This window comes from Equus caballus, chromosome 15, assembly GCF_041296265.1.
Source record: "Equus caballus isolate H_3958 breed thoroughbred chromosome 15, TB-T2T, whole genome shotgun sequence".
NCBI lineage: Eukaryota > Metazoa > Chordata > Mammalia > Perissodactyla > Equidae > Equus > Equus caballus.
In genome coordinates this window covers 11,993,587-12,065,675 of record NC_091698.1, presented here as the reverse complement: position 1 = coordinate 12,065,675, position 72,089 = coordinate 11,993,587, and the positions used below count along the sequence as shown (strand labels likewise).

The window sequence follows — 72,089 nt, the reverse complement described above, 5'->3', positions numbered from 1 at the left end:
GATAAAGAAAAATATATATACAGTGGGATACTGCTCAGCCATAAAACAAGACAAGGTCTTCCCATTTGCAACAACATGGCAGGACCAGGAGGGAATTATGCTAAGGGAAACAAGCCAGACTGAGAAAGACAAATGCCTGATGATTTCACTCATATGTGGAATATAGACAAACACATGGACAAAGAAAAGAGTTCAGTGGTTACCAGGGGAAAGGAGGTGGTGGGTGGGCACAGGGAGTAAAAGGAAGCACTTATGTGCTGATAGTCAAGAAATAATGTACACTGAAGTTTCACATTGATGTAAACTATTATGAACTCAATAAAAAAATTAAAACTACAAAATTTTAGTATAAAATACTGAAAAATATTCAGAAATTTGAGGCAGATATTTTGTTAGATAAAACACAGAAGGGATAGATCATCAAAAAATTGATAAAAGGAACTTCATCAACTTAGAAAACTTCTGGTAAAAATTTTCAAATGGTGAAAGACATCAAGAAGAAAATGAAAATGTTAAGCCACAGACTATGACTAAATATTTTCAGACATATATTTAACAAAGATTTTGTATATAGATCATTTAAAGAATTCTTTGTACTCAAAACAAGAAGACAAACCATCTAAAGAATTGGTAAAATATTTGAGCAGTTACTTAACAAAACAAAGCATATAAATCATCTAAAAACACATGAAACATCATTAGTCATCAGTGAAATTTTTATTAAAACAACTATCAGATACTACTGCACACCAATTAGATTGGCTGAAATTAATATAACTGAAATACCAAGTATTCGTGAAAACTTGAGGCCAGCAGAATGCTCAGACATTTCAGCTGGGAGTAATAGGTTTATGAAGTTATGTAAACACTTCTCATATGACTCAATAATACTTTTCCTAGGTATTCACGCACGAGAAAGGAGATCCAATATTTTAAATTAGGAGAAAATTGTTCTGTCTGGTATATGCCATGATACAGGCAGGGGAAAGGTAGGGAGAGTGATGTGTGTTGCTGTTTTTGTCCTTTTATGAACTTTTTTGACTTTGTTCTTTTAAAAAGTGACTTTCTAGAAGAGGTGGATTTTCCGTGAAGTGCTGTTTCTACAGAGTTATCCAGGGTAAACAGGAGATGGCAGAAAAGATTCGGAAAGATCTCGTCACTTTAAAGCAAAGAAATGTGTGTATGTATGTGTGTGTGTATAATAGTACAATATACATATACTTGTTAAGGTGTGTAAATCTTCTTCTGCACTGGCCTTTGATGACCTTCTCATAATATCTATGTTATCAAGCCTTTGAGAATTTTACTGATGAGGTATAATTGTCTTCTCATGTAATTGTCTTTTTGACATTCAAGATGTGAGTGTAGTTTGTTCACAAAGGAATGACTTTCAAATTTCTATTAATTCTGAGAATAGACAGGCCCTGCATATATGTCAATGTCTGCTCAGGACAAGAAAACAATTACTTTTGGTTTTTCCAGAGAGGGAAATTAGATTACTGATGTGGCATAAACGTACTGGAAGGATTGTTGATATAAAAGGGAGAAGAGCGGTCTTCCAGAGACGAATAAAGAAGACATTAAAATCAGCAGGCTACAGGGAAAAGTTTCCTTGACTCAGGCACTCTGTGGGCATTCCTGTCCCTGAGTGTGGCTGGGGTTTTGACTGAGACCTGGCAGGGCTGATCTCCCTCAGATTTGAAAAGCTGATAAAGGTTGAACTCTACCCTCTGAAGTTTGTGTTTACTTCTTTCTCCTGCTGCCCAATGCAGCTTAAGAGCAGACAGTGAGGGGGAGATTGTCAAGTTTTTGTGGAAGGCCTTAATTTTCTAGTCAGAATTTTTCTCCTAAACACTATGACATTTCTGTAGGGTATTTCAATCTGCCTTTCTGGTTCAGATCCCCAGCCTCCCACACAACCCAGAAAAATAACTAATGCCCTGTGGGGAAAATTGGTCTTGAGTTTTGGGTTTCTTCAGTTTTCAATTCATCATTAAATTCTTGGGTGTCCACAAAGGACTGCTGGATTCTTTCTGTTCTCTGCAAGTGCCAAACCTAAAAATCAGTCTGTTTCCAGAGTCAGAAAATTTGTTCAGTGAGGGAAACAGCTGATGACTGCCAGCTCACCAAAGGTCTTTTCTCTCCCTGATACTTTAATTATCTAGTCCTAATTACTTCTATTTATCTCTTTAAAAATAGAATTGGAATTCACCTTTTTAAAAATGCTATTTCAGGTGAATTGTTGTCTTCAGTGATCCACTCTTCTTATCTGAAGCGAAAGACCATGACTGACCCTTCAATGAATGATGGAAGATAGAAGACAATGAGGGACATTGGTAAATTGGAAAAGAAAATAACTGTAGAGCTCTGATCTTACTCCTAAGAAATCTTCTTTAAAGATATAGATGGAGGAAAGCCTTCTCATACCAAAAAAGCTAAGGAAATGTCTTCAGTGAACTTACAGTATGAGAAACCATAAAGAGTCCTTCAGGCAGAAGAAAACCAGATAGTTCTTGGAGAATGACTGTAGAGTTTGGAAAACTCAATCAAATAGCCCTTGAGCAGATGAATATGGCTTAAGGCATATAGCATGCAATCATTGATTTGGCGGATGTTTTATTTTCCCTTTTAATTTTAAAAGGAAGTCAGGGACAATTCACATTCTCAGGGGATGGATAAAATTATTTATTTAATGATTTGCTTAAGGCCATTTTAACCCTGTAGCCCTCTGTCATTACATAGTTTGGAGAAATATCTATCACCTGAACATCCCACAGAACAGTACACCAGCCCGTTACACTGATAGCACCGTACTAGCCACACAGTATAAACAAGAGGTGGCTCTTATGCTGAAAGCAGTAGTGAGACACAAAGGGAAGAAGAGATTCAGGGACCTGCCAGTTCAGTGATGTGTTCAGGGGTGAAAAAATCAGAAGCATTCCAGAGTATCTGTCCAAAATAAAAGACAAATTAATGCAGCTTGTGGCCCCTACCAGAAGAGAGAAAGCACATCTTTTAGAAGACCTCTTTCAAGATTTTAGAGACAACACATTCCACACCCAGAAACAGTGCTTAACTCTTATACAAGGTGTGATGCACAACCCTTAAGGTAATTTATTATCACTTCCTGATGTATATACCTTTGTGTGATCTTCTCTCATTGTGTGTAGGGGACACATGTGACTTGCTTCTAACCAGTAGGATGAGGCAAAGGTAATGGGATGCCATTTTCTTGATTAGGTTGTTATATAGCAGGGTGAACAATTATGCATGTGTAATTAAGGTCTAATATTTCTTAATATTGAGTTAATTGAATGAGAGTTTATGCTGAGTGACATTTTTTAATCATTGGAAGCTCTTAAATGAAAGACTGGGCCCTCCCTGAAGTTAGAAAGACTCTTTTCACTGTTGGCTTTGAAGAAGTAAGATGCCACGTTGTGAGAGAGCCTACAGAGAGGCCCCTATAACAAGGAACTGCCGGTGGCTTCTAGGATCTGAAAGTAGCTGCTGATCATTGGCCAGAAAGAAAATGGGTACCTTAGTCCTATGTCTGCAAGCAGATGAATTCTGCCAACAACTTGAAGAGCTTGGAAGGGGATGTTTCCCCGCCCGAGCCTCTTATGAAACCACAGCTCTGACTGGCACATAAATTGCAGTGTGATGACAACTTTGAGAGTCTATAAAACCCAGCTAAGTGGTGCCTGGACTGCTGCCCCGTAGAAACTGTGTAATAAAAATGTGTATTAGTTTAAACCACTGGGTCAGTCATAATTTGCTGTGCAGCATAGAAAACTCATACACCAGGTGACACAGAAAGTTACTAGTTTTGAGTGACTCTGTGGCAGAAATTGTCTCCAGAGCTGGTCCAGAGTGCAGAGGTGTCAGTGGTGGGGAGCAGATGCCATGTGGAAATCATGCCAATCCCAGTGGGAGAATACCGATGCAGATCCCTAGGATTCTGGCTCAAGGTCATGTCATCTACAACAAATAATTCTATGCCAGGTGATAAATAGCTTCTGTTGTGTTAGGGGCTCCTGGTAGCATGTGGCAAGGGTTAGCCAGGTTGTCAGGGGCCCAGCAAAACATAAGTGGTTCTAATTGGTTTGGGTGTGGTGGAACCAATGTATTGGTTTATATCCAATGATTTTAGAGAGTTAAATATGCTTCCAAAATACATTTGTCATTTTTAAGAAGGTATGAGAATATATTGTTCAATTGTATCAATACAAGTTTGGAAGAGTAGATTGTCCATATCTGGAAGAAAATGTGAATTAGTTTTACTGAAGTGAATCAATGTTTCCAATTACAATAATGATTTTTTTATTGTGGTCATAATATCTTATAACACAGTGAGATTTCCATTGGACATTATTGTTTGTCATACATCATATAAGTAGGCCCCTTCACTGCTTGTGCCCACCCTCCATCCCCCTTCCCCTGGTAAGCACTAATTTATTCTCCTTGTCCATAAGTTTGTTTATGTTCTACATATATGTGAAATAATATTGTGTTTGTATTTCTCTCTCTGGCTTATTTTGTTTAACGTGATGTCCTCAAGCTTCATCCATGTGTTTGCAAACGGGATGATTTTGTCTTTTTTATGGCTGAGTAGTATTCCATCATATATATATATATATATATATATATATATATATATCTCACATCTTTAGCCAATCATCAGCCAGTATGCACTTGGGTTGCTTCCATGTCTTGGCCATTGTGAATAATGCTGCAACGAACATAGGGGTGCATAAGTCTCTTTGAATTGCTGATTTCCAGTTCTTTGGGTTAATACCCAGTAGTGAGATAGCTGTGCCATATGGTAATTCTATTTTTAATGTTTTGAGAAATCTCTATACTGTTTTCCACAGTGGATGTACCAGTTTGCATTCCCACCAGCAGTGGATGAGAGTTCCCTTTTCTCCACAACCTCTCCAACATTTGCTATTTTTCGTCTTGGTGATTGTAGCCATTCTAATGGGTGTAAGATGGTATCTGAGTGTAGTTTTGATTTGCATCTCCCTGATGATTAGTGATGTTGAGCATCTTTTCATGTGCCTATTGGCCATCTCTATGTCTTCTTTGGACAAATGTCTGTTCATTTCTTCTGCCCACTTTTTGATTCCTTTTTTGTAGTTCTTTTATGCGAGCTCTTTATATATTATGGAGATTAACTCTTTATCAGATATATGATTTGCAAATATTTTATCCCAGTTAGTGGGCTGTTTTTTCATTTTGATCTTAGTTTTCTTTGCCTTCCAGAAGCTCTTTAGTCTGATAAAGTCCAACTTGTTTATTTTTGGTTTTTTTCCCCCTTTGTATGAGTAGACATGTTATTGGAAAAGATCCTTTTAAGTCTGATATCAAAGGGTGTACTGCTTATATTCTCTTCCAGAAGTTTTATGGTTTCAGGTCTTACCTTCAAGTCTTTGGTCCATTTTGAGTCTATTTTTGTGCATGGGGAAAAATAATGGTCTACTTTCTTTCTTTTGCATGTGGCTGTCCAATTTTCCCAGCACCATTTATTAGAAAGGCTTTCCTTACTCCAGTGTGTGTTCTTAGATCCTTTGTTGAAGATTAGCTGTCCATAGATGTGTGTTTTTATTTCTGGGCTTTCAAATTCTGTTCCATTGGTCTGTGTGCTTGTTTTCATATCAGTACCATGCTGTTTTGCTTACTACAACTTTGTAATATATTTTGAAGTCAGGGATTGCAATGCCTCCAGCTTTCTTGTTGTTTTTCAGTCTTGCTTTGGTTATTCGAGGTCTTTTGTTGCCCCAGATGAATTTTTCAGATTCTTTGTTCTATTTCTGTGACGAATGTCATTGGGTTTCCAATTGGGATTGCATTGAATCTGTAGATTGCTTTAGGTAGTATAGACATTTTAACTACATTGATTCTTCCAATCCATGTGCATGGAATATCTTTCCGTTTCTTTAAGTCATTATCAATGTCTTATAGTATTATTTTATAGGTCTTTCACTTCCTTGGTTAAATATATTCCTAGCTATTTTATTCTTTTTGTTGCGATTGCACATGGAATTGTATTCTTGAGTTATTGTTCAGGTAGTTCCTTGAGTATACAAATGCTACTGATTTTTGTAAGTTGACTTTGTACCTTGCATCTTTGCTGTAGTTATTCATTATTTGTAATAGTTTTCTGATGGATTTTTTTAAGGTTTTCTGTACACAAAATAATGTCATCTGCAAACAGTGAGAGTTTCACTTATTTAGTGCCTATTTGGACTCCTTTTCTTTTTCTTGCCTAATTGCTCTGGTCAAAATCTCCAGTACTATGTTGAATATGAGTCGTTAGAGTGGGCATCCTTGTCTTGTTCCTGTTCTCAGAGGGATGGCTTTCAGTTATTCCCCATTGAGTATGATGTTCGCTGTGGGTTTGTCATATATGGCCTTTATCATGTTGATGTACTTTACTTCTATGCCCATTTTATTCAGAGTTTTTATCATGAATGGATGTTGGATCTTGTCAAATGCCTTGTCTGCGTCTATGGAGATTATCATGTGGGTTTTCTTCCTCATTTTGTTAATGTGGTGAATCACATTGATGGATTTGCGAATGTTGATCCATCCTTGTGTCCCTGGTATGATTCCCACTTGATCATGGTGTATGATCTTTTTAACGTATTGCTGTATTCGATTTGCCAATATTTTGTTCAGCATTTTTGCATCTATTTTCAGCAGCAATATGAGCCTGTAATTTGCCTTCTTTGTATTGTCTGTATCTGGCTTTGGTATCAGCGTGATGTTGGCCTCATAGAATGTGTTAGGAATATTTCCATCTTCCTCTATTTTTTGGAATAGTTTGAGAAGAATGGGTAATAAATCCTCTTTGAATGTTTGGTGGAATTCTCCTGAGAAGCCATCTAGTACTAGACTTTTATTTTTGGTGAGGTTTTTGATAACTGTTTCAATCTCTTTATTTGAGATTGGTCTATTCAGATTCTCTATTTCTTATTCATTCAGTCTTGGTAGGTTGTAAGAGTCTAAGAATTTATCAATTTCTTCTAGATTGTCCAGTTCATTGGCATACTGTTTTTCATAGTATTCTCTTATAACCTTTTGTATTTCAGTGGTATCCACTGTAATTACTCCTCTTTATTTTCTAATTTATTTATTTGAGCCTTTTCTCTTTTTTCTTAGTAAGTCTGGCCAAGGGCTTGTAAACTTTGTTTATCTTCTCAAAGAATCAACTCCTTGTTTCATTGATCCTTTGTACAGTCTTTATGTTTCAATTTCATTTATTTCTGCTCTAATTTTTATTATTTCCCTCCTTCTACTGAGTCTGGGCTTTGTTTTTTCTTCTTTTTCTAATTCTGTTAGGTGTAACTTAAGATTGTTTATTAGAGCTTTTTCTTGTTTGTTGACATGGGTCTGTATTGCTATAAATTGCCCTCTTAGGACTGCTTTTGCTGCATCCCATATGAGTTAGTATGGTGTGTTTTCATTCTCATTTGTCTCCAAATATTCTTTGACTTCCCCTTTTGTTTCTTCGGCAACCCATTTGTTGTTCAGTAGCATGTTGTTTAGTCCACACATTTTTGTTCCTTTCCCTTTTTTCTTGTAGTTGATTTCTACTTTCACAGCATTATGGTCAGAGAAGATAGTAGATATGATTTCAATCTTCTTAAATGTGTTGAGGTTTGCCTTGTTTCCCAATATATCATCTATCCTTGAGAATGTTCCATGCACACTTGAGAAGAATGTATGCTCTGCTGTTTTTGGATGGAGTACTCTCTATATATCTATTAAGTTCATCTGGTCTAGTTTTTCGTTTAATTCCATTATCTCCTTTTTGACTTTTTGTTTGGATGATCTATCCATTGAAGTACGTGGGGTATTGAGGTCCCCTACTATTAGACTGTTGTTGGTAATATCTCCTTTTAAGTTTGTTAATAGTTGCTTTATGTAATTTGGTGCTCCTGTGTTGGGTGCATATATATTTATATGTGTTATGTCATCTTGCTGGAGAGTCCCTTTTATCATTAAATACTGCCCCTTGCTGTCTCTCTTTACATGTTTTATCTTGAAGTCTACTTTACCTGATATAAGTATGGCAACACCTGCTTTCTTTTGTTTGCCATTAGCTTGGACTGTTGTCTTCCATCCCTTCTCTCTGAGCCTATGTTGGTCTTTAGAGCTGAGATGTGTTTCCTGGAGGCAGCATATTGTTGAATATTATTCTTTAATCCATCCTGCCACTCTGTTTCTTTTGATTGGAGAATTCAGTCCATTTGCATTTAGAGTGATTATTGATAGATGAAGGCTTAACACTGCCATCTTATTGCACGTTTTCTGGTTCTTCTGCATATTCTTTTTTTTTTTTTGTCCCATGTATATTGGGCTACCAACTTGATTAGGTAGTTTTCTATGGGGTTTTCTTCATTTTATCCTTTTTTTATCATATATGTCTCTAATTATTTGTTTACTGGTTACCATTAGGTTTGTATAAAAGTCTAGAAGATGAGATAGTCCATTTTCTGATAGCCTCTTATTTCCTTATACTATACTGATTCCATTCCTTTCCTCTTCCCCTTCTAATTTGTTTTTTTTCATATATTATTCCTTCTTGTGTTGTGAGTTTGTGATTAAGGTGATGATATAATTTTTATTTTGGTGTTTTCCTTTTCTTTATCCTTGATATAAGAGTTAAGTGTTTAACAACCTGATCTGATAGAGAGCTGTCAATTTCTGATTGTTGCCTTCCTATTCATCTCCTTTCTCAGGGCTTTGTAGCTCTTTTCCTGATTTCCTGTTTTTCCTTTCAGGCATGAGGGCTTTCTTGAGGATTTCTTGTAGTGGGGATCTTGTGGCAATAAATTCCCTTAGCTTTTGTTTATCTGGGAAAGTTTTTATTTCTCCATCATATCTGAAGGAGATTTTTGCTGCATAGAGAATTATTGGCTGGAAGTTTCTGTCATTCAGGATTTTGAATATGTCATTCCACTCTCTCCTAGCCAGTAAGGTTTCTGCTGAGGAATCTGCTGAAAGCCTGATAGAGGTTCCTTTGTAAGTTATTTTCTTCTGCCTTGCTGCTCTTAATATTTTTTCTTTCTCATTGACTTTTGCCAGCTTTACTACTATATTCCTTGTAGTAGGTCTTGTTATATTAACATAGTTGGGAGTTCTGGTAGCCTTTTACATGAATTTCTATATCCTTTCCCATGTTTTCGAAATTCTCCACTATTATTTCTTTGAACAAGCTTTCTGCTTCATTCTCCTTTTCTTCCTCCTCTTGAATACTTATAATCCTTATGTTGCATTCCCCAATTGAGTCAGATATTATCTGAGAGCCTCTTCATTTCCTTTAAGTCTTAGTTCTCTCTTCTCCCCCCTCTGAAACATGTCTCTAGTATTGTCTTTTAAATTGCTAATTCAGTCTTCCATATTGTTAGTTTAGTTGTTTAGGGAGTCCAAATATTTTTAATCTCATCCACTGTCTTTTTTATCTTCACCCATTCTGATTGGTTCTTCTTTAAAGTTTCAATCTCTTTTGTGAAGAAGCTTCTTAATTTGTTAATTTGTCTTTCTTTGTTTTCTTGTAACTTCTTGAGTTTTTTCTTGATAGCTATTTTGAATTTTTTTGTCATTCAAGTGATGGATTTCTGTGTCTTCTGGGTTGGCTTCTGGCTACTTGTCACTCTGCTCTGGAGATTTAATATACTTTCTCATATTGCTTAATGGTGTGGATTTTTGCCTCTGCATAATGTTACTATCTGGTCACTGCTGTCATGCGCCTCCACTGGATGAGGATCAGGTGTTGTGTATTCTGGGTCCAGCATGATGTGATGATCCCCATATCTGGCCAATTTCTGCTTGCTTTTCTCACTGTGCAATGCTCTGGGCAATGGAAGATCTAGAGCACTGGGCAGGGGGAGCACTGCTGTCCTTCCCCTGTGCTTCTCTCAGTCACCGCTTCTCACTCTGTGCAGAGTGCTGGATGATAGCATGATTGGAGTTCCAGGCAGTGTAATGAGCACTTTTATATATCTGCATGCCACCCCTAACCATTGCCTCTCTCTCTCTGTGTTTCTCTGACTGCTCACAGGGCTCCACCTGCCACTGCTTCTCTCTGTGTGTGGTGCTCCTCGGGATTGTGGGGCTGGAGCACCAGGCAGGACCAGACCACCTCTCCCCAGCTGAGCCACTCCTCTAGTCAATCCCTCTCTCATTCTACCACTCTCCTGGTGAACATGGGGCTGGAGTGCAGTGCTGGAGTGTCAGACAGGAACAGATCACCCCTCCCCAGCTGAGCTGCTCCTCTAACCAGCCCCTCCATCACCGTGCTGTTCTCCCAACAAATGTGGGGCTGGAGTGTTGGGCTGGAGTGCCAGGTGGGACCAGAGCACCTCTCCCTAGCTGTGCCCATCCTCTAACCATGAGTCTTCTCTCTCTGTGGAGCTCCTGCCAAGCAGCATCACCTTCCTCCAAAGGATCCAGTCTCACCACCACCTTCAGGCATACGGCTGTGAGGGTCTCCCAGATGTCTCCTGTGTTGTGTGTGTCTCATATGTTGGTGTTTGAATGTCCCTCTAGTTGTATTTTAGAAAGAGAGCCTGAGGAAAGAGCTCACTCCACCATGATGCTGATGTCAGTCTCTCAATAATGATTATTTTATGTTCAATGAAAAAGCCAGAGTCAAAGTTATGTCATTTATATATCTCAAGACACATGCATTATGTATAGAAAAAGATAGAAAAATCATACAGAAAATGTTAACAACAGTTATCTCTGAATGGTTGCATTTAGCTGATTTATCTTTCCCTTTATTTTCTAAGTAATCACCATGTTTTCTAAATCAATTTGTATATTTTCTATAATTAAATTTTTAAAAGAAATTCATGAAGTAGGCTTGAGGAAGCGTTATATCCACAGATTTAGAAGAAAGTACAATTTTGTATAATGCCACGTAGGAGAGCATTCAATCTAATTCCTGAGTTTGTGATGTAAAAATAAATGGTTCATTAAAGATTCTCTAGGGACTGAAAAAAAGTGATGGAGGCAAACAAAATCCTACATTTTGTTCCTAGGAGTCAGCTTCCAAATCTCTCTCTCCCAAAGGCTCAAGTTGCTGAGTTTTGGTCTCTTCCCCTATCCCTGGGGTATCATCCTGATTTTTGCTTTGAGGATATCTACATTGTGCCTATCATAGTACAGTCACACCAGAAATTTTAAAGAGAATATTACAAAATCTGAGAATGTCCTCATATTTCAAAATTTTGTAGAAAGGAGATAAGAATAATAAGTATAAGGTAATAGTGAACACTGTGTATCATGACATTTTGATTTCCTGATGGAAATGTCTGTAGGTATACCACAAATGTGGAAAATGTTGCTGGAGTGAAAATCAAAAGTTTCTTAGTGATAGTGATTTGGTTTTAGAGGTTTATATATAGCAAGTGATGCATGAGTATTCCAGAAAAGGAGGATGCTCCAGTTAAAAGAAAAGGAAAATCACATAAGCCAAGGAATAAATGAGCAAATGTTCATTTAAGCTGAGAATACTGGCATGATTCACGAAGGTTGAACACTAGGGGATAGTTAGCGTAAGGCTTTAGGCAGAACTGAACAGAGAAATGATTTGCCATGCCAATATATGAGTCAAGAGATTTGGATTTTGTGGTCTGATGTTTATTATTAAATAAACTTCCTAGGGTTGCTGCAGTAAATTATCAGAAACTCAGTGGATTAAAACAGTGGAAATTTCTTCTTTCACAGTTCATGAAATCATAAGCCTGAAGTCCAGGTGCTGGCAAGGCCGTGCTCCCTCTGAAGATGCTAGGGGAGAAGGTTTCCTTGCATCCTCCAGATTCCGATGGCTCCTGGAGCTCCCTGGTTGGTAGCAGCAAATGCCAGTTTCTGCCTCCATCTTCACAAAGCCTTCTTCCATGTATGTCTCTGTGTGTCCTTTTCTGTCTCTTATTAGGACACACTCATTGGATTTAGGGATCACCCTAATCCAGTATGATCTTATCTTGATCCTTACCTTTATTACCTGTGAAAAGACCCTATTTCTAAAAAATGCTCTGAGCTTCTTGGCGGGCATGGATATTTTGGAAAATGCTATTCGACCCACAGCATTTATGTTACTTCACATATGGTTCACAGCTATTGTAATAAACATTGAAGTGAGTAGAAATCAAATAATCAAACAACTGGTTTATTACAATAGATTTAAAAATCTGGTGAATTCACTAAGGAATTTGAATAATCATTTCTAATAGAAGCATTGAACTATCCTCAATATAATAAATCAAATTCCTTTAGAAATAGAAATCTTCTACAACATCATATTGAGTGATTCATCAACTTCATGATACTCTCCTTCACATCTTTGTTTCCTGAGGCTATATATCAGATGATTAAGGATGGGAACCAATACTGTATAAAATAAAGAACTAGTTTGACTGTGAGCCATCAGATTTTGGAGTTGGGTACACAATAAATGAACGAGAAGGTCCCATGGAAAATGGTGATGTGGCAAGGAGGGAGGCATACGTATTTATGAGAGTCATACTAGTACTCTTTTATTATCCTGAATATTTCAAACATGTGCTTGTTATTTGCTAACTTATTTTTCAAATCATTGTTAAATTATTGAAGATACTTCTGTGGTTGTGAACAACTTGAGAATACAAGATACTTTTGCTTTCTCAAAACAAAATATACAAATATAACAAAGATTACATGACTCAAAAAAAGATAATAACATATGTAGCTTTAATCAAACAAATGTTTCCATCACGAGAAGTTTTGAGTGTGATTATGTAACCACTGATGTTATTTTTACAATATTCTCTAGATTTCTCTAGAGGATATGGAACCCTTGAGCAAAACACTTTTCAGCTACTCTCCAATTCAGATAGTCTATGATTATTTAATATTATAATATGCTAGAAAAGTTATGAGATTGAAAATAATAATAGAAATTTAAATGATTATGATCAAGGAATGTAGAGGAGTATGTTGAGAGCATCATTATCATTAAGTGAGAAAACAATCTAGTAAGAAAGAAAACACAACAGGGAGGGAGAAGCATACCATAAACACAACTTCATCACTTTACCAGGTTGCTACATTAGTTTTAGAGCAATAAGATGATTATTGCAGTATCATGATGGAATCAATGGAAAGCTTGAAGATATACAGGGCTCTATTCCCTTCACTGTCCACAAGTTTTTTTCAAAATTAAAAATTCTTTTGATGACTGATAAATGCTGCTGGTGTGTTACACAGACTTTCTAATGTGGTGATCTCAGATCAGTGTTTGAAGAAACTGGAAGTAGAAGTGTCACTGACTAACCGCCTCGAGTAACTCAGAGGAGGAAGCACTTAACTGTTTCTCACAACCGTTTCTTCAGTTATAAAAGATGCAATCACCAACTGCCCTGAACCAGTCCGAACCCCACTGCAAGAGTGATGCCCGTGCAGATTGCCCGTGACGTGCTGAGAGATTACCTTTGCTTCATTTTAATGTTAAGATCACCCCAGGGGGAGCTTAGGCCTTGTTAACATAACAGGCAATGTGTGTGAAAGCATGTTTTCAAACTGCGTCTTTGTCAATATCCAGCCCTACATGTAAGGATGAAAATTCCCTTGTGAATACTCATTCCCCATCCAAAATAAAAGGCGTCTGCTTTCCCTTGCTTGGGGAGACATGGCTTTGGAAATAATTCCCCTTATTGTGGGCTCCTTATTTGCTGCAAATAAATTGTACTTTGTGTGACAACTATTTCTGGTGAAGTCTTTGATTTCAACTCACCAAGAAGCAAACCCACTTTGGTTTGGTAAAAAAATTGGTGACCACAAAGGAACTTCTGTCTCTCTGAGATTCATGTCCTCCAGCCACCCAGTTTTCAATAGATGGGGCAGTGGGCTATGGCAACACACTCAGGCCAGCCCATCCACACTACCAGGGACTGAAGATTGGACCTCATAAGGAGGGTGTCCTTCTTAGTGCATGTGCTGCTGGCTTGACATCAGTGCCCCATCGGGAGACCAAGTGGCTGCATTGAGAGCTTTGCTTGGAGGATCTCTTGATGGAGTCAAGTGGTGCTGACCCCATTACATGTCTATAAGTGTTATTTTTCAAGTTATCTTACAATGTCTGCTTAAGCCTGGCTTAAGGATTTATGGAATTGCACAACCCAGCCATTGGAGAAGCCCAGTGCTTTGGCTCTGGTGAAACAGGAGCAATCTGAACCTTGATGAGTCTTCCCTGAAGGTTCAGGTCCTGGAGTGATGTGGTGTGGATTCAAGTCTCCTCTGGGGTCACTGAGTCTGTGTGTTCAAGTCCCCTGTTGAGTCACTGAGTCTGTCTTGTCCTGTGTGTGTTTGAAGCCTCCCTGGAGTCACTGAGTCTGCATTTTGTGGGTTCAAGGCCCTTTGGAGTTCTGCAGTTTGTGTCTTTCGGTCAGGGACACCTGACATTGATCTTGCTACCTACAGTCCCTCTGAAGTTCTAGCTTTCTGGACTGCTAGGTCTCCCTCTTCTCCTTGCCCTCTTTATTGGAGGGCCCTGGGTGAATCCAGCATCTACCAGTTTTGTTTTCCCTTTCATTCTCTGCTAAAGGACTTCTGCTGATATCTGGAGTCTTGTACTTTAGTCAAGTCTTTCCAGGACCTCTGCCCAATCCATTTCCTTATTTGTCTTGGGTCTGGTTTCAGGATACTGGGGTGCTTAACCTCCTCTGAGCAAAATCTTGTGGCCCCTGCACCACCAGTAATCATTATAAGTTTCCCCTGGACTGTTGGAAACAGATCACAAGAAAAAATCCTAGAATGTGGGAGTGCAAGTTCCATCCCAGAGGAGAGCCTTTTGGGCTGTATCCTCCAGAATTGGAAGGCATTTGGGTATCATCAATTAACCCAAGAGCAGATAATCTTTCTATGCAATATGTCCCCTTTTCCATCTCTGATCTGTATAATTGAAAGGCACACGCTAAAGGATTGAGCACCGACCCAGAAGAGTTCATAAACACGACAAAGTGAATCTTCTCCACTGGTGATCCAACCTGGGCAGGTATTCAAAGCCTGTTGACTACATTCCTGACACCTGAGGAAAAGTCACCTGTTCTGTTCAAAGCTAGAGAACAAGCATGTAAGGAAGATGACTCAAGGTCAGACATCCACAGGCCTAGTGAATAAGTTGTGTCAAGGATTGACCCTGGGTGGAATCAAAATGATCTTGATAATCAAGCAAACCTTGGACATTTGGGGGGTCTGTTTTTGAAAGGCATGCAAATGGTAAGGAAGGCAACCATTAACTGGTCTAAATTGAGAGGTCCAACAGGATCCTGAGGAAAATCTGTCCATCTTTTTACAGAAGCTGTGAGATTCCCTAGGGTGATATATACATTTTGACCCTGAGGCCCAGGGTAGTAGAGTGGTTATTAACACCTATTTCATATCTCAAAGTGCTCCAGACATCCATAGGAAACTCCAAAAGTTGGTCATAGGTCCTGATACTAATTCTGCACAGCTAGCAGAGGCTGCCTTTGGGGTGTTCAACAACCAGGATGTAACTGAAGTTGGAAAAGAAGACAAGAATATGAAAAGGCAATCTTCCCTGCTATCTATGGCCTTCCAGACTGCTCAAGGTAACCTGAGGGAAAGGAAGAAGATTCCATGGGTGGGTGATCCCAACTCCCAGCAAGGGACCAGAAGGCCATCAACAAATTTGGGGGCCAATCAGCCAAAGTACTGTAAACAGGAAGGGCATTGGCAGTGGGATTGTCTGAACCATCCCTAGAGAGGGAAGGGATCAAACAAGACTGAGCTGTGACAAATTCCCTTGTTTACAGATGAGTCATTATGGGGCCATGGGGCTCCCAGTTTGGCTCCAGGCAACCAAATCTCCCCAGAGGAGCCCTGGGTGACTCTGGCAGTGGAAAGAGAGCACGTTGAATTCTTGCTCAATATCGAAGCCACATTTTTGGTGTTGAACAATCAAAGGGGAGACCTGTCCACAAAAAAAAGTGTGACATAAAAGGAGTATCAGAAAAAGGAGAGACCAAAAGTTTTCTGGTGCCTGGACCTGTGAAATTGAATCAAAAGTGTTGAAGCATTTTTTTTTCCTGTATCTACCAGAATTCCCTGTTACCCTTTCTAGCAAGGGACATACTATCTAAGTTACTAGGCTCCATAAGCTGGGAACAAGATAAAATAGATAACCAAGTCCTTAAAAGATGGGGAGTTGAGCTCATGGCCCTATTGCAAGATACACCAGCACTTAAGAAGGAAGAGAGTTCCATAAATGTTTTAAGCCAAGTTAACTTTGAAGTATGGGCACAAGGACAGGTGAGACAAGTAGCCAATTCCATGCCATTAAGGTAAAATTGAAGCAGATATATCACTGGCCCCATGTAAAACCATTTGAAGCCAGAAGCCAGAAGTCAGAAGAGAAATCCTGACTGTAATCAATAGGCTTTTAGGACAGGGATTGATCAGGCCATGTAGATCCCTATAAACACTCCCATCTTCCCATTAAAATGCCAGTAGCAGGGGAATATGGAATTGTTCAATACCTTAGGGCTATCAATGGAGCAGTCTGAGACATACAGCCTGTAGTACCTAATTCTTACACTGTGCTAGTTGATCTCCCTGGGGACAGCAGGTTCTATACAGTGCTGGGTTTAAAAGATGTTTTTTCCTGCATCCCACTGGATCTCAAGATGCAGGGAATATTTGCCTTTGAATGGGAGAATCCAGACTCCCACCAAAAGCAACAGTATTGCTGGAGTGTCTTACTGCAAGGGTTCAAAAACTCCCCTATTATCTTCAGGGAAATCATGGACTGAGATTTAGGAGAACTAAAATTAGGAATTAGGACATGGTACTGGGTTACACTATGTGGATAACATCTTAATAGCAAGGCCTATTAAGGAAATCTGATAAAAACACTCTAACTATATTAAGCTTCTTAACCAGTAAGGGATATAAAGTGTGTAAAGGGAAGGCTCAAATACATAAATCAATTGTAAAGTGTTTGGGGTTTGTCATTTCAAGGGGACAACACAGACTTTCTCAAGAGATAAAAATGGCAATATATCAACTTCACCAATAACTCAGGGAGCTACTAGGATTCTTGGGGATGGCTGGCCCCTGCCACATTTGGATCCCTAATTTTGGATTGGTTGCTAAGTCTCTCTATGTAAACTATAGGGGACAGAATAGACCCCTTTGAGTGGAATAAGCTATGCGACCAAGCTTTCAATAAGCTTACATGCTCGCTACTGGAAGCACCTGCAGGGGCCTTACCAGACCTGAGCAAAAAATTTGACCTATATGTTCATGAAAGAGAATAGCTATAGGAGTGCTAACTCAAGTGTTGGAATCCTTAAAAAGAGTGATAGCCTATTCTTGAAGCAGCTAGACACTGTGGTGAAAGGATAGCCCCCATGCTTGAGAGTTTTAATTGCCACCTGCCTCTTAATTAAAGAAGAAAATCTATGTGCCAACCCATGATGGTATAGACCCCCCCCATCAAGTCTCTAGCTTATTAGAGACTAAAGGACATCTATGGCTATCCCAGATTATAATGCTATTATATCAAGCTATGCTGCTAGATCCCCTTCAGATTTCTTCAAACCTCTATTATATCATAAATCCAGCTACCCTGCTCGTTGATTCCAATGAGCCTATTACCCATGCTTGTCAGAAGTGATTTATCAGGTTTACTATAGCCACAGAGGTCTCCAGAGCAAACCATCGCCTAATGCAGAGGAAGTATGGTTTGTAGATAGGAGCAGCTTCATGAGTAATGGACAAGGAGGAGCAGGTTATGCAGTAGTGTCTCTGCATGCGACCGTAGAAGCCAAGGGGCTGACACCAGTCACCTCAGGTCAAAAGGCAGAAATAATTGCATCAATCAGAGCATTGGGATTTGGAAAAGAAAAAACAATAACAATATACGCAGACTCTAAGTATGCTTTCTCTGTAATTCACGCTCATGGAGTCATTTGGAAAGAAAGATGACTTCATAACAGCAGCAGTAAAAGAAATTAAACATGAGCCAGAGGTCCTTAAACTTCGAGAAGTGGGACAAGGCCCCAAGGAAGTAGTTGTGGGCCATTGTAAGGCCGTCAAAGTGAGGAATCAGAGGCCAAAAAAGGGAATAATTTGGCAGATGCACCTGCAGAAAGGGCTGCTATATCAGCAGAGCTTCTCCAATTACCATTAATTCCCTCTCTACCCTTCTATGAATTTATGTCAATGCATTCCCCGGATGACGTAAAGGAAGCCACTACACAGAGTTACCAGTGGTCCCCAATAGCCAAGGGCTGGATGATAAACCAATGAGGGAAGATTCAAGTCCCCAAACAGCTGCTTAAATGTGCTCATGATTCTATGCATTATGGACAAGAGACCTTGTATTCCTACGGCTGATGAAGGTCATAAGCACCCCAGGTATAAAATAACTTATTGAAAAAAATAACTGGACAATGTGTTTATTGCCAGAGGAATGATTAATGTACAAATCAGACCTCCTGTACCTTCCCTGGCCAAAGCAACTCAAATTCAGGCAACTTAACTGAGGGAAGACTGGTAAGTTGATTTTACTGATATGCCCATGGACCCTGGAGGGTAAAAATACCTCTTGGTGTTTGTGCATACATTTACTTGATGGATTGAAGCCTTTCCTTGTGGGTCAGAAATGGTAAAGGGGGTAACAAAGGTGTTGTTAAAAGAGGTGATTCACTATTTGGGGTTGTCTAGATCAATCCAGAGTGATAATGGGCCAGGCATTATATCAGAGATCACCTCTGAAGTAGTCAGAGTTTTAAAAATTAAATGGAGGCTACATAGTGCCTGGAGACCACAATCATCTGGAAAAACTGAGTGGGCCAAACTTAAAAAAAAACAACACCTTGACTAACCTGTGCCAAGAGATGCAGGAAGATTGGCTAAAATTATTGCCCATAGCCTTCATTCAGATAAGGGCAGCCCAAAAGGCAAACTGAAGTTTAGGCCCTTGGAAATGCCCTATGCCAGGCCTTCTAAAGATTCGGATTTGCTCACAACCCAGACCCAGGCTATCAAACACATAATCAATCTGGAGCAGGTGGTAGAAGCACTCAATAAATATGGAAATTTCTGTCTTTCCTTACCTACAGAGTTCAAAGCTCCACTCATATGAGCCTGGAGATTGGGTCTATCTTAAAACTTGGAAAAGCAGTTTGCCCCCTGATCAGCTAAATCCTAGTTGGGTAGTGTCTCACTTCATGTTACTAACCACTCACTCTTCCATAATATTAGAAGTCACTGCTTGTATCCACCACACATGGTTAAAAAAGGCTCCCACACCTGAACATCAAAAGAGATCATTGCATAAGATTGATGACCTTGAGTTTTCCTGTGAACTACTCTCTGATTTGAAGCTCTTGTTTTGTTGACATCATAAAGATAAGTAAATATCAATGACCTATCAATCTTTGAATGACTGTCTATCCATCCCCATCTCTGCCCTGGATCTTAACCCTCTGCATATCATTTTGGCATGGTATGCTTACAAGGAGGCTGTATGTTCCTGGGCAGCAAGGCTAGGTCCAGCAGAGAAGGGTGGGAAACCCAGTAACCAGATTATAAAAAGGATGGTGGAATCTGGACAGTGGGGAAGTACATCCAGATCCTAAATATATACAGGCTCATAACTGTACCACCTTAGCACCTCCACAAATCGAAAGAGGAAAGAACAAGTGGGTAGCAGGGATCCTTAGTGCTGGGGTAGTCTCCCTGATTGAGTCACTAGTGGCTTCAGCAGGAGGCATCATTTATAATTCAGCCACTATCAAAGAAGTCACTGCCATGGTGGCCATGGTAGCCAGTGAATCAGGCCTGGACTTGAAGGTGATAGAATTGCCTTAGATTATCTTTTGGCAGAAGAGGAATGAGTCATTGCCTTAGCTAATGTGTCTTTCTGTCTCTGTGTTAATACTAGTGGCGCTATAGAAGAGAGTACAACTGGGTTATTGGAAAAATCCACATGGCTAATAGAAAGAAGCCAGCCAGACTTCCTTCTCGTACGCCCCTTAGTAGCTATCCTTCTTTTCTTGCCCTTTGGACTCTGTATACTTAATTCTCATACGGTTTGTTACTATAAATATTGAAGCTATACAATCACAGAGGGTTGTTACACAAGGATGCAAACAACTTGAGGCTATACCTGGTGAGGAAAACTTCTGTCCTCTATCAGTCCATGTGACAATGCCCATGCTCAGCAGGAAGCAGTCACAGAAGATGGACGTTTGCCTCATGCTCCTTAAGATGGAAGAACATGGTAAAACCAGAGGAGGGATGTTGTCACTGACTAAATGCTCCAAGTAACTCAAAGGAGGAAGTGCTTAATTGTTTCCCAAAATTATTTCTTCAGTTATGTTAAGACATACAATCACCTTCCCTGAACGGGTCCAAACCCCTCTGCAAGAGTGACATCTGCACAGACGGGCTGAGAAGTGCCCAAGGGTTACACTTGCTTCATTTTAATGTTAAGATCTCCACCCCAGGAGGAACTTAGGCCTTATTACCATAACATGTGATGCATGCAGAATCATGTTGTCAAACTGCATCTGTGCAAGTTAGTAACCACCTCTACATGTAATGATGAAAATTCCCTTTTGGATATTCATCCTCCATCTGAAATAAAAGGCCCCGGCTTTCCCTTGTGCAGGGAGCCAAGGCTTTGGAAATAATTTCCTGTGGTCTCCTTATTTGCTGCAAATAATTTTTAGTTTGTGTGACAACTTCTTCTGGAGAAAGCTTTGATTTCAACTCACCAAGAAGCAGACCCACTTTGGCTTGGTAACAGGAGCAGTAAGGCATATTGCTGCCTCTATTCTGGAATCTAGTTAACTCCCACCACATTTTCTTGGTCAGACAAGTAACAATTCTACTTTGATGGATCCATCACTGTGTTCCTTATGGAAGCATCAGACTTCTAAATCACTAGAGCTCATAGTTTCACCTTCACAAAGCAGAGTTTTAGCTGGTAGATCACTAAGGATAATTGTAGAATAGCCACTCTTATTTCCACTTTGGACCCATAAATTACTGGAGAAACAGCAATGTATACTGCTATTAGACCTGCAGCATATACCACATTGTGGAGGCAATCACTCCATCACTCTAAAGTATTACCAACAGAGACTGTCCTATAACTGAGTTTTAAATACGCTATTCCAATGTTCCAGGCACATTTTTTGAATTTCTGAATATTAGATCTTTCACCACTGTTTTTCAGGAACCCCCAAGGCAGTACTGTAGTGTTGCAAATGTCTACATTGTGTGGTGCCAGAATATCACAAAGAATCATCTGAGAATAAGGCCCTGGTGCTTTCTTCCACATTCAGGTTGTTCATAGGGATTACCTCATGACAAGTTCAGGCTTTGACGGAGAAAGCCATGCAATCAAAGTATGGACCATGGACAACTGGATCACTTGCTCATGCAATTTACCTGTGTCTTCAGGAACAGGAGTACTGTTGACTGCAGTGCATGCCTCCCATTCTGGATTGGTGAGCTAGACAATACGAAGTGTGTGATGGGAAGTGTAGGTTGCATAGTAACTTGGTAGCCTATTGTCAATCACTCAGTCTCTGTTAGGGTCCATTAAAAAGTTAGAATCCGTTTCTCAATAGGTGAATAGTTATCTGCAGAAGAAGTTACTGCTTTAAGATTCAGAGGTCTGATCTGTAATTCACTACAGGGGCTTATCCAACGTTCTAAAGAATCTTTATCTGCAAATACACTTTAAGGACGATCATATATTCTGTGTCATATGGCCCAAATAACACAGCAGCTGGCGTGACAGACTGGACTTGGAATTTTCTCTTGTTTTGGGATCCATTAAAAATGGACATTGGGATAACTTTGTAAATAGGTTAGAGTAACTTGCCTAAATGTGGTATACGCTGCCCACAACATCAAAAAAAACCCACCGAATTTTATTATTGATAAGGCAGGATTGGAGAAACACTGCCTTACCTCAGTTTTATTTTAATTCCAAATGGGATTTTAATTAGGAGAAAATAAGGCCTGGTAGTCAATTTCAAGATGCAATTTTTCTGTGTAATTTCAAGGAAATTTGAGTCATTAAAAATGGTGTAGGAGACTTTGCATTAGCCTTAATTACTTGTTTTGATGCTTGTGAGGAGTAAGTTGGTGGTGACTTCTGGAGTTTTAGTCTCTAGGACTACTGAGTTAGATGTAGAAGTCTTGGGGCTCCAGTTACACTCAGTCTACAGAGAAGCAGGAGAGTGGTGGCCTGTATCTCTGGAGCACGTGAGTTTAATCAAGTTTACTACGAAGCAGGTAAAATATTCTTTTCCTGATATGGTAACTCTGGTGATCTTTTATTTTATTTTTGTTGTTGTTGTTGTGAGTCACTGTAAATGCTATCTAATTCTGAGTCCAATAATATTAAAGAAACGAGTTAACAGTCATGGAAATATTTGGCTTCAAGTCCATTGACAAACATTTCACAAGGAAAAGAATAAACTTCCACTTGAAAACGGATATTGTATTATCTTTATATGCACCTTAAATTAGTGTATAAACATTGACAAGAATTGTTACAGGCTCTTAACATCAGCCCTGATATCAGTTCCCCCACATTGAACCCAGCATATTTGGGGTTAAAACTAAAACCCACCACCCCCTTTCCTGCTCCTCTAGTTCCACTCACATGTAAATATCTGTTTCTTTAAACTTGGACTCCTTGAGCTTTACAACTAAATGGGAGTTACAAATTGTTAAAAGTCCAGGTGGCCTGGTGTTGGAGGCACACTAAAGTTTAGCTAATCATGTGTCCTTGAAGTTTGCCAGGAAAGCCACTGTCTCAAGAATATCAAGGGGCGGAGGCTTCTCAGACCTCAACTCCTCAACTCCAGACTCCCAGCGCTTGAACCCGCTTCAAACAGGAAGATGAGACCAGAGACAACATCAAAGGACGCCCACCTGCCATCCTCCTGTCTCACCACCCCCCCCCAACCATTCCTTTAATCACATGGCATATGTATCTGTATCTCCCAACAAAGACACGAGGCTTCAGGGACAGGACACAACCAGCTGCAAGGGATTTGAGTTTACCTCTTCATGACACCTTCACATCACAGCCTCCTATAAAAGCCTCATGCAAACCTATGGAATAGGCTTTAGAAGGCTCTGTTCCTGTTTTTCTTGTCATTGGGAACATCTTTTGAGATTGGTTCAGTGAAGGGGGATGTTTTTGTCTATTAATTTCCAGAAGGCATCTTTCACATCTTTATTCCTCAGGCTGTAGATCAGAAGATTCAGCATGGGATTGACAAGTGTATACAACACAGAGGCCTCTTTGACAGTTTGACAAGAGTTTTTGGAGTTGGACAAAGTATAGGGAAAGGATGGTCCCATTGAAGATGGTGATGGTGGTCTGGTGGCAGGCATAGGGGGAGAAGGCTTTGTGATACCCCCTGGAAGAATGGATGTTTAGTTTACAAAAATAAAAACGTAGGAAGCAAGGATGATGTACTCACTTCATTGAAGGTGGAAAAACCAAAGAGCAATAGTTGAGGAATGTGTATATTGGAGCTCAAGACTGCGATGAGAGCAGTATACTCACAAAAAAAGTGGTTGCTTATGTTACATTTAGAAAATTTTAATTGGAGAGCATAGCAAAGGAGTACCAAGGTGCAAAACATACCCCAGCAATACGACCCAACCACCAGGAGGGCACAGAGCCTCTGTGACATGGCCACTGTATAAATCAGAGGATTATAGATGGTCACAAAGTGGGGCCACAGGCCACCACTGCCAGCAAGAGGGACTCAGTCACCACCACAGCATAGGACAGGAAAAACTACAACATGCAGCTGGAGTAGAAGATGCTTTTATTGGACATGACCAAGTTCTCAAGCAGCTTGGTAGTAACGATGGAAGAGTAACAAAAATCTACCAGAGAGAGGTGACTAAGGAAAAAGTACATGGGAGTGTGAAAGTTTGGGTTTATCTGGATGAGTACTATCATCCCAAAATTTCTGCTCTTATTTTTATTATTTCCCTCCTTCTGCTGACTCTGGGCTTTGTTTGTTCTTCTTTTTCTAGTTCTGTTAGGTGTCGTTTGAGGTTGCTTATGTGAGCTTTTTCTTGTTTAGTGAGGTGAGCCTGTATTGCAATCAATTTCCCTCTTAGGACTGCTTTTGCTGCATCCCAAATGATTTGGTATGTCATGTTCTCACTTTCATTTGTTTCCAGATAATGCTTGATTTCTTCTTTAATTTCTTCAATAATCCATTGTTTGTTCAGAAGCGTGTTGTTTAGTCTCCACATTTTTGCACCTTTCTCTGCTTTTTTCTTGTAGTTGGTTTCATAGCATTATGATCAGAAAAGATGCTTGAAATTATTTCAACTCTCTTGTATTTATTGATGTATGCTTTGTTTCCCAAAATATGGTCTATCCTTGAGAATGTTCCATGCGCACTTGAGAAGAATGTGTAACCTGCTGTTTATGGATGAAGTGTTCTATATATATCTATTAAGTCCATCTGGTCTAAGTTTTCATTTAATTCTATAATTTCCTTGTTGATTTTATGTCTGGATGTTCTGTCCATTGGTGTTAATGGTGTGTTGAGGTCCCCTACTATTATTGTATTGTTGTTGATGTCTTCTTTTAGTTCTGTTAAGAGTTGCTTTACATATTTTGGTGCTCCTGTGTTGGGTGGGTATATATTTATAAGTGTTATGTCTTCTTGGTGGAGAGTCCCTTTTAGCATTACATACTGTCCCTCTTTGTCTTTCTATATGTGTTTTGCTTTGAACTCTACTTTGTCTGATATTAGTATAGCGACACCTGCTTTCTTTTGTTCATTATTAGCTTGGAATATTGTTCTCCATCCCTTCACTCTGAGTCTGTGTTTGTCTTTGGGGCTGAGGTGTGTTTCCTTGAGGCAGCATATTGTTGGGTCTTGTTCTTAGATCCATCCTGCCACTCTGTGTCTTTTGATTGGGGAGTTCAGACCATTTACATTTAGAGTGATTATTGAGATGTGGGGGCCTACCGCTGCCATTTTATGTCTTATTTTCCGGTTTTCTTCAATTTCTTTTTTTTCTCGTCCCATAGTTTAATCTGTTCTGATGGAGAGCTGTTACTCTATGTTGTTGTCCTTTTACTTATCTCCTTTGCTCTTGGTTTTGTAGGCCCTTCCCTTTTTTTGATTTTTCAGGAATGAGGATTTTCCTGAGGATTTCCTGAAGAGGTTTTGTGGCAATGAACTCCCTTAATTTTTGTTTATCTGGGAAAGCTTTTATTTCTCCATTGTATTTGAAGGATATTTTCACTGGGTAGAGAATTCTCGGTTGTAGGTTTTTGTCCTTCAGATTTTTGAATGTATCATTCCACTCTCTTCTAGTCTGTAAAGTTTCTGCTGAGAAATCTGCTGAAAGCCTGATGGGGGCTCCTTTGTAGGTTAATTTCTTCTGCCTGGCTGCCCTTAGTATTTTCTCCTTGTTGCTGACTTTTGCTAGCTTCACTACTATATGCCGTGGGGTTGGTCTTCTTGCATTGATAAAATTTGGAGATCTATTGGCTTCTGACACATGAAGTTCCGTCTCTCTCACCAGGTTTGGGAAGTTTTCAGCCATTATTTCTTTGAATAGGCTTTCTGCCCCCTTCTCCCTCTCTTCTCCCTCAGGTAGACCTATAATCCTTATGTTGCATCTCCTAATTGCGTCCAATAATTCTCGGAGAGTTTCTTCATTGCTTTTTAGTCTTACTTCTCTCTCCTCCTCTGCCTGCAGCATTTCTATATTCCTATCTTCCAAATCACTAATTCTTTCCTCCATATTATTGGCCCTACTGTTCAGTGCGTCTAGAGTTTTCTTAATCTCCTTTATTGTGTTCTTCATTTCCAGTATTTCTGTTTGGTTCTTCTTTATAGTATCAAACTCTTTTGTGATATAGCTCCTGAACTCGTTGAGTTGTCGGTCAGAATTCTCTTTTAACTCATTGAGTTTTTTAATGATGGCTGTTTTGAAGTCGTTGTCCTTTAGGTTACATATTTCACTTTCTTCGGGACTGTTTTCTGTGTATTTGTTATTTTCCTTCTGTTCTGAAGATTTAATATATTTTTTCATATTGCTTGATGTTGTAGATTTGTGCCTCTGCATAGAGATAGAGTTTAGTTACTCCTTCCACTTGTTTCTACTGGTGTGGTGGGGGAGCAGCTGTTTATACTGCACTATCCAGGAAGCCTACCAGCTGTTGCTAACTAGGCCTGGGCCCCTCTTCATAGTCACAGTGGTCCTGTGGATTCCCTCTTCAGCTGTGGGAGCCATCACGGGGGGGGGCTTCAGGCTGCTGGTACCTACTGTTGCAGACCACCTAGATGTGCTCCCTCCTTAGGGTCTGCAGCAGTGTTATGGGCTTTCCCAGCTGCCAGGGGCAGGATCACTTATATTTGCAGCTCCATCACTGTCGGCACCCACAAAATTTCACTTGTCCACTATGGGTCACAGCAGAGCTATTGGCATCTTCTGCAGTCTGTGGTTAGCTCACCTAGCTATGCTACTTTTGTCCCGAGGTCTTCTAGCCTTGTGGCTGCTGGATGGGTGCTCTCTATTAGTGGTGTGGAGAGGCTTTCACTGAGGCTGTTGTGAGACTGAAGGTTTTCCCCCTAGGCTACGGAGCCTGGTTGCTGGAGGTCCACCCAGTCTCAGTTCTCGCTCCCAGCATCTCAGGGAGCCCTTTCCCTGTCTGGGGGATAGCTGGAGACCTTGATTTCATTGGCAGCAGGCTGGCTGCTGCCCTTCCTGGTATTTTCCTCTCCGGGACCCTCTCGGTGTTGTGGATGCTGGGCGGAGCCTCTCCGCTAATGGCATGTAGGGGCGTTGCCTGCTGCTGGGGTAGAACTTTGAGGTATCCCCCCCAGTCCGCAAAGCCGGTTGTTGGAGGACCACCCAGTCCCAGTCCTCTCCCAGGATATCTGGGGCAGTCCCGAGCCCCACCCGGCAGTCAGTGGGGCAGGCAGCGGTAGCTGGCAGGCCGCCGTGCTGTTTGGGACTCTCTCCGGGGCCTTCCCAGCATTGTGATTGCTGGGAAGGACCTCTCCACTAATGGCAGACAGAGTCTTTTGTCTGCTGCCCGGGCTGAACTCTGGAGCTTCACCCTGGGCCGTGGAGCCGGCCACTGGAGCTCCACCCAGCCCCAGTCCTCTCTGAGGGGATCTCCGGCAATCCCATGCCCTGCATGGCAGACAGTGGGGCGGGCAGCGGAAGCTGGTGGGCTGCCGCTCTGCTTGGGATTCCCTCCGGGACCTTCCTGGAATTGTGAATGCTGGGAGGGGCCTCTCTGCTAATGGCAGCCAGAGGCTTTTGTCCGCTACCCAGGCTGAGCTCCGGAGCTTCCCCCCAGGGCCATGGAGCCAGCCATTGGAGCTGCACCCAGCCCCAGTCCTCTCCGAGGGGATCTCTGGCAATCCCGTGCCCCGCTCGGCAGACAGTTGGGCAGGTGGCAGCAGCTGGTGGGCTGCTGCGCTGCTTGGGATTCTCTCTGGGACCTTCCTGGCCTTGTGAATGCTGGGTGGGGCCTCTCTGCTAATGGCAGGCAGAGGCTTTTGTCTGCTGCCCGGGCTGAGCTCTGGAGCTTCCCCCCAGGGCCGCAGATCTGGCTGCTGGAGCTCCACCCAGCCCCAGTCCTCTCTGAGGCAATCTCCAGCAATCCTGTGCCCTGTCCAGCAGACAGTGGGGCAGGCAGCGGCAGCCGGTGGGCTGCCGCGCCGATTGGGACTCTCTCCGGGACCCTCCGGGTGCCGTGGATGCCAGGTGGGGCCTCCCTGCCAATGGCAGGCAGAGGCTCTCCTTGCGGACTCAGGTGTGCAACTCTGAAGCCTCCCTCAGTGTTTAGGTGGAATTGTGGGGGGCTTAGGTGGGGCTCTGGTCACCTGTTTCCACCATCGCTCCTCTGGTGTGTGCTCCCTCCTGCCCTAGGTGTGTGCCGATGCTCCGGGGGTGTCCACTGGAAGAAAGCTGCTTGCAGGTACTAGGCTGCTCGGTTGGGGTTGGAGAATTTTCCCCCATCTCCACCTCCTCCGGGAGGGAAGTCCGACTGCCTTCCGATGTATAGCCGTGTGGGTCTCTCAGGTGTCCCGAGATGCTGTATGGATATCCCTTGTTGAGCTACGAATGTCCAATTTGTTGCAGACTCGAAGGGGGAGAGACAAAGAGGACTACTCACGCAGCCATCTTGGATCTTCTGTCCCAACGTGAAGGTTATTGATTAAGTTACGAGTCACAATAGAGAAGTACAAAGCTGTGAAAATGGAAAGAGAAAGGTTTCTGCATATTTCTACAGCGTGCTCTCCAGAGAATTTTCTTAAGTGAATAAAGACAAGATGCAGAAAGGTTTTCATAGTATGATAAGTTGTGTAATAGAAGAGGGAAAGGTAAAGCAAAAACTAAATAAAGATGGAAGAGATGAAAGAAAACTTTTAGGAGTGTGTATTATAGTTCTGATTTGAGAAAATGTAGTATTTTGCATAGTTTAAAAAATATACTCGTATGTCAAAAAGTAAAACAAAATCTCTAAAATTTGAAAACAAAAACAAATGAATGGTCTGTGCCGAGACAGCACCTCACTATGGTCTTGTCTGACCTCCCTATTTATAATGGCACCTTCAATTGTATATTTTTTGCATTTATATTTACTGGAAAATAATTACATATTTATTTATTTTTTGTATCCCCCATTAAATATAAATTTGCTGACAAAGAGACATTCTTAATCTTTCTCCCCAGTACTCAAGGTTGTAACTAGCTCAGGGTAAGCCTGTAATAAATATTGAATGAATGAATGAATAAGTGAGTAATTATGTATCCTCACTATGTACTTTACCTTCTTTCCCTGGTTTCTGACTAGAGAGAGGACATTCAGCAGAGTAGGCATTTGTTTTGTCTTGTTTTATTATATTTTGATTGCTGAGTTTGAATAATCACTTCTAAAACATCCTTATCATTCTTTTTGATCTGTTTCCTCTCTGCATTCAAATTCCTCATGGTTGTGGTAAGTTTGACTCTATTCCAAGTTCCTTGGAAGGTCATATTTTTCACTCAATAAAGATTCATGGCACACTTACTTTATGCCGTTTAATGATCTAGGATCTTGGAATATATCAGTGAACAGAGCAATGAAAAACCTCTGCTTTGCTGGAAATTTTATTCTAGCAAGGGAAACAAACAATGTATAATAAATGCAATAAATACAGATTAAAAATATATTTGTGCTTTATATATTAAGTGCTTTACACAGTAACTTGAGTAGTTGAGTAGCCCCTGTAGTGTATTAATATGTTCATGGAAGTTTTCAGCAAAAAGGTACATTTGAACAAAAACTCAAGAAGAATAATTCCAGGGTAGAGAAAATACTAGTAGAAAAGACCATAAGGAAGGAGTGTGTGAGAATTTTTGAGAAACAAAGCAAAGAAGAAAGTAAGGAGGTCAGACTAGCTGGACAAAGTACAGGGGAGAAAGAGTAAAAGATAGGACAGAGATTTAAAAGGGGACTAGATTGTTTTCCTAGGTTAATATTTAACTTTGTGAATCTGCTTTAAGTCTCAATGAATTGTGTTGACCCAAAAGATGGATCTTCACACTTCTCCAATATGGTGAAAGTAGATAGTATGGAGGCAGACGGTTATTCCTGGCATATAGTAGTCACTCAATTAATATTTGATAGTGATGACTCTCATAAATGCATGATTTTGATAATTGTGAGAAAGTATGCAAGTGACCAGGGGGCTGAGGAAAGTGGTCTTAAAATATGAACTTTCATATGAAATATCCCTCATACTGCTTCAGGTTTTCTAGTACACAAGAATTACATCAGAGAAAGGTGATTAATTTTAATTGTTTATTCCATGACCCCAAGAGAATGAGGCAATAAGTGGTCTATAGGGTTCACGTCCCAAAGGTAGTGACTGTAGCTATAAGAACACGTGCATCACTCCCAATCCAGAGAGGCCCTCCCTTTGCCATCAGCAGGTTTGTTTTAAGATTCTAGATGCAGATTGGTTTCAGTTTGAAAGTGGGGTATGTAGAAAACAACATGAAGGGGGAACTGACCCTTTAGATCTAGATAGTTCTTGAAAAATATCTAATCCTTGCAAAAGTTACATATCTGAACACGCAAGGAAGAAGACAGGCACTTATTCTACAAAGCTCTGTGTTTGAGGACCTGGCTCAGACGAGCTCCTCAGCAGCTCTGTGAACAACAGGTGCAGGGGAAGAGAAAGAGAAGAGCTCTAAGAATTTGGAGGAATGTGTGTTGTTCTGCTTCTATAAATTTTTGGAAGAGGAGTCAATGTAGAATGGACAAATATATAAATAAAAAAAGAAGCAGAGATTGAATAGACTCTCTAGTGAAAATAATTAAAATGTACCAGCTTTAATTAAGACTATAAAACAGGAAACACGTGTCCTCTGAGAGCAAAAGTTACAACAAAATGAGGGAAAACTTATAGGGAGAAGATTTCAGCTGCTGTCTTTCCGTGGCTCAAAGATATAGAAATTTTTACCAGCAATTGAATAATAGCAGTTGGTACATAAGGGACTAGACATTAAATATAATATTAATTTAAAATGAATTCTTAAATGACTTAGATAAATTAGAAATTGTATTGAAAAAACTGTGATAATTAGAATGTCTGGCTTTGCGCTGGATTATCTTTTGAGCTTGCCTTTAACACTCAAATTTAGTAGTATAGGAACAGATAAGGTCCTCATGTGTCTCACTTTTGTGTATGGTCTGACACTCTTATTGATGAACCATCTGAAACACTTTTTGGGCTGTAGGACCAGAGATGGCCTCACCAGAAATCATAGAGAAAGAGTCTTCCAGTATGGTAGGATCTTAGAAGTGTGGACAAACAATTAGAAAAATATAATTTTTTGTATTACTATTTTCATGCAAAATGTCTTCAGAGTGTGGTACTACCTCCAAATTACACTCCTTCTCCCTCACAGGTAATATAGGAAAGAATGAATATCCTATGTATGTTGAAGGGAGAGAGGAGAGAAAAAAGAGAGAGAGAGACCTAAGAAATGCAAGTTTCTAGGTCAGAGTCTTCACTGTAATCACTTATTCCTGGGAGAGATAATTTCCCTAAATCTCATTCTTGTTTCATCTTGATGCTGCTTTCTAGTATAACTATGTGCTGTAATTGGGCTATTTCCCATAGATTTAGAGTCTCTAGTTTGTCAGCTAAAAGCATGATGATTAATAAAGTAAATAAGTTAGTATCTACACTACAGATGTAGTGTAGAAAAATGGATCCAGGACTTGGAGTCTGGGGATCTGAGCTCTAGTCATAGATGTGTACATTGGTCCTTATTTGCATGTCATTGAGAAAGCCAATGTTCTCCAGCTTCTGCTTTGTCACCTCTAGAATAAAGAAGTAGACTAGATTACCCTTGTCATCTGTTCCAATTTTATTATTCCTCAAGAAGTGAAGAAAGATTGACAACTAGAAGTCCATGAGCCGAGGAGTGTACTTTCTAAAAGAAATAAGATTAATTTTGATAACAGATTTATTGGGTCAGAGAGAAAAGCAAAGATTAAAGTGCTATATGGAATTAACAATAAAGGCACAAATGCAAAGTGTTAGGAGTGTTCGTTTTTAATGTCACAATGTGAACATATGATGCAAAAATTAATCTATTTAGAAATTTCTCATTTTTTTAATGTTTGCAGGGCTGGCATAATCAGTTATCATACTATGTTAGGCTTATTTTTAATGAACTTATAATGTTCAAGGAGAACTGAAAGTGTTATGGGGAGGATTTTATCTAAAATAACCATGAATCTCTTGATTTCATGTTTATTTATAAATATTAAAATTACAATTGAGAACTTAAAAATGAATTCAATAGTAGTATTATGTTTACTTAAAATTTAAAAATGGTTATCACATTTTAGAAGTTTAGACATTTAGCATATCTTGCATTAAAAATACATAGAGAAATTCTGAAAGAGTTACTTTGCTTCATCTTCCAGTTTTGGTGATGGATAGTTAACCAAGCTTCTTATATCCTCACTCTCCTTTACATTTTGTTTTCAGGGCTGATTCAGATTTTGACAAACAGAAACCATGTTACTATTGGAGAGGAACAAAAGTGGGGCCACATTCACTCTCTTGGGCTTCTCAGATCACCCAGAACTGCAAATCCCCCTCTTCTTGATTTTTCTGGCCATCTACAGTGTCACTGTTGTAAGGAATATTGGGATGATTGTAATAATCAAAATTAACCCCAAACTGCACACCCCCATGTACTTTTTCCTCAGCCATCTCTTATTTGTGGATTTTTGCTATTCTTCCATCGTTGCTCCCAAGACCCTGGTGAACATAGCTGTAGAAGACAGAACCATTTCATTCATAGGATGTGTAGCACAATTCTTTTTCTTTTGTATCTTTGTCGTAACTGAATCCTTTTTATTAGCTGTGATGGCCTATCATCGCTTTGTGGCCATTTGCAACCCTCAACTCTACACAGTTGCCATGTCCCAGAAACTCTGTGTCATGCTAGTTGTCGGATCATATGCGTGGGGAGTAACATGTTCCCTGATACTCACATGTTCTGCTATAAAATTACCATTTAAGGGTTTCAACACAATCAATCACTTCTTCTGTGAGTTCTCCTCATTGCTGTCTGTCTCTTGCTCTGACAATTATCTCAACCAGTTGCTGCTTTTCGTTTTTGCCACCTTTAATGAGGTCAGCACATTACTCATCATTCTCATGTCTTATGTATTTATCATTGCCATCATCCTCAAGATGCACTCAGCCAATGGGAGCTGCAAAGCCTTTCCACCTGTGCCTCCCACCTGACTGCCATCACCATCTTCCACAGCACCATCCTCTTCCTCTATTGTGTGCCCGATTCCCCAAACTCCAGGCACAAAGTCAAAGTGGCCTCCATGTTTTACACAGTGGTGATCCCCATGTTGAAGCCTCTGATCTACAGCCTGAGAAATAAGGATGTCAAGGATACAGTCAGCAAAATAACGGACACTAAAATCTTTTCTTATTGAACATATTATTTTAGTGGAGTTTGTCCCTGGCACATAAATGAACTCTGTCCATAAAGGTTGATTTTAAAGATACAATTAAAATTAATGAAGATTTAATGCTGTGCAATGGAAAAGACATGGATTTTGGTTCAAAGAGACTAAACTTTGCTTTCTCTCTCTGGAAAAAAAGTCAACTCTCTAATTTTTCATCCACAAAATTGAGATAACATAAACCAGCTTCTAATCACATTGTTCAAATTGAAGGACTATATAGATAACATATGTAATAACTTATGTAACCTCAATAAACATTAATTTTATCCTCTTTCTTATCACATGCTTGGAGTAGACCAGGCTTTCAATGAACACATGAATTTCTCCTAAAAAGTATAAATAAGACATAGTATACATGCTTCAAGGAATGCAAATTCCAGTGTTGACGGTAGGGCTGTGAAAAAACTGACTATTGTATAACATAGAAAAAAATTAGTATCGTAGAGTGTTTGAGAAAAAAAAAAGGTCCAAATCCATTTGGGCACTTCAGGGAAGTCCTTCATAAAATAGGTACTGTTTGAACTTGTCCTTGGATAACAGTATGGACAGAATTTTAGGGACACATTTCAATTAAGAGTTGTATGCAGGAGACAAAAGCATGACAAAATCATGGAGGTCAGAATGTAATACTGAGTCAATGATCCAACAATTTCTTATTGAGCTAATACTCTATAACATGTGTGCGTGTGTTGTGTACACAGGCTACTTGACATGAATGGAAAGTTGATAAGACATGGTCTACCTTCTGAATGCATTTCAAAGCAACTCCAGAGTGGCACTATGAAAAGCAGACTCCAACAGAAGCTGAGAAATAGTAGACTGGATCTCAGAAAATCTTATATGCAGAGAGTAAGCATGATGTGTGCCTACTCAACCTGTACTTCATGCTATCATTCTGCCTATAAAGACATCAAAATTATGATAAATTCTTTATGATTTTTTTTCTGAACATGAGCATAATCTCTGAGTCCTTCTCAACATAACTCCCACCTAAAAAAATTGTGTGAAGTTCAATTAAGTGTTGAAAACTAATTACCTATATAAGTTTATTCAAAATAAAATAAAAACTAGACAGTCATTATCATCAAGACCTATTTAATCTGGCAAATTAAATACAGTAGATCTTTCCAACAGTAATTCATTTTTCCTTGAATAACTGTTACACCCTTTTCCTTCTGTTTACTCAATTTGGCTATATAAATTCTAAACACATCATCAACATAATGGAAGAAATAGATGTAGAAGTGTTTGGTAGTGGCAAAAAACTTGGGTAACAATTTTATATGGCTCAATAAAGTTATTTGAAATGTTCATATTATTTTGAACTCATAATCATTATTAAAATGTTTCATTTATGTGCATTATTTGATAAGGAATCAAATAACCATTGCATAAAAATAGATAAAATATATAAGAAACTGTTTTAGATAGTGGATGTCTGATGAGGGAATGCTTTTCTCTTTTATCGAGTTCTGTTTCTCTGGGTATTTACAAATTGATCATTTACTACACATCTGGCAATTATACAATTTCTAATTTTCTTTGAAATTAGGAAATTATTTTTATTAATCTTAAACTGGATCAATGACGGGTAATGCCTCTTTATAGAGAATTTTATTTTATTTCTGTCCTTCTTTGTCCAAAGATGATCACATTTTGTGGTAGAAGTGACATAACTCACTTAGCTTTTACTTTGAGGAAATCAAGGCCCAGAAGGCTTAAGTGACTTGGCCAACATTGCAAAGCAGTTGTTCACAGAATTAAAGCAATCGTTCTAGACCCCAGACACATCAGAAGCATCTTCTCCACTAAACGTGGCACACAACCATATTTTTTTCATTTTCAAGTTGTGACATTTCAGATTCTTTATGGTAGATTCTGCTGCTTCTATGTAGAACATGGCTTATATGAGTAGTCTTCAGATTTTCTGGTAAGGTGCCTCTCAATTAGTTTTGAAAAGGTATGCATCCCTAAAATTTAATTTTACATATAAATATGTCATCATAAACTTAAATAGCAGCAAAAAGTGTAATTTCTGTTGCATAGCATATTCATTTAAAATACATAAATAGCAACATCTGAAACAGTCATATTTGTGTCTTCTCTTTTCCTGGACTCATATTCAATTCTACTCTCCAAATGAACATTATAATTTTATTAGTGAGATTCTTACTTTTTATTTCTTGTGATCATAATTCTTTTGACAATTCCAAAAGTTTTTCTTTATGGAGTAAGTTAAACTTTTAATGATACAATAATAATTACACCACTAATTACAAATATAATTGCCTTGCAAATTTGTATAACATATAATTATTCAGAATCTAAAAAAATGATTTTGGGAATACTTATTTTTATGAAAAATATTATGAATATGTGTTTGAACTTTTTATTCCAATTAATTAATGTATCTATGGAAAGACATCACTTAGTGTTAGAAAGCACAAGGTTGAAGCATCATTTCTATTTCTGCTTTTTAATAGGTGAAATACTGAGACTACTTGGTCATATTAAAGGTAAATGGGGATAGAAACTTTGTCAGGAATTGTGCTGTAATGATCATGTCACTGAACTCTTTCAACTCTGTCCAAGTTATACGTCAATGTCTCACAATGATCTCTCATCAAAATTTTTTTAAATAATGAATTAAACAAAATTAGGTTGCTTTCCAATATTGTTTTAGGCCAGAATTTTGAAATTATGTCTTTCACAAAGATCTGTTGCCCAGTGTGGTGGATTGCAAACATGGTCCAAATTCTCCAGTCTTCCCCATATCTATGCCCCTTTGCAACTTTTCTGATCAAATGATGAAATCAATTTCTCCACCCCTAGAGTGTAGGCTGCTTCTGTGATGAACTTTGGCTAATAGAAGTTAGCTGAAGTGACACTGTGCCAGGTTCAAACCTCTGAAAAGCCTTGTGCCCTTTTCACAATCTTTTGGAATTTTCATAGTCTCTTAGAAAAGCTGTTATATGAACAAGCGCAGACTACCATATTGGATAATGAGAAATATAATCCACACCACATCATATGAGAGGGCATCTACCTAATGACCAGACTTGAGTGTGAAGTCTTTTAGGTCATCTAACCTGCCAAGCTGATAACATACACATATCTAGCCGAGTCAGGCTGAGCCATGTCAGGGTCAGAGCATCAGAAGTAACTTACTGACTCATGCCATCCATAGTGACCAGTGCAATAAGGAGATGTTGTTTCCAACCAACAGGTTTTGGAGTGGTTTGTTATACAATTATTAGAACCACTCGCTTTCTTAATTTCTGAGAAGATTACCACAAATACCTTCCAAGTCTTATCATATAACAATTAAACATATCTGTTATTCTTCTACTTAGAGGCACCTTGATTAAAACAATGAAATTAAAAAGTTTAGGAAATTTAATGTACTATTGATTTCATTGAACCATGCTAATGCAATATTTTACTAAAATTGTACTATTGTATGTGTTTTAAATATATTTCATCAAAAACTTAAAGCTTCATATTTACATCATTAAATTTATGTATAATGACCATGAAATCAATTTCAATAAAATGTTTATATTTAAATCAATGTTTCAAAACACCTGCTATGTCTTTAAGTCTAAGACACAAAGAAAGGCACAGCAGCTTTCCTGTAAGTGGGATGCTCAGATGATATAAAACATCACTACCAAGGATGCCCTTTATAGACGCTCTTTTAGTTTTTCTGTCATGAGACTGTCTCCTTCAGGAGGATGCATTTTGTGACAATAGTTTCAGCAAGTGCTAAGAACAGATGTTAAACAGATAAGATATTAAAGAATAAATGTTAAAAAATGTTATCAATCTACTGTGTGTCTGATTTCAAAGCATCATTGAATTGGCTAAAACACATGCCTAATGCCATTATTTTCCATTAAAATAAATATGTATCATATGCCAGAGAGAAACAAGAAGTCATAACATGGGTTTCAAGTGTCCTGACTAAAGAAAACTTCAGGCTTCATGGAAAACAATATTTCAAATTGTTCTTATGTTTTAGGTATTGGAAGTTTGCTTTTGTTTTCCTAATCTGAGTAATTCATATAGTAATATGTAAACGGAGAGAGGAATCTTTGCTTTTGAAAAATTAGAGACAAGGAATTGTGAGAGTGCAAGGGGGAAAGGAGACCCATTAACACTCCTCAAACTCAGGAAATTATCAGATGGATCAATTTTAGTAAAACACATTTAGGTTGTTGACAATTTGGAAACTGATGAAACTGATTACCTTTAACTATTTACATCTGTGGAATTCTTGAAACATTTGGCATATCCAAGGACACAAACCACAGAGAACGCTTTGAACACTGTTGGTTTAGGGAGACATGGTATAGTCATAAAATGAGCAGACCTGGGAGAGATCCTTGAGGCCATTTCACTTAATGGCCTCCAGCTTTAAGTAGAGATTATGCCAACTCAGGATCCTTCAGGAGCTCTGCTCTTTCTCACACAGTTGTATGGGTGCAACAAACAAAAAGAAGCATATGGTCTCACTCTATTAGTGATTCTGTGTATGACTTTGGGCAAGTTACATCTGTGTTTGCTTCTGGAACCTCATTTGTGAAGGTGCATAACTGTACTGATCTCATTTATTTTTATAAAGACGAAATGCATTAATACTTGTATTCAGAACAGTACCTAGCACCTAGGAAGTGGTCAGTAAATGTGAGCAATTATTATTACTCTCAGTAAAGTAACTTCATTATTCCAATCTGTTTCTGGTATTTGGCGGAGCTGTGGTGTGACTTCAGATTCTTTGCCTTCCAGGAAGGAGGTTCTGAGTACAAGAGAAGCAAAATTGAAAAGACTTATTTGGATATTTCACGATGGCCATGCCATACCTGGCTCATGGCGCAGTGATTGGATGCAGCGTCCAATGCTTTGCAATTCTTCATGAACCCTAGATGGGATCATGTTGACTTTTAATAATATGTTCCAAGGTGGGATAGTTTTTCTCCCTGTTTATATCTCACAGAAGCTATTAATTGTTTGAGTCCCAAGGTAGTATTGTTTTCTGATATCTTGTTGATCTCCCACAGCAATCAATGATTATTTTTGGAAGCTTAAGGAACATGGGCCCCTGGGATACTCACACACAAGAACATAAAGCCTACATCATTTCCCATCATGGCATCTTCAGAAACAGGGAAAGCAATGTCTAACACAAAGGTTGGTTGGTTGGACTACACTCTCTTTTCTTGGAAATGGACATAAATGATATTTTCTGGGATCTGGAGGCTTGTTCTTTTTTTTTTTTTCTTATGGCTTATGGCAGTAACTTATTATAGCCTTGTGTAAGAGAAGGATGAACTGTAAAACAGGACAGTAGTATTAGGCATATTGTTAATCTGTATTTAGCCTTCTTTTAATTAGAAAGTGTTTTAAGAAATGCCGTGTTTTGAGCACTCCTCTATGAAAATATTTTGCCTTTGTGTGCTGAGAAACAATTTCAATGGGAAGTGGGGACAACTTTATCTGCAGGACCAAATATCTTGTAACAGCTGTTAGTGTAAGAGGGAATAGAGTATAAACAAATTGGAAAGAATGCTTGATTTCTCTCTTCTTCCCTCTTCTTCCTCTCTCACACTAACCCCATCCATGGAACCTGGTAAATACTGCATGGAGATTCTCCTGACAGTCATTCCTATGATAAGAATGGCAATAATGAGCCCTCAAGACTGCTCACAGGGGAATACAGACATGTTAATCACACATGAAGCAGAAAGAGGAGGAATTATTTTGGCTATATGCAAAACACTTTGAAATATCTCTCCATAGAAGGTTTCCAAACCTTAGTACTATTGACATTTTGGGCCAGATAATATTTTGCTGTTTTCATGTGGTGTTGCTATAAGTAGGTGTGTGTGGGAAGACTGTTATATGCCTCATAGAACGTTTATCAGCTTTCTTTGTCTCTACTTACCTGATGTCAGTAGCATCTTTTCCTTTTGTGACAACCAAAAATGTCTCCAAGTATTGCCAAACGTCCCATGGGAATCAAAATAACTCCTGGTTAAGAACTACTGCTCTATAAGTAGTCAACAGTGTAATTTTTCATCTTTAGACTTGAAAACGGGAAAAAGTTTTCAAAATTATGTATTACTTTGAACTCAGAAAAAGAGAAATAACTCACTTTTACAAGCTATTGAAGAGAGAAAACCTTATCATCAGAATAATTATTTGGGGGGCCGGCCCATGGCCGAGTGGTTAAGTTCACGCACTCCACTGCAGCAGCCCGGGGTTTCGCTGGTTCAGATCCTGGGCGCAGACATGGCATCACTCATCAGGTCACATTGTGGTGGCGTCCCACATGCCACAACTAGAAGGACCCACAACTAAGATGTGCAACTATGTACCGGGGAGATTTGGGGAGATAAAGCAGGAAAAAAAAAAAAAAAAGTTTGGCAACAGTTGTTATCTCAGGTGCCAATCTTTAAAAAAAAAAAAAAGAAGGATTACTTGTTTTCAAACTGGGATTTCTTAGTGCACATATCCTTCACCTCTTTGAAATCATCTGAAGAATGAATAAATACCTGGCTGTGCTGTGATTTAGCCCAGACTCTCTTCCTCCAGGAATAACAAACCAGTGCCACTATAGTCTTGTGCATATCTACCAAGGGTCAGAAGGAAAAGAATAAACAAGAGTGTTCTTATCCTCTGTTGGCGTTTTCTATAGGTCAAAGTATTTGAATATATCAGTGCCTTATTTTTAAAAAATCACACAGTCCCTTCTTACTCTACTTCATAACACATTTATGAGAATTGAAGCAAGTTTCTAAATTACTTTTTCTAAAAAAGTTATTGAATAAAGTACTTACGTTTCATGGATGTTGTGAGGATTAAATATACAATTCAACTTCTGTAAACATGTGTAATATTCTGTCTGTGCAATGTGGCTTACTATTTTTTAACTTGCCATTTTATCATAGTCATTTTGCAGGTCATTAAAAGTTCTTCAAAAACATCATTAACTATATGATTTAACTCATACTTGGAAGAGAAACAAACACATAGATACGAAGAACAGATTGGCAGTTACCAGAGGGGAAGGGGGTGTGGGGAGGGTGAAAGGGGTAAAAGGTCATGTATGTACAGTGATGGATGTCAACTGGAATTTTGGTGGTGAACACAAAGTAGTCTATATAGAAGTCAAAATATAATGTATACCTAAAATTTATATAATGTTAAAAAACAATGTGAAAAAATACATCATTTTAATGGCTGCATAGTTTTCCGTAATATATATGTACCATAATTTGACAATTTTCCTCCTGTGTAGCACTTTATTTCTAAGTTTTACTATCATAAATAATGATTCAGTGCAGCAGGATGCATTCGTATTAATAATTTCGCATTCACATCATTGATTAGTTCATCAAATAGATTTAAAGCAGTAAATTCATTTTTCAAATAGGTGATTGTATGGTTTCAGCATCACGGCCACAGGAAGTTTGAGTCTAAGTATCAATTCCATGAACAATAGTTGACATTGAATTGCATAATTAACAAAATCACTGTTAATTTTATAGAAAAAAATACCAATACAGAGTGTAAAAGCCACTTTCTCCATCTGTAGTTTACTAATAAAAAATGAACACCGTGGGCTAACAAGATTGAATAAGCATACTTTTCATTGTTTCAGGGGAAAAGAGAGAAAAGTACTATGTATTTTTTAAAAAATTATTTCCTGGGGGAGAGGGATCCAAGATGGCACCGTGAGTAGTCCTCTTTGTCTCTCCCCCTTCGAGTCTACAATTATTTGGACACATCGCTTAACAAAGGATATCCAGACAGCATCTCAGGACGTCTGGGAAACCCACGCGACTATACATCAGAAGGCGGACGGACTTTCCTCTGGGAGGATGTGGAAATAGGTGAAAACTCTCTGACGCCGACCGAACAGCCTAATACCCGCAAGTGGCTTTCTTCCAACGGACGCCCCCAGAAGATCAACACACATCTAGGGCAGGAGCGAGCACACAACAGAGGAGTGACGGTGAAAACAGGTCACCAGAACCCTACCTAAACCCCCCGCAATTACTCCTAAATGCAGAGGGAAACTTTGGAGTTGCACACTTGGGCCCACGGGGAGAGTCTCTCCCCGCCATTGGTGGGAAGATCCCGCCTGGCGTTTGCGGCACCCGGAGGGTCCCAGAGAGAGTCGCTGAGGGTATGGAGGTCCCCTGGCTGCCACTGCCTGCACGGTGGGGCTAGGGATTGCCAGAGATCTCCAAGTGGACTGGGGCTGGGGGAAGCTCCAGAGGCCAGCTCTGCACCCTGGAGGGGAAGCTCCAGAGTTCTGCCCAGGCAGCAGAGAAAACTCTCTGTCTACCATTAGTGGAGGGGTCATTCCCAGCATTCACGGCTCTGGGAAAGTCCCGGAGAGAATCCCAGAGGGCGGGGCAACCCCCAGCTGCTGTTGCCCGCCCTGTGGGACTAAGGATTGCCAGAGATCTCAGAGTGGACTGGGGCTGGGTGAAGCTCCAGGGACCGGCTCTGCGCCCCAGAGGTGAAGCTCCGGAGTTCTGCCCGGGCAGCAGACAGGGCTCTCTGTCTGCCATTAGCGGAGGGGCCATGCCCAGCATTCAACTCCGGGAAAGTCCCAGAGAGAATCCCAGAGGGCGGGGTGACCTCCAGCTGCCGTTGCCCGCCCCGTGGGGCTAGGGATTGCCAGAGATCTCGGAGAGGACTGGGGCTGGGGGAAGCTTCAGAGGCCGGCTCTGCGCCCCAGAGGGGAAGCTCCAGAGTTCTGCCCAGGCAGCAGACAAAACTCTTTGTCTGCCATTAGCGGAGGGGCCATGCACAGCATCCACAATACCGGGAGGGTCCCAGAGAGGAGAATATCAGGCAGGGCAGCAGCTGACCAGCTACCACTGAAATCAGGATCTCTGGTTATCCCCCAAGACAGGACAAAGGGCTCCCCGAGTTCCTGGGGAACAGGACTGGGGCTGGGGGGAGTTCCAGCGACCAAGCTCTGGAGCCTAGGGGGAAACCCTACAGGCTCACAGCAGCCTCAGGGAAAGCCTCTGCACAGCACTAGTAGAAAGCACCCATCCGGCAGCCACAGGGCTGGAAGACCCCAGGACAAAAGTAGCATAGCTAGGTGAACTAACCACAGACTGTAGAAGATGCCAATAGCTCTCCTGCAACCCACAGTGGACAAGTGAGATTTTCTGGGTGCCGACAGCGACGGAGTGACAAATATAAGTGACCCATCCCTGGCAGCCAGAAAAGCCCATAACACCATTGCAGACCCCAAGGAGGGAGCACGTCTAGATGGGCTGCAACAGTAGGCACCAGCAGCCTGAAGCCCCCCTGTGATGGCCCCCATGGCAGAGGAGGGAATCCAAAGGACCACTGTGACTACGAGGAGGGGCCCAGGCCCAGCTAGCAACTGTGGACAGGGTTCCTGGTTGGTGCAGTATAAACAGCGGCTCCCCCACCGCAGCAGCTGAAACAAGTGAAAGGAGCAACTAAACTCTATCTCTATGCGGAGGCACAAATCAACAACATCAAGCAATATGAAAAAATACATTAAATCTCCAGAACAGAAAGAAAATAAGAAATACACAGAAAACAATCCCAAAGAAAATGAGATATATAACCTAAATGATGATGACTTCAAAACAGCCATCATTAAAATACTCAATGAGTTAAGAGAGAATTCTGACCGACAACTCAACGAGTTCAGGAGCTATGTCACAAAAGAGTTTGATACGATAAAGAAGAACCAAACAGAAATATTGGAAATGAAGAACACAATAGAGGAGATTAAGAAAAATCTAGATGCTCTGAACAGTAGGGCCGATAATATGGAGGAAAGAATTAGCAATTTGGAAGATGGCAATATAGAATTGCTGCAGGCAGAGGAGGAGAGAGAAGCAAGACTAAAAAGAAATGAAGAAACTCTCCAAGAATTATCAGACACAATTAGGAGATGCAACGTAAGGATCATAGGTATACCAGAGGGAGAAGAGAAGGAGAAAGGGGAAGAAAGCCTATTCAAGGAAATAATGGCTGAGAACTTCCCAAATCTGGTGAGAGAGATGGATCTTCAGGTGACAGAAGCCAATAGATCTCCAAACTTTATCAATGCAAGAAGACCAACTCCACGGCATATAGTAGTGAAGCTAGCAAAAGTCAACGACAAGGAGAAAATACTAAGGACAGCCAGGCAAAAGAAACTAACCTACAAAGGAACCCCCATCAGGCTATCAGCAGATTTCTCAGCAGAAACTTTACAGGCTAGAAGAGAGCGGAATGATATATTCAAAAATCTGAAGGACAAAAATCTACAGCCGAGAATTCTCTACCAAGCGAAAATATCCTTCAAATACGATGGAGAAATAAAAGCTTTCCCAGATAAACAAAAATTAAGGGAGCTCATTGCCACAAAACCTCCTCTTCAGGAAATCCTCAGGAAAACCCTCATTCCTGAAAAATCATAAAAAGGAAAGGGGCTACAAAACCAAGAGCAGAGGAGATAAGTAGAAGGACAACAACAGAGAGTAGCAGCTCTTCATCAGAACAGATTAAACCATGGGACGAGAAATAAAGGAAATTGAAGAAAACCGGAAAACAAGACACAAAATGGTAGTGGTAGGCCCCCACATCTCAATAATCACTCTAAATGTAAATGGATTGAACTCCCCAATCAAAAGACACAGAGTGGCAGGATGGATCAAAGAACAAGATCCAACAATATGCTGCCTCCAGGAAACACACCTCAGCCCCAAAGACAAACACAGACTCAGAGTGAAGGGATGGAGAACAATACTCCAAGCTAATAATGAACAAAAGAAAGCAGGTGTCGCTATACTAATATCAGACAAGGTAGATTTCCAAGCAAAACACATAAAGAAAGACAAAGAGGGACAGTATATAATGATAAAAGGGACTCTCCACCAAGAAGACATAACACTTATAAATATATACGCACCCAACACAGGAGCACCAAAATTTGTAAAGCAACTCTTAACAGAACTAAAAGAAGACATCAACAACAATACAATAATAGTAGGGGACCTCAACACACCATGAACACCAATGGACAGAACATCCAGACATAAAATCAACAAGGAAATTATAGAATTAAATGAAAAATTAGACCAGATGGACTAAATAGATATATATAGAACACATCATCCAAAAACAGCAGGTTACACATTCTTCTCAAGTGTGCATGGAACATTCTCAAGGATTGACCATATTTTGGGAAACAAAGCAAACGCCAATAAATACAAGAGAGTTGAAATAATATCAAGCATCTTTTCTGATCATAATGCTATGAAACTAGAAATGAACTACAAGAAAAAAGCAGAGAAATGTGCAAAAATGTGGAGACTAAACAACACGCTTCTGAACAAACAATAGATCATTGAAGAAATTAAAGAAGAAATCAAATTTTATCTGGAGACTAATGAAAATGAGAACACGACATACCAAATCATTTGGGATGCAGCAAAAGCAGTCCTAAGAGGGAAATTCATCGCAATACAGGCTCACCTCACTAAAGAAGAAAAAGCGCACATAAGCAACCTCAAATGACACCTAACAGAAATAGAAAAAGAAGAACAAACAACGCCCAGTGTCAGTAGAAGGAGGGAAATAATAAAAATTAGAGCAGAAATAAACGATATTGAAACAAAAAAGACAATAGAAAGGATCAATGAAACAAAGAGTTGGTTCTTCGAAAGAATTAACAAAATTGACAAACCCCTAGCCAGACTCACCAAGAAAAGAAGAGAGAAATAGAAAATAAATAAAATTAGGAATGAGAGAGGAGAAATCACAACAGATACCAATGAAATACAAGAGATCATAAGAGAATACTATGAAAAACTATATGCCAACAAATTGAACAACCTGGAAGAAATGGACAAATTCCTAGACTCCTACAATCTCCCCAAACTGAATCAGGAAGAAATGGAGAATCTGAATAGGCCAATCACAAGTAAGGAAATAGAAACGGTAATCAAAAACCTCCCCAAAAATAAGAGTCCAGGACCAGACGGCTTCTCTGGAGAATTCTACCAAACATTCAAAGAAGACTTAATACCTATCCTTCTCAAACTGTTCCAGAAAATTGAGAAAGATGGAGAAGTCCCTAACACATTCTATGAAGCCAACATCACTCTGATCCCCAAACCTGGCAAGGACAACACAAAGAAGGAGAACTACAGGCCGATATCACTGATGAACATAGATGCAAAAATCCTCAACAAAATTTTGGCAAACCGAATACAGCAATACATCAAAAAGATTATACACCATGATCAAGTGGGATTTATACCAGGGACACAGGGATGGTTCAACATCTGCAAGTCAATCAACGTGATACACTACATCAACAAAATGAAAAACAAAAACCACATGATCATCTCAATAGATGCAGAGAAAGCATTTGACAAGATCCAACACCCATTTATGATAAAAACCCTCAGTAAAATGGGTATAGAAGGAAAGTACCTCAACATAATAAAGGCCATATATGACAGACCCACAGCCAACATCATACTCAATGGACAAAAACTGAAAGCCATCCCTCTGAGGACAGGAACAAGACAAGGGTGCCCACTTTCACCACTCCTATTCAACATAGTACTGGAGGTGCTGGCCAGAGCAATTCGGCAGGAAAAAGAAATAAAAGGAATCCAAATAGGTAACGAAGAAGTAAAACTCTCGCTGTTTGCAGACGACATGATCTTATATATAGAAAACCCCAAAGAATCCATAGAAAAACTATTAGAAATAATCAACAACTACAGCAAAGTAGCAGGGTATAAAATTAACGTGCATAAATCAGTAGCATTTCTATACACTAACAATGAACTAACAGAAAAAGAGCTCAAGAACTCAATCCCATTCACAATCACAACGAAAAGAATAAAATACCTTGGGATAAACTTAACCAAGGAAGTGAAGGATCTATACAATGAAAACTACAAGACTTTCTTGAAAGAAATTGACGATGACATAAAGAGATGGAAAGTCATTCCATGCACATGGATTGGAAGGATAAACATAGTTAAAATGTCCATACTACCTAAAGCAATCTACAGATTCAATGCTATACCAATCAGAATCCCAAGAACATTCTTCACAGAAATTGAACAAACAATCCTAAAATTCATATGGGGCAACAAAAGACTGAGAATTGCTAAAGCAATCCTGAGCAAGAAAAACAAAGCCAGCGGAATCACAATCCCCAATTTCAAAACATACTACAAAGCTACAGTGATCAAAACAGCATGGTACTGGTACAAAAACAGGTCCACAGATCAATGAAACAGAATTGAAAGCCCAGAGATAAAACCACACATCTATGGACAGCTAATCTTCGACAAAGTAACAGAGGGCCTACATTGGAGAAAAGAAAGTCTCTTCAACAAATGGTGCTGGGAAAACTGGACAGCCACATGCAAAAGATTGAAAATTGACCATTCTTTTTCACCACACACTAAAATAAACTCAAAATGGATCAAAGACCTAAAGATTAGGCCTGAGACAATAAGTCTTTTGGAAGAGAATATAGGCAGTACACTCTTTGACATCAGTTTCAAAAGAATCTTTTCGGACACTATAACTCCTCAGTTGAGGGAAACAATAGAAAGAATAAACAAATGGGACTTCATCAGACTAAAGATCTACTTCAAGGCAAGGGAAAACAGGATTGAAACAAAAAAACAGCTCACTAATTGGGAAAAAATATTTACAAGCCACTTATCCGACAAAGGGTTAATCTCCATAATATACAAAGAACTCACACTGCTTAACAACAAAAAACAAACAACCTGATCAAAAAATGGGGAGAGGACGTGAAAAGACATTTCTCAAAAGAAGATATGAATATGGCCAATAGACACATGAAAAGATGTTCATCATCGCTAATCATGAGGGAAATGCAAATCAAAACTACACTAAGATATCACCTTACACCCGTTAGATTGGCAAAAACATCCAAAACCAAGAGCAACAAATGTTGGAGAGGTTGTGGAGAAAAAGGAACCCTCATACACTGTTGGTGGGAATGCAAACTGGTACAGCCACTATGTAAAACCGTATGGAGATTTCTCAAAAAGTTAAAAATAGAAATACCGTATGACCCAGGCACCCCATTACTGGGTATCTATCCTAAGAACCTGATATCAGAAATCTCAAGAGTCCGTTGCACCCCTATGTTCATCGCAGCATTATTTACAATAGCCAAGACGTGGAACCAACCTACATGCCCAGAAACTGATGATTGGATAAAGAAGATGTGGTATATATACACAATGGAATACTACTCAGCCATAAAAAAGACAAAATTGGCCCATTCACAACAACGTGGATGGACCTCGAGGGTATTATGTTAAGCGAAATAAGCCAGTCAGAGAAAGACGAACTCTATATGACTCCACTCATAGGTGGAAGTTAGTATATTGATAAGGAGATCTGATTTGTGGTTACCAGGGAAAAGGAGGGGTGGGGGGCGGGCACAAAGGGGGAAGTGGTGTACCCACAACATGACTAACAAAAATGTACAACTGAAATCTCACAAGGTTGTAATCTATCATAACAATAATAAAAAATAATTATTTCCTGGGATCTCACTATCTCCAGTATTAAAGAAATGGCCAAGAAAAAGGAATTTGAAATTCATAAAACAATATGCCTAATTAAATTATATTTGATGTCTATCTAATGATTCAGTTCCTCACTCTAAATTGTATATGAGTAGTTTAAGTGATCATATAGGCTATATGGATGTCAATGCTTTTATATGATCTGCGAATTAAACTGTGAACTCTATGCATTTGTATGCTACAATTTCTGAACTTTTCCTAATCTTTACTAAAATGTCCTATTTTCTTGCTGAAAAAAATTAACTATTCTAATTATTCTCATGTCTTCTTTAGGAGACAGACAAAACTTAATTTGAGATTAAGAATAACTATTAATATTTTCTGCAAACCCAATAAAGTAGGGACATGGGAAAGGAGAACTGTACTGCTGTGACAGAAGTCATTCTCTTTGGATTAGCAGATGCCCCAGACTTGAGGTCTTCCTCTTCTTGGTGTTTCTTGCCTTCTAGGCAGTCATGGTTTTGGGCATTCTGGGCATGATTGCGCTGATTTGGGTCCGCTCTCAACTTCACAGCACCGTGTACTTTTTCCTCAGCCAGTTGTCCTTTTGAATTTTTGTTACTCTGTGTTCATTGTGCCAAAGATGCTGGGTAATATATTAAATTAAGACAAAGCCATATTTATCCTGGGATGTTCTGTGCAATTCTACTTGGTTTGCACATATGTGGCAACTGAGGTTTTCCTGCTGGCTATGATGACCTATGACCATTTTGTGGCTCACTGCTGTACAAGGTCACCATGGGATCTCTGTGTGGAGCTGATGTGTTGTTGCTACCTCTGTGGGACTGTGTTTTCTCTAATAGACTTATGTTTAGCTCTTGAGATCTCATTCTATAGACCAAATGTGATTAACTGAAGAAATGTCAGCATTGTGGCAGAGTGAGTTGACCCCTTTGTCTTTCCCCTCTAAGCTACATCTAAACAGACATCCATTAACCAATAGAGTATTCCTTCCACAACACAGCAGGATGCCTGAGAGACCCATGCAGTTATACATCTGAAATTGGATATACTGGACCCCTGGGAAGCAGTAGAACTAAGGGAGTGGACCTCCTCCCTCCCTGATGGCAGTCATCCAGGACATGGATCCTCACACAGTGGTGGGCATGACAGTGAGTGGAGGTGGGGATAGCCTGGCCTATGTGAAAATGCTTTCAGAGTGTTAACCTGGCCTCTGGAAGTGCCCCCCAAGCCAGAGTGGCCCTGCCTTTGCAAATTCTCCCCATCAAGTGGCAGCAGGTCAGCCCCTGCAATTATTCACCACCTAGACTACTCAAAGAACCCCACTTGTGTGAGTATGACCCACCGAATGCAGAGGCCTACCCACATGAGTGCAACCCATCCACCTGCCAAGCACAGTGGCCCAATGCACATGAGTGTGACCCACCAAGTGACTGAGGCCAGCCTGCACAAATGAAGAGCAGCTAACTGGTACAAGTAGGAGCTGATGGGGTATAAACAGAAAACATAGCCTTTGCTTTCCCCAAGTGGTTGCAGGTGGATTGTGCAACCATATACTACCACACATGTGCCAGCAGAGGATCAATTCATCAAACACCATGAAGTATTACAACAGCACTGCAGAACTGAAGGAAAATGAAAAGTCTCCAAAAACCAATCCTGAAGTCACAGAAGACTGCAATCTAAATGAAAGAGAATTAAAAATAGTTGTCATTACGAAACTCAATGAGCTACAAGCAAACACAGAAAGATAGTTCAATGTGCTCAGGAATAAAATTAATAAACAGGATTAATAAACATAAGGAATACTTCACCAAAGAGATTGAAGCCCTTAAAAACACTATGCAGACATTCTGGATACGAAGAACACAATTAATGAGATAAAATTAATGTAATAATGTAGAAACCATAAAAGGAGGAGCCGACCTTATGGAACGCAGAATAAGTGATCTAGAAATAGAAATCTAGAAGTGCTTCAGGTGGAAGAGGAAAGAAAACTAAGACTTAAAAACAAGAAGAAATTCTTTGAGAAATGTCCGACTCAGTTAGGAAAACTAACATAGGATTATAGGTATGCCAGAGGAAGAAGAGAGGGAGAAAGCAGCAGAGAGCTTGTTCAAGGAAATAATAGCTGAGAACTTCCCAAACCTGGGGAAGAAAGTGGACATGCAAGTACATGAAGTCAATAGAACTCCTAACTACATCAATGCAAAAAGACCTTCCCCAGGTCATATACTAAAACTGTCAAAAGTCAATGACAAAGAAAAAATATTAAGGGCAGAAAGGCAAAAGAAAATAATCTAAAAGGGAACCCCTACCAGGCTTTCACCTGATTCCACAGAGGAAACCTTAAAGGCTGGGAAAGAATGGGATGATATATTCAAAATAATGAAAAGACAAAAAGTACAACCAAAAATGCTCTATCCAACAAAATTACCCTTATGATACAATGGGGAAATAGCATTCACAGATGAACAATAGCTGAAGGAGTTCATCATCACTAGACTTGCCTCATAAGAAATGACAAAGGGATACCTCCTACCTGAAAGAAAAAGGCAAAGACTTACAAAGCTTTGAGCGAGGAGATAAATAGAAAGACAGAATCAGAAAATTGCAGCTCTCTATCAGAATAGGTTAGTAAAAATTATAACTACAAGATAAAAGAAAAGAGAGCACCAAAAATAACAATAAAAACTTTATTCACTCACTCACAATACAAAAGAAACAATAGTTCGAAGGGAAACGGGAGACGGATAGAAAATGCTTAAGCTAATGGAGACAAGAGGCTATCAGAAAATGGACTATCTTAGCTACAAGATCTTTCATATAAAACACACGGTAACCATGAAATAAAAAACTGAACAGAGGAACAAGTCATAAATAAGAGAAAACCAGCACAGAAAACCACCAAAATCAAACAACAGCGAGAAATACAAGAGAAAAGAAGCATTGGAAATATGGAACACGTGGAAAATAAGAGATTAAATGGCATTATTAAGTGCTCACTTATCAAAAAATCACTCTAAATGTAAATGGATTGAATTTGCCAATCAAAAGACCCAAAGTCATTGGATGGATTAAAAACAAGACTCAAAAATATACTGCCTCCAAGAAACCCATCTCAGCTCTAAAGATACACATAGGCTCAGACTTAAGGGAATGGGAGGTGATATTCTAAGCAAATGGTAGGCCAAAAAAAGCATGTGTAGCTATTCTTATCTCAGACAAAGCAGACTTCAAGATAAAAAAGATAATGGGAGACAGAGTGGTCATGTAAAATGATAAGAGGAACATTCCACCAAGAGGGCATAACATATTAATATATATGCAACTAACACGGGAGCACCAAAGTATATAAAGCAACTATTAACAGAAACAAAAGGGGAAATTGACAGCAACACAACAATAGTAGGGAAACTCAGCAACACACTTAGGACAATGGATACATCATCCAAACAGAAAGTCAATAAGGAAACACTGGACTTAAATGAAAACTAGACCAGATGAACTATATATATCTATAGAAGATTCCCTCCAAAGGTAACAGAATATGCATTCTTCTCAAGTGCAAATGGAACATTCTCAAAGATAGACTATATATTTGGAAACAAGGCAAGCCTTAATATATTTAAGAAGATTGAATCTATATCAAGTATTTTTTCCAACCACAATGGTATGAGATTAGAAATGAACTATAAGAAAAAATCTGGGAAAGTCACAAATATGTGGAGAATAAACAACATACTACTAAACAACCATTGGTTCAATAAAGAAGTCAAAGGAGAGAATAAAAAAAAATACCTGGAGACAAATGAAAATGAAAACATAGCATATAAACTCAGGGAATGCAACTAAAGCAATACTAAGAGAGAAATTTATAGCATACAGATATACCTCAACAAACAAGAAAAATCTCAAATAAGTAACCTTAAACTACACCTAAAATAACTAGAAAAATAGGAACAAACAAAAGCCCAAAGTCAGGGGAAAATAATAAAAATTAGAGCAGAAATAAATGAAATAGAGACTAAAGAAACAACAGAAAGGATCAACGAAACAAGAGCTAATTCTTCATGAAGGTAAACAAAATTGGCAAACTCTTAGCCAGACTCACTAAGAAAAAAGGATAGGACAAAAATAAAATTAGAATGAAATAGGAGATATTACAACAGATACCACAGATGTACAAAGGATTATAAGAGAATACAACGAAAAACTATACACCAAAAAATTAGATAACCTAGAAGCAATGATTAAGTTATTAGAAACATACAATTTCTTAAAACTGAATCAAGAGGAAATAGAGAATATGAATAGAGCAATCAGAAGTAAAGTGATTGAATCAGTACTCAAAAACCTCCCAAAAAGCAAAAGTCCAGGACCAGATGGCTTCTCTGGAGAATCCTACCAAACATTCAAAGAAGGGTTTTTTATCTATCCTTCTCAAATTATTCCAAAACATTGAAGACATGATGCTTCCTAACTTATTCTACAAAGCTAACATTACCCTGATACCAAAACCAGGAAGCACAGCACAAAGAAAAAATGTTACAGCCCAGTATTGCTGGTGATCATAGATTCAAACATCCTCAACAAAATACTGGTAAACTGAATACAGTAATACCTTAAAACAGATCACACACTATGATCAAGTGAGATTTAATCCAGGGAGAAAGGGATGGGTCCAAATCTGCAAATTGATCATTGTGATACACCACATTCATGAAATAAGGAACAAAAACAAATGATCATCTCAATACATGCAGAGAAAGAGTTTGGTAAGATCCAACATCCATTTGTGATAAAACCTCTCAATAAAATGGGTATGGAAGGAAAGTACCTCAAAATAATAAAGGCCATATATGACAAACCCTCAGCCAACATCAAACTTAATGGTGAAAAACTGACAGCCATCCCTCTGAGAACAGGAACAAGACAAGGGTGCCCACTCTAAATTGGAGGTATCAGAATCTCTGAATTTGAAATATACTGCAACCTATACTATTCAAAACAGGATGGTAGTGGCAGAGAAACAGACAAACAGATCCTTGCAACAGGATTGAAAGCCCGGAAATAAAACCACACATCTATGGACAGCTAATCTTTGACAAAGGAGCCAAGAATATACAATGGAGAAAGGAAAGTCCCTTCAATAAATGGTGTTGGAAAAACTAAACAACGACAGGCAAAAGAATGAAAATAGACCATTATCTTATACCACACACAAAAATTAACTCAATATGGATTAAATATTTGAATATAAGACTTGAAACCATGAAACAGATACAGGCAGTACGCTCTTTGACATCAGTCTTAATAGCATCTTTTTTAATACTATGTTTTCTCGGGCAAGGGAAACAAAAGAAAAAAGAAACAAATGAGACTACATCAGACTAAAAAGCTTCTGCAAGACAAAGGAACCCATGAGAAAAATGAAAAGACAACCCACCAACTGGGAGAAAATATTTGCAAATCCTATATCTGGCAAGGGGTTAATTTAAAAAATATATAAAGAACTGATACAACTCAAAAATAAACAACCTGATCAAAAAATGGGCAAAGGATATGAATCGTAATTTTTCCAAAGGAAATATAAAGATGGCCAACGGACACATGTTAAGATGTGTCTTAGGCTAACAGAAAAGATGTTCAACATCACGAATCACTAGGGAAATTCAAATCAAAACTACGATGAGGTATCACCTTACACCTGTCGGAATGGCTGTAATTACCAAGACAACAAATAACAAATGTTGGAAAAGATGTGGAGGAAGGGGAGCCATCATACATTGCTGGTGGGAATGCAAACTGGTGCAGCTACTATGGAAAACATTATGGAGAGTTTTCAAACAATTAAAAATAGAAATACCATACAATCCCACTATCCCACTACTGGGTATTTATCCAAAGAACTTGAAATCAACAATTCAAAGAGGTTTATGAATCTCTGTGTTCATCACAGCATTATTCACAATAGCCAAGAGGTGGAAGCAACCCCAAGTGCCCATCAACGGGTGAATGGATAAATAGATGTGGTGTATATATATAAAGGAGTAGTACTCAGCCATAAAAGAGAAAAAAATTGTGCCATTTGCAACACCATGGATGGACCTTGAGGGTATCATGTTAAGCAAAATTAGCCAGACAGAGAAAGACAAACACCATATGTTTTCACTCATATCTGGAAGATAAACACACACATGGATAAGGAGAACACATTAATGGTTACCAGAGGGAAAGGGGTGGGGCGAGGGTTAAATGGGTAAGGGGCCACATAAGTATGGCAACTTATAAAAACTAGAGTATTGGTGGTGAGCACCACATAATCTGTGCAGAAACTAATATATAATACTGTACACCTGAAATTACATAATGTTATAAGCCAATATGACCTCAGTAAAATAATTAAATTAAAAAATGTGGCTAATGCCCTTTTTTCAATCTACCCTCTGTCTTATCTCTTGCTTGATCTGATATCACTATGAATAAACTGCTGCTATACATTGTGGCCACTTTCAATGAGAGTATATCCATCAAGATCATCATCACCTCCCACTTATTTATTCTCATCGCCATCCTGAAGACACACTCCATAGAGGGAAAGTGAAAAACCATGCCTCCCACCTCACGACCATCATTGCCTTCCCCAGAGAAATCCCTTTTATTTATTGCTAACCCAGTTCTGGCAACAGGATGCACACTGACAAAGTGGCCATGGCATTCCACAGTGTGGTGATTCTCCTGCTGAATCCTCTGATCATAGTCCAAGGAATGAAGGCAGCTCTCAGAAAAGCAGGGGCTCCAAAATATTTTCTCAGAGATCATTTTCTTAGCAGGACTCAGTGTCCCAAAGTGGAGGCTGCTGGAGGGATAAGTCAATGGCCTTCAGTGTTGGAGTGGAGATAACAGTCAAGAGGCAGATAGTTATGAGTGAGTCTTTTGATTCACTCATCTTTATGCCTCTTTCATTTACAAGGGTAGGATTGAGCATATTTCAAAATTTGCAGCCTACTTCTTTGAGTTTATTCAACCTACAATGATTCAAATGGCTATGGGTAATGGACTATTAAGACACTCACATTTAGTTTGCTGTAAAACCTTGACAAGCTTAATGAAGAACTGACGAAAATTACATTTTATTTTAGTATCCATCACGGAACCTGATTCAATACAAAATTGAATTCCTGTTATTTTACAATGAAGAGCACAACTTTGTCATTTTATGCACAGAATTAGATTCCTGTGTGTGTATATATCCTGTTAGTTGTTTACTTCTTTCCTCCTTTATTATTTTTGTCATTGTCATTGCAATGTCCAGTGGTTTTGGAACTTCACGTACTATCGTATCTGAACAATGGAGACATTAATAATAATTATTTCACAGAAATCTTAAGAAAATTAAATCACATGTCACAGGCAAAGATCTTAGAATAATCCCTGGCATATAATTATTTCTCTGTCTCCGCCTCTATCTCTAAGTCTCTGTGTCTCTCTCTGTGTCTCTCTGTCTCTCTCTCATATATTTTCTTGTAGGTGTTATATGTATATACCTTGCAATCACTTAATAACCATTGTTATGAGTGGCAGCTAATCTGACCTCCGTGTCTTTTTTCACTTTATGTTTCACTTCTTATCTCCATGCTTCTTTTACAATAGTATGGATCAAATGCTCAATGTGACTGATAAGTGGACTTCTAAACTCTGTTTATGTTCTTTGCTCTTGATCAAATGACCTTTTTCACCCTTCCTCTATGTTTCTAAACTACACTTCTTCATTCAATTCTGATTCACATGCACCATTCAGTAATTGGGAAGGGAATGAGACAGAGGCATAAATTCCTGAATTCCTTTGCATGAATTGTTCAATCATAGAGATTTAGATATAGCATTAAACTTTATTCCAATATTTTGTGTCTCTGGTCAAATAAAATTATATCTTCAAAGTACATAAAACAGCAAGAAAAAGTGTGTACAGGAACATTATCTCTATAAAAGTATATGTTTGGATTTAATAAGACTTCACAAAACATGTCAATACTAATTTTATCCAAATGATAACATTATTTCTGTGTCAATCTAAAAATTATGGGCAGAGGAGAAAAAGAAAAAAAAACAAGAGGAATTCAATAAATGGAAGCATTTAATGTTCAATAATTTTAAATTCTTTTCTGTGATGTTTCTATTCAAGTATTTTAGTCACATTTCCACTGGGTGTGAATGATTTTCAAAATAATGTACAAGACATTTTATATTTAAAAAAATTAACCTCTGAAGATAATATTTAAAAAATCTCATAATTTGGTAATGCCACTTAATTTTATGTATTAGGCATGCTTTTTTATATGTAGTCCACATTTTTTATGTACTTACATTAAATTTTTGACAACTTAACGAATAAAGTGAGGTGAAAATAAATCTTGCTCCATTCTATATGTTATCTCAAATTTGTATGAATGTTTAACTTGAATTTTAGTATGTATTAAATTGATTGTTTTTAATTTACTTTGTACACTTTTGCTGAATCAATGAATGCTCACAAAGTAACTGTCCAACTCCCTTTCCCAAACAATATACTAATGTTTACAACACCATTTATTGAGATTATTTTCCTTCTCTATTGGTATGTACTATATCCATTATCACATTTAAATTCTTTAATAAAAATTATGTTGTTTGAGTTAGTCTTTCTGCCAGATCCTAGATAATATCCCACAATCTCAACTCCATCTTCTTTAATAAATAATAAAGGGTATATTATTTTATAATGTCATTTAACATTTAAAATACAAAATTTTTGCTGCAAGATACACTGGTATTTTGAAAGACTGTAAAATATTCTACCATTCTCCTATTAGCCATTATCATGCTAATACATGGACAGGACGGTGTCAAGATGCTGTTACAGGTGGAATTTGAACTCACCTCTTCCCACCAATACAACAAATTTACAACTACTCTTGGAAAAATTGCCCCTGAGAGAGAGCTGAAAACTGGATAAAAAGAAGCCCCACAGAAAGCGACAATGCTGACTGAGGTTGAAGAGGCAGAAACATCTTTCTGGAGAGAAAAATGCCAGCTTTGAGTCATGGGGAATTCATGGCTGGCTGGAGCAATCTTAAGGTGCAGAGCATCCCCTGGAGGAGGGGGATCTCAGCGGGGGAGCATTACCACAATAAGCACCCTTTGGCCTGCTTAGTATATAGCAGGCCACCCCCCTTTTTTCCATTTTAATTTGATAATGGTTTACTATTATGGATGGTACTAAGATGAGCATTTTTAGGTGTCCCCTGGCACACATGTACATTCAGTTCTGCTGGATACATATGTAAGAGTAAGATTCTCTAGATGAAGGCAGGCTCTTTCCTGCTTGGGGTACCAATTCACATATCAGCATGGAATGTGAGCTCCCACGCCTCTACATCTTCCATGTACTTTCTATGGTTAGTCTATTTAAATGGTCATTACTCTGATGTGTGTATCATGATCTCGTTTGTTTTAAAGTCATGGATCACATTTGGATTTTGCTAGTTACTAATGAGTTATTTTCTTCTATTTTCTGGCCACTGGGATAATCCTTTTTTTGTAAAGTACTTATTTAAGTTTCTTGCCAATTTTTCTCCTGATTTTTCTGTTTTTTATTTGGAGCATTTCTTTATAAAAGGTATAGTTAAACTCTTTGTGCTGAAAAATTTCACTTCTTTAAATGAATGACATTTAAATAAAGATCACTTCTAATGCAGTTTGATTTATTAATCTGTACACTATGGCTCATCATTAAAAGAACTCACCCACCAAGATCATGAAGATGATATACATTACCCTTTAAAATCTTTATTGTGTGGTGTCATCCCTGTGGCTGAGTGGTTAAGTTCATGTGCTCTGCTTTGGTGGCCCAGGGTTTGCTGGTTTGGATCCTGCATGTGGACCAACTTGCTGCTCATCAAGCCATCCTTCAGCAGCATCCCACATAGCAGAGCTAGAATGACCTACAACTAGGTTATACAACTATGTACTGGGGCTTTGGGGAGAAAAAAAAGAGGAAGATTGGCAACGGATGTTAGCTCAGGGCCAATCTTCCTCACCAAACAGCATACTTTAAAGAAAAAGAACCAAGGTATACTTCAACCAATCAACCAATCAATATGCAAATAGATGAAAATTTTTAAAAAACACTTTATGGTACTTCATTTCATAACAATCTTTTTTCCACAATTCTTGGTCTGTGCTTAATAATTTTCTTTTTCTTTGTTCTAATTTTTCCTACTTAATCATATGTAAAATTCTGTTCTCTATGTGAAAGTCATATTGGTGAGATAATTTAGATGCACTTACTGTTAGCTGTGATCAGGAAATATCTTTTAATCTCCAATTACTCACACTAAATTAAATGCCACTAAATATTGCAAATCCAACTTCATTCACATGATCATATTTGATTTGATTACATTATATTAAAACATCCTAATAATGTAATTTTTTAATTTTAACTATTTTTATCCACTATAATAAACTAAAACAGTCCACAAAACTGGACTGTTGTCTCTCTAATGCATCACTGTAACCATATCATATACAAATGCAAAGCCATTTTATACATTCCAGATTAGACTGGTCACCATCTGAATACCCCTGAGGGAGCAGAGTCAATGCCACATGGAACAGAATAATCACCCAGCTATGTCCTGCCTGAATTCCTGACCTATATATTAAGAGATACAAGAAAGCATGCTACTCTAAGCCAAAAAGTTCTACAGTAATTTTTTATGAGCAGTGGAAACCTGGAACAGAAGCATTCCATAACTGTTACAAAACCAACTTTCTTCATAGCTTTTCCTCCATTATTCCTGTAGATCGGCACCATATAGAGCCATTTGACCATCAGTAACTCTCATTTAACATTCTCTCCTTTGAAATTATTTCCTTAATTCATTTGTGTTTTGCTCTTTTTTATATGGTGTTACTGATGCCATAATATGTCATTAAACAACAAATGACCTAGCTGGATAAATTAAGGCTATGCCAAAAAATAGTAGTTTGAATGAGTATTGTGTTAAAGGAGAGAATAGACTGAAAAAAACAACTGCTCATCATTTACCAATCCAGTTTGATTGAAATAGATCCAAATGAGGTGCCATTATTTTAATGGGAACCATCTGAAGAAAAAAATCTTGATTTTTTCTTAATTGTAACTTATGGATATTTGTTTCTTTAGGCACTATATTAATTCTTTCTTTTCAAGTGTCATCATTCTCAGCTAGTAAGACAACAAAATAATGCAATGAATATCCTTAGTCTCTTGATTTTAATTTCTATTGATATTCTTCACCAAAAGAATTAATTGTTCAGTCAAGAAATCTTGGTGAATAGGTGATTGCACAGTGGAGCAAAATAATTAAATACACATCATATTATTTCTCTGAAAAAGCAAGGATGCATTAATATTTTTTGAATTAGTAAAGAATAATGTATAAAACCCTGGGGATGTCACTATTATGATTCTGCTACATAGTTGAAGCTTTTCTACAAACAGAGAGTCAGGATAGCAGATATAGAAGCAAAACAGAGAGGTGCAAAAATAATCCTAACCTTGTTCAGATAACCAAGTTTTCCTAAGGGCTATCTCTATCTTTGCAAGTTTAGAATTTTAGGGAGTGGAAACACTTAAAAGATTCATTACCTGACCCAAAATCCTCGACAATATCTTTCTTTGAAGGTTCTATTGTAAATTTGTCCTTAGATTAGTGATAGGTTAAGTTTTAAATCAGAAAGGGGCAACATCAATGTGTTGAATGGGTAAAATTTGTGAAAATATAAGCTACAGTCTTTCACAAATTATTCCCCAAAGACTTACCCTACATAATTCTCTATTAGCTGGTGTCTTTTTGAAAAACAAAAGCACCGCAATAGCTAAATAAAGGAGGAAAGAAACAAGGATAGTTATAATGACATTTAGGGAAATAGTGTTGGAACAATTATTAAATGGGATACTTTATTTTTAGGTGAAACTATTCCTAATCACCAGTGAATTTGTTGAAGACCACAGAATAGTCTGCTAAATATGAAATTTGAGGAAAAATTAGTTTCTTATTGAAAACACAACCCCCATGGATATATCATAAAGTCCATCAGAAAACAACAAGCTCAGGAATGAGTAAAGATGACGAATGTTCACAGTTAGCTTACCCATTCACCAGTTGATGGACACTTGGATTATTTCCAGTTTTAGAATATAGTGATGGAAGTTGTTATGAATACTGGCATAGAGATAATTGTATGGACACATGTTTTCTTGTCTCTTAGGTAAGAACTCAGTTTGAGATCGCTGGGTCTTATGGTCAGTGTATGTTTCACTTCACAGGAAACTATGAGATTGTTCTCCAAAGTAGCTGCACTGTTTTATGCCTACCAGTAGTGGTTGACAGCTCCAGTTGCTCTGTATCCTTGCGAGCACTTTGTCTTGTCATTTATTATCACACTTTAAAAATTATAGTCATTTTAATAAGTGTACGGGGTCACATTGTGGTTTTAAATTGCATTTCCCTAATGACAAATGGTATTAAACAGTGTTTTCATGCACTGAGTTGTCGTCTGTGTATCTTCTCTGGTGAAGAGTCTATTCAAGTTTATGTCCATTATTTTAATGTTTATTTTTTCTTTTGTTTTTGTATTATTGAGATTTTAGAGCTCTTTACATATTCTAGATACATGTTCTTTTTCGGATAGCTGCCTAGAAAGTATTTTGTACAACTCTGTGGCTGGTATCTTCATTCCCTCAATAGTGTCTATCACAAAGCAGAAGATTTAATTGTGATGAGGAACATTTTATCAGTTGTTTCTCCTGTGGCTCATGCATGTTGTGTTTTATGTAAAAATTTGTGACTAACCCATGGTTACACAAATGTCTTAAGTTTTTTCTAGAAAGGTTATAGTATTAGGATTTATGTTGGTTTTTTAATATATTTTTTAATTGAGATTCATAATAGTTTACATCATTGTGAAATTTAAGTTGTACATTATTTCTTGACTATCACCACATAAGTGTTCCCCTTCAGCCCCTGTGCTCACCCTCCACCCCTCTTCCCCTGGTAGCCACTGAACTATTTTCTTTGCCCATGTTTTTGTTTATATTCTGCATATAAGTGAAATCATATGGTGGTTGTCTTTCTCAGTCTGGCTTATTTCTCTCAGCATAATATCCTCAAAGGTCCATCCATGTTATTGCAAATGGGATTATTTTGTCTCTTTTTATGGCTGCGCACTATTCCATTGTATATATATATACCACATCTTCTTTATCCAATTATCGGTCAAAGGGCACTTGGATTGTTTCCAAGTTTTAGCTATTGTGAATAGTTCTGCAATGAACACAGGGGTACATATGTTACTTTGGATTGTTGATTTCAAGTTGTTTGGGTAGATACCCAGAAGTGGGATAGCTGGGTCATATGGTATTTCTATTTTTAGATTTTGAGGAATCTCCATACTGTTTTCCATAGTGACTGCACCAGTCTGCACTCTCAACAGCAGTGTACAAGCATTCCCTTTTCTCCACATCCTTTCCAACATTTGTTGTTTTTGGTCTTGGTAATTACAACCATTCTGATTGGTGTAAGGTGATATCTCATTGTAGTTTTGACTTGCATTTCCCTAATGATTAGTGATGTTGAACATCTTTACATGTGCCTGTTGGTCATCTGTATATCTTCCTTTGAAAAATGTTTGTTCATATCCTCTGCCTATTTTTTGATCAGTTTGTTTTTCCTTGTTGTTGTTGAGTTGTGAGAGCTCTTTATATACTTTGGATATGAACCCCTTGTTGGATAAATGATTTGAAAATATTTTCTCCCAGTTAGTGGATTGTCTTTTACATTTTGTTCATGGTTTCCTTGCTTTGTAGAAGCTTTTTAGTCTGGTGTAGTCCCATTTGTTAACTTTTTCTTTTGTTTCCCTTACCTGAGTAGACATGGAATTTGAAAAGATGTGGCTAAGATCAATGTCAAAGAGTGTACTCCCTGTATTTTCTTCTAGGATTTTTAGGATTTCAGTTCTTACATGCAAATCTTTAATCCATTTGGAGTTAATTTTTGTGTTTGGTGCAAGATAATGGTCCACATTCATTCTTTTGCATGTAGCTATCCAGTTTCCCCAACAACATTTATTGAAGAGATTTTCCTTTCTCCATTGTATGTTATTGGCTCCTTTGTCAAAGATTAACTGTCCATAGATGTGTGGTTTTATTTCTGGGCTTTCAACTTTGATCCATTGATCTACTTGTCTGTTTTTGTTCCAGTACCATGCTGTTTTGATTACTATATCTTTGTAGTATGTTTTGAAGTCAGGGATTGTGATGCCTCCAGCTTTATTCATTTTTCTCAGGATTGCTTTGGCCATTTTGGGTCTTTTGTTCTTCCATATAAATGTTTGGATTCTTTGTTCTATTTCTGTGTAGAATGTCATTGAGATTCTGATTGGAATTGGATTGAATCTGTAGATTGCTTTTGGTTGTATAGACATTTTGACTATGTTTATTCTTCCAACCCATGAGCATGGAATATCTTTCCATTTCTTTATGTCTTCCTCAATTTCTTTCAGTAATGACTTATAGTTTTAAGTGTACAGGTCTTTCATCTCTTTGGTTAAGTTTATTCCTAAGTATTTTATTCTTTTTTTTGCAATTGTAAATGGGATTGTATTCTTTCTTTCTTTTTTTGTTAGTTCATTGTTAGTGTTTAGGAATGCAACTGATTTTTTTAAATTACTTTTGTAGCCTGCAACTTTTCTGTAGTCGTTGATTATTTCTGGTAGTTTTCTGGTGGATCCTTTAGGGTTTTATATATATATATATATATATATATATATATATATATAATCACATCATCTGTAAATAGCAAAAGTTTGGCTTCTTCCTTTCCAATTTGGATTCCTTTTATTTCTTTTGCTTGCCTAATTGCTCAGGTCCATACCTCCAGTACTTTGTTGAATAGGAGCGGCGAGAGTGGACATCCTTGTCTTGTTCCTGTTCTCAGAGGGATGGATTTCATTATTTCACCATTAAGTATGATGTTGGCTGTGATTTGTCATATATGGCCTATATTGTGTTCAGGTACTTTCATTCAATGCCCACTTTATTGAGAGTTTTTCTCATAAATGGGTGTTGCATATTGTCAAATGCTTTCTCTGCATCTATTGAGATAATCATGTGATTTTTATTCCTGATTTTGTTAATGTGTTGTATCACATTGATTGATTTGGGGACATTGAACCATCCCTGTCTCCCTTGAATGAATCCCACTTGATCGTGGTGGATGATTCTTTTAATGTATTGCTGTATTCGGTTTGCCAATATGTTGTGGAGAATTTTTGCATCTGAGTTCATCAGTGATATTAGCCTAGTAGTTTTCCTTTTTCGTGTTGCCCTTGTCTGGTTTTTGTATCAGGGTAATGTTGGCCTCATAGAATATATTAGGAAGTGTTCTATCTTCTTCTGTTTTTCAGAGTAGTTTGAGAAGAATACGTACTAAATCTTTCTTCAATGTTTGGTAAAATTGTCCAGAGAAGCCATCTGGTCTGAATTTTGTTTTTTGGGAGGGTTTTGATTACTGTTTCAAACTATGTACTTGTGATTGGTCTGTTCAGATTATTTGTTTCTTCTTGATTCAGTTTTGGAATGTTGTATTAGTCTAGGAATTGATCCATTTCTTCTAGGTTATCAAATTTGTGGGCATATAGTGTTTCATAGTATTCTCTTATAGTCCTTTGTTTTTCACAGTATTCTCTTATAATCCTTTGTATTTCTGCAGTATCTGTTGTAATTTCTCCTCTTTCATTTCTAATTTTATTTATTTAAGTCTTTTATGTTTTCTCTTGGTGAGTTTGGCTAAGGGTTTGTCAATGTTGTTTACCTTCTCAAAGGATCAGGTCTTACTTTCATTGATCCTTTTTACTGTATTTTTAGTCTCTATTTCATTTATTTCTGCTCTGATTTTTATTATTTCCCTCCTCCTGCCGACTTTGGTCTTTGTCTCTTTTTCTTTTTCTAGCTCTGTTAAGTGCATTTTAAGATTACTTATTTGATTTTTTTTTGCTTGTTGAGGTGGGCCTGTATTGCTGTGAATTCCCCTCTTATGACTGTTTTGGCTGCATCCCATAAGAATTGGTATGTTGTATTTTCATTTTCATTTGTCTCCAGGTATTTTTTAATTTCCTCTTTGATTTCTTCAATGGTCCGAAGGTTGTTCAATAGCATGTTCTTTAGTCTCCACATATTTCTGACTTTCCCAGTTTTGTTCTTGTAGCTGATTTCTAGCTTCATAGCATTGTGGTCAGAAAAGATGATTGGGATGATTTCAGTCTTCTTGAATTTATTGAGGTTTGCCTTGTTACCCATCATATGGTCTGTCTTTGAAAATGTTCCATGGGCAGTTGAGAAGAATGTATATTCTGCTGTTTTTTGATGGAATGCTCTATATATGTCTAATAAGTCCATCTGGTCAAGTGTTTCATTTAAATCTACTAGTTCCTTGTTGTGTTGACTTTTTGTCTGGACGATCTGTCCATTGAAGTAGAGGAGGTGTTGAGGTCCCCTACTATTGCTGTGTTGCTGTTAATTTCTCCCTTTAGGTCTGTTAATAGTTTCTTTATGTACTTTGGTGCCTCTTTGTTAGGTACATATATATTAATAAGTGTTATGTCCTCTTGGTGGAATGTCCCCTTTGTGATTGTATACTGCCCCCCTTTGTCTCTCATTGTCTTTTTTAACTTGAGGTCTGCTTTGTCTGATAAAAGTATGGCAACACCTGCTTTATTTTGTTGATCATTAGCTTGGAGCATTGTCTTCCATCCTTGACTCTAATGCTATGTTTGTCTTTTTAGCTGAGGTCTATTTCCTGGAGGCAGCATATTGTTTGGTCTTGTTTAGTTTAATCCATCGAGCTTTTGATTGTGAGTCACTGTCTTTTGATTGGAAAGTCCAGTCCATTTACATTTAGAGAGATTATTATTATATGAGGGCCTACTGCTGCCATTTTATCTCTTGTTTTCTGGTTGTTCTATGTTTTCACTGTTTCTTTTCCTTTGTATTCCTGACTACAATTTCATTTTGTTGGCTTTCTGAGAGGGATTTCTCAGTTATCTCCCATTTTTGTGAATTGTGGCCCTGCTCAGATTTTTTGTTTAGCGGTTACTGTGAGGATTGTATGAAAGATATTGCAGATGAGATAGTCCATTTTCTTATAGCCTCTTATCTCCATTAACTTAGGCAAATTCCTTCCCTTTCTTTTCCCCTTCTGAGTAATTGCTGTTACATATTGTTCTGTGTTTAGTTTTGTGAGTTTGTGGCTAATTTGAAGTGTTTATCATTACATTTGATGCTTTCTTTCCCTTTCTCTTTTAAGTTGTAATTGAGTCTTTGCCTCCCAGTTCCAGTAGAGAGCTGCAGGTTTCTGATCATGTCTGTCTGTTTATCTCCTTGCTCAGAGCTTTGTAAACCATTGCCTTTTTGTTTCAGGTAGGACAGCTCCCTCCACCATTTCTTGTAAAGCACTTCTAGGGGTGATGAACTCCCTCAGCTTTCATTTGTCTGGGAAAGCTTTTATTTCTCTATTGTATCTGAAGGAAAGTTTTGCTGGATAGAGTATTCTTGGTTGAAAGATTTTGTCTTTCAGTATTTTGAATATATCATTCCATTCTCTCCTAGGCTATAGGGTTTCTGCTGAGAAATCCACTGAAAGCCTGATAGGATTTCCTTTCTAGATTGTTTTCTTCTGCCTTGCTCCTCCTAATATTCTTTCTTTATCCCAAAATTTTGCCATTTTTACAACTATATGCCTTGGAGAGGGTCTTTTTGCATTGATAAAGTTGGGCATTCAATTAACTTCACTTATCTGTAAATCTGAAACCATCCTCATGTTTGGGAAGTTCTCAGAAATAATTTCTTTGAACAAGCTGTCTGCTCCTTTCTCTCTCTGGGATATCTATAATCCTTATGTTGCTTTTCCTAATTTGAGTTGCATTTAAAAAAATGAAGAATCCATTCATTTTTTTAAAAAATCTTAGTTCAATTTCCTCCTCCTCCTGTAGAATTTTTATCCTCAAGAAGACTAATTCTTTCTTCCATAAGATCAATTCTATTTCTTAATTATTCTAGATTTTTATTTATTACAATTGTGTTTTTCATATCTAGAATTTCTGGGTTTTTTTTTTTATAGTTTCAATCTCTTTGGTGAAGACATTCATTTTATTACTGAGCTCCTTGAATTGTCTTTTGTGTTTTCCTGTAAGTCATTGAGTTTGCTTATCATGGCTGTTTTGAATTCTCTGTTGTTTAGGTTGTATTTCTGTGTCTTCAATGTTAATTCCTGGAGAATTGCCATTTTCCTTCTGATCTGAGTTGCTGTTGCAGTTTCTCATGGTGTTTGATGAGCTATTCTTTTGTCAGGGCATTTGTGGTATTCTTAGGACACAGATTTGCCTTGTTACTGCCAGGGTGGACCAGAGGCAGTGTTTCTGGCCCAACTCCATCTGCCGGAAGCTGTGGGGGTATTATGGGTGCTTGCCCCAGCGTGGGATGTGTTCAGGCACTTGTGTGGACTGTCCTCCTTGGGCAGGGTTTCCTCACTAGGCTAGGGCCACTCTTTGGTGCCTCAGGGCTGCTCTGAGCTCCCCTCCCCACCAAAAAGTGATCACCAGTGAGTTCGAACTTACTGCACCTATTCCTGCAACTGCCCAAGACATGTTCCCACTTTGGGAGTTCAGCTGCACCATGAGTACTCACATGTGCCTTGGAAGTGTTTGCCCCAGTGCAGAAATCTACTGAGGTCCCTGTTTATGATCTGCTATCCGCTGGGCCACCGAGATTTGCTGGCCAGTTTTCCCTGCTGAAACCCAGGCTGTGGCTGTTCCTTTATAGCACAGGGGCACGGTGGGCTCCCTCTCTCCACTGGGAGAGCAACCACTAGCATGGCTAAGGGTTACTGCTTCCTCCTGGTCCTCTTACGGTTGCCCTGCTGTGTATTCCCACTTTGCAGACACTTGCATCAGGTTGGAAAGCGTTTGTGTGCCTGCACAGGGTTACGGGGGTGGGGGCAGGTAGTGCTTACTTATCTGTGCTACTTCCCGGGGGGGCCAGTCCATCCACCCTCAGATGTATAGCTGCTTGTGTCTCTCACTTGTCCTGCTGTCCTGTGTGGGCTTCCTTTGTTGGTCAGTGAGTGTTCATTAATCGTAGTTCAAAAGGGGGAGAGATGAAGGGAACATCTCACTCAGCCATGTTGCTGACATCACTCCAGGTTTCATGTTAAGGTTTAAGGTTCATTTTGAGACAAGGTTTACATATGGTACAAAGAAGGATTCAATGTCTCTTTGTTGTGGCATTAGGCTATTCTATATATTCTGCATCATTAAACAGAAACAAAGACTGTCTTTCCTCTAAGGATTTTCCTTAGAAACTTTGTGAAAAATCAATTGAGTATATTGTATGAGTGCATTTCTGAAGACTGTATTCTGTTCCACAAATTTAGATGGCTATCTTTTCATCAATGCCACACTCTCTTGAATATTACTGTTTTGTGATCAATCTTGAAAACAAATTATACAAGTCTTTCAACACTGTTCTTATTTTTCACAACTGTTTTGATTACCTCAGTTCCTTTGCATTGTAATAGAAATTGTAGAATAACCTTATCATTTCTCCAAAAGTTCTTCTAGAATTTTAGTTAAGGTTACTTTGAACATATAGATCATTTGAGATTGCATTTAATTAATAGATACTTTGTTCACAATTGACTTATCTACAGATATCATTTTTCCTTATTTCTTTTTTTCCCTTCCTCCCTCCCTCCCTCTTTTCCTCCCTTCCTTTCATTCATTCTTTCTTTCTTTTTCTTAACATTCATATTTCAAGACCAACATTCTCTAACTAATAATTTTGAGTCTTTGGATTTAGTACTCAGACATCTATGCATTTTTCACAATTTTCTGAAAAATGTCTTTAAGTATATTGCCAGGTACTAAACTCTAGATTAGTATATGGGGTCCCCAAGAAAAGACAAGACTCTACAACTTAAAACCCTGTGCTTTATCCCCTTCAGGGCTCTAATATCTAAGGTCCTATTAAATAGAATGTTACAGGCATCTGCATACTGTCCCATCTCCCTCATACTTCCCAGTTATGTGTTCACATCTTATCTCCTCTATTAAACTCTCAATGAGTCTAATTGTATCTCTTAATAAAGTGAGAAGTGTAGCACTTTAAAAGTTATAGTAATCTCTATTAAATAAGAATTCTATTGTAGGTTATGCCTTCATATTATTTCATTATGTACATGTTTATAGGATTTTGAGAGAAGTAAACAAGCTATTTCCCCTTGGAAAGGACAGTGGGTTTCAGCAAATTTGTCATCACCCCAATGGGACATAGATATTTGGTAACAGAGCTAGCACTCTGTCTTGTATCATTAGATTTATTTTCCAGTCCTGTGCATGTTTTCTTTCCACTGAGGGATCATTACATTCCAGAGGGCAAACTTCATTCATGTAATTATTTCTTATTATGTAGTTTATTGTTCCAGAACCATTCAATTGTTTACTATGGAAAAAACCAAAACTACCTTGTTATTTTTCTGTCCCAGAAGACAATTAGTGTGTTTTCTCCTTGGAGAATCCCTGTGGACTCCAAGACGGACTTCAGAACCTGGTATTAGAGTCCAAGTGCTCAAGATTCACAGCACACCTTAATTGAGTGAGCAGTTCATTTCCACAGGTAAGAGGAAAGTTTTTCAGCTCTTACAAAATATTTTAGAAGCTATAACCTTGAATGTAAAACTTCATTGTATGTTTTAGTATTTGAATCTGAAGTAGAAATTTCTAGTTAGCTTAGAATTGAATTAAAAAATGAATTAGGGAACTCCAGGTAACATAGGAGGGCAAATAGGAGAGATTTCCAAAACATTTAGGTCAATAGAGCTCTAAATCAGAAATTTGCTTTAATTTCCTTGTTGGAAGATAACAGTTAGAATAAAGGTAGTAGGAAAAAATTGCTACATTTAAAATTTAAGAAAACTATTCAATAGAGAGAAAATTAACTATTAGCCAGTCATACTTATATGCCATTGGGGGACCATAGACTTTTTCCAATGGAGGGATATAAATGAATTTTAAATTTATTTCATTAGTTAGCTAACAGATCTAGAAAACACTTCTAAGTTTTGTTTTCTTTTGTTTTAATATCATGGTACTTAACCTTGATGACTTTCTAAAATAATTCAAAAACATGCAGATGTTCCCTTGCGTTATTTCTAGGGGATACCCATTTCAGAATTATGGCAGGTCACAATAAGTCTGCAATATCGTCAAGTGGAAATAGCTTAACATGTGGCAACAGAGAAAGCTGCACTGAATTCTGGCTCTACTAGGAACTTCTTATGTGAGCTTGGTCAACATATAGGTCTAGCTGGTCCTCAGTTTTCTCATCTACAAACAGATGCTGAATGATTTAGTTGCAGGTTGCTGTGTGGATTACATAGGATAATGTACACAAAATTTCTACCCTCTACTAGTTACTTAACAATGTGTGGTAGCTACATCCTTAGTTTTCCTTCTCCTCAAGCTTGGTGCCTGAAGTCATGTTCTCACGGACATCTGGTACTCTATGTTTTCTGAACGTATGAGGGTTGAGGAACTGATGTGATTTTAGTTTTCCAGAATTATCCTGTTTTGTTAAAAATTTAACATGTATATTTTCTTTCTAGACTCTATCTCTTAAAGTGAAATCAGCTAAATGTAAACAAAATCAGTTCTAATTTCCTTAAGTATGTAGTTGACAGATATGCCTCTTTGAAGAACATCTTGGAGGGAATAAATAAATCCCATGCTTTTTGTCTATCCTTCCTCAATTCCCTACAGTGAATTACCCTAATGGGACACAGTTGAGAATAAAATGTATCTTCATTCATAAACCACCTTCTTTCCCTAGAGATAAGATCAGAGCTATCAAGGGCTATAAGAAAACTATCATGGACAAAATTATCAGGGGAATTTAAGAAAACATACTATTATTTTACTGACACTGCCAAAGTCAGAATGTAACGACACAGATGCAATATTAAGTTGCCTCATACCATTTAAAATTGGGATTCACTGGGACTAATCTCATGAGAGTGGTATACTCATTTGTCTGTGAATTTTAAGATGATATAATATGAAGATAGTACATACTAAATTTAATAGAAAATAAACTAAAAATTAAACCAGGTAAGTGGCTTTTTTTTTTAAAGATTGGCACCTGAACTAACATCTGTTGTCAATCTTCTTTTTTTTGGTTCTTCTCCCTGAAGCCCCCAGGACGTAGTTGTATATTCTAGTTGCAGGTCCTTCTGGCTCTGCTTTGTGGGACGCTGCCTCAGCATGGCTTGATGAGCTGTGCCATGTGTGAACCCAGGATCTGAACCAGCAAAACCCTGGGCCACTGAAGTGGAGACTGCAAACTGAATCACTTGGCAATGGGGCTGGCCCCTAAATTGGCTTTTTCAACATGACAAATTTAGTTAACAACTGAATGAAATAATTTCTTTAATTTATTTATACAGGGTAATGCATTCACTTGGACTCAACTTCTGCATCACTACCTGTTTCTTCTCTGCTAAGGATTTCAATACACCATCTCAGAAAAAAAAAATGAGACTACATTGAGTGGGTTTTGTTTTAAAAAATATTGCATTTAGAACCTATAAATGAAAACTGAAATGCCAGGGTTCCCATCAGACATAGATTTATGCATGATCCAGGTGAAGAATATGACTGAAGTTACCACGTTTATATTGACGGGCTTCACAGGTGATTTTGATGTGCAAGTCTTCCTGTTTTTGCTATTTCTAGCAATCTATCTTTTCACTCTCATAGGAAATCTGGGATTGATTATATTGGTCATTAGGGATTCCCAGCTGCACAACCCTATGTACTATTTTCTGAGTGTGTTATCATTCTTGGATGCCTGTTATTCTTCAGTTGTCACCCCAAAAATGTTGATCAATTTCCTGTCAGAGAACAAAACTATTTCCTTCCTTGAATGTGCAGCACAGATGTTTTTTGATGTTACTTTTGGGACCACTGAATGTTTTCTCTTGGCTGCAATGGCATATGATCGCTATGTAGCAATCTACAACCCTCTGTTGTATCCAGTTAGCATGTCATCCAGAGTCTATGTGCCACTCATCATTGCTTCCTATCTTTGTGGCATTTTGAATGCTTCAGTGCACACAGGGGCCGCATTTAGCCTAACTTTCTGTGCATCCAATGAAATTAGATATTTCTTTTGTGACATCCCTCCAGTCCTCGCTATTTCTTGTTCTGACACTCACACAAACCAGCTTCTAGTCTCCTACTTTACGAGCATTATTGAGATGGTCACTATCGTGATTGTCCTGGTTTCCTATGGTTTCATTCTCTTGGCCATTCTGAGGATGCATTCTGCTGAAGGGAGATGAAAAATCTTTTCTACATGTGGCTCTCACTTAATTGGAGTGTCCATTTACTATGGAACAGTCTTCTGCATATATGTGAGAACAAGTTCCAGTTACTCTTTGGACCAGGACATGATAGTGTCTGTGTTTTACACCATTGCCATTCCCATGCTGAATCCCATCATCTAAAGTTTAAGGAACAAAGATGTAAAAGAGGCAATGAAAAGGGCTTTCGGGAAAAATTGGTTTCTCAATAAAGTATACTCTTCACATTAACTGTTACATTGAAACCAGTGAAGATTACTGTCCATTGTCTCCATATCAAAAAGTTATGATACAAGTATTTTTTTTACTACTTTTCTGTTCTTCTCAGAAATTTTTAAATAAAGATCATAGTCAAGCCAGTACCCATTCTTTTTTAATGTGAAGAACACTATCATCCATCTGCTTCACATACACACACACACGTATATAGAGAAATACATACATAAATATGCTAGTACTTGTTCTATTATTTTTCTGGGGCTGCCATAACAGAGTATCAAAGACTAGATTGCTGAAACAGCATAAATTTGTTTTTTCACTGTTCTGGATTCTAGGCTTTTAGAGCAAGGTGCTGATGGGGTTGACTTCTCCTGTAACCTCTGTCTCTCTGGCTTGAAGATGGTCATCTTCTTGTCTTCACATGATCTTTTCTCTCTGTTTATATTTTGATCTCCTCCTTTTATAAAGTAAACAATCTTACTGGATTAAGGTCTACCCTAAAGGCCTAATTTTAAGATAATTATGCCCTCAAAGACTCTATCTCCAAACACAGTAATTTTCCAAAGTACTGGGGGTTAAGATTTCAACACACAAATATTGGTTTATTTACACACACAAACACAGGCATGTATGTATCTAAACTTTACATTAAATTGT

The 72,089-nt window shown here is 38.3% G+C and overlaps 4 pseudogenes; 3 read left to right on the top strand and 1 right to left on the bottom strand.

Moving 5' to 3' along the window:
* OR5D117P (olfactory receptor family 5 subfamily D member 117, pseudogene) lies at positions 23,248-24,019 on the bottom strand (annotated as a pseudogene).
* OR5D18UP (olfactory receptor family 5 subfamily D member 18U, pseudogene) lies at positions 32,130-33,070 on the top strand (annotated as a pseudogene).
* On the top strand, positions 48,097-48,607 carry OR5DE1P (olfactory receptor family 5 subfamily DE member 1, pseudogene; annotated as a pseudogene).
* On the top strand, positions 70,485-71,444 carry OR5T41P (olfactory receptor family 5 subfamily T member 41, pseudogene; annotated as a pseudogene).